The sequence below is a fragment of the Vombatus ursinus genome, unplaced genomic scaffold (genome assembly GCF_900497805.2).
Source record: "Vombatus ursinus unplaced genomic scaffold, bare-nosed wombat genome assembly UNPS02014926.1, whole genome shotgun sequence".
Taxonomy (NCBI): domain Eukaryota; kingdom Metazoa; phylum Chordata; class Mammalia; order Diprotodontia; family Vombatidae; genus Vombatus; species Vombatus ursinus.
The window spans coordinates 2,556,988-2,629,076 of NW_020954704.1; the positions used below are offsets into that span (position 1 = coordinate 2,556,988).

Below are 72,089 nucleotides of genomic sequence, written 5' to 3' on the forward strand. Positions count from 1 at the left end.
CCCTACCCAATCCACAATCCATATCTAATCTGCTGCCAAGGCTTGTCAATTTTATCTTTGCCACATCTCTTGAATATATCCCCTTCTCTCCTCTGACACTGCCACCACTCTAGTGCAGGCCCTCATCACCTTACACTTGGATTATTTCAGTAACCTGTTTGTCAATCTACCTGCCTCCTCTCTTCTCTCCCACTTCAATCCATTTTCCTTTCAGCCACTAAAGTGATTTTCCGAAAGCCCACCCCTTCCTCACTCAAAAAACTTCTGTGGCTCCCTGTTGCCTCCAGAATCAAAACCAAAATGCTCTGTTTGGCACTCAAAGCTCTTCAAAACCTTTTGTTGTTCAGTCATTTCTGATTCTTCATGACCCTATTTGGGGTTTTCCTGGCAAAGATACCAGAGTTTTTTGGGTTTGCCATTTACTTCTTTAGCTCATTGTGCAGATGAAGAAACTGAGGCCAATAGGGTTAAGTGACTTGCTCAGGGTCATACATCTAGTAAATGTCTGAGGACAGATTTGAATTCCAGTCTTCCTGATTCTAGGCCTGAGCTATATCCACTGTGCTACCTAGCCCCCTCCTACCTCTCTAGTCTTCTTACACCTTAATCTTCAACATATGCTCTTCAGTCCAGTGACATTGGCCTTCTAGATGTTCCATGAACAAAACACACCTCATCTCTTGGATCTGGACATTTTCTCTGGCTGTCTTCCATGCCTGGAACTCTCTCCCTCCTCCACTCTACCTATTGACCTCTTTGGCTTCCTTTAAGTCCCAACTAAAATCCTATGTTTTACTGGAAGCTTTCTCTAGCCCTTCCTAATTCTAGTGCCTCCCCTCTTTCAATTATTAACTATTTATCTTGTATATAGCATGTTTTACATATACATGTTATATAAAACGTGTTACGTGTTTGTTTATATGTGTGTGTTTGCATCTTATTTCCTTATTTACAAGTCTGGGACTGTCTGTTGCCTCCTTTTGTCTCCTCGGCACTTAGCCTGGTTCGTAGGAGGCACTTAATCTTGATTGATTGATTGGGTGGTACTGGTCTCTCTGCAGCTGGAGTATTACCATGCATGGGAGAACTCTGCTTAGATCTTCCATGGTGCCCAGACCAGCCATTTCTTCATTTCCCACTGGGCTACACTCTTCTGAACTTCGTCATGCCCACTAGGAACCTCATTATCCTGTAAGATCACATCAACCCTGAAACTCAGTACCCTCTGCTGCTAGAGTTCCTCTCTTCCACAGATTGGAGAGCATGAAGGGTGGAGAGTGGAGAGCTCCTCTCTGATCCTACATTTAAGGGTGGCATTCAGGCCAGCTATCTCTTCATTTCCCACTTGGCTATGCTTCTATGAGCTTTATCGTGCTCCATCCAGGGTGTTGTCTTCCCCCAGTGAATTGTGAGCTTCTTGAGGATAAAGACTTTTTTTCCTTTTTTTGTATCTCCAATGTTTAACACAGTGTCTGGCACATAGTGGGTGCTTAATAAATATTTATTAACCATGTTCTTTCATCTAGAGTGCCACAGAACTCTACAGAAGATTCTTCCTTTAAACTCCCTCCAAACTTTACGCCCAGAGAAGGGAAAGGGCTTGCCTGTCCTATCTATTTGCCCCTTCCCTCAGTAAGCCACCACTTGGTTATCTTAAGATAGTTGGTTTCAACTTAATTATTTTATTGTATACTTCTTTGGTGATGAGGATAAATGGTGATTTGGGACAAAGGCACTAAGGCAGTCTGTTTCCTGGAAACCAGTTCTTTGTCTTGCTGGTCTCTTCTTAAACACTAGATACTCAAAGTTCCCACTCTTTTTAGGGTAGGGAATGTCTGTTTTGAATTTGGAGGCCTTCCATTACCTTCCAATGTCTTTTAGCCTGGGCTTACCTTCAGCTTTTCTTGGAGTCTCACTGGGGCATCCCTCTTGCATTACTGTTCCTCACATGCCTTCCTGCCTGGAATATATTCCTTCCTCACCTCTGACTCTAACTAGTTTTCTTCAAAGCTCAACTCAAATGCTCCTTACTTTGCTGATCAGCCCTCTTCAATAGGGGTTGCTCTGGATTTCCACCCCATGATGGTGGCGGCAAGTCTGTAGTAGGTTTGGAAGGTACTCTGGTTTGGAGACAGGATGAGAATGGAAGAGCGGGATCATACAGTGGTAGCTTAATGGCAGTAGCAATGGCAGTGGCTGCAGTGGGAGTTGGGATTACTCTGTTCTTAAGTACTCAAAACAGGCATTTGTAATTTGCGTATTGATATTTGGGGGACTCCCTATACCCAGATGTTGGGGCAAATCATATGATTGGTTACATGAAGTCAGCTACTAAGTCTTATAAAAATGTATAGGTCTTTACTGTATAGCCAGTGTCAGCAACAGAGGCTGCTGGAGGTGTAGTCTTTTCCAACTGGATGGAGAAACTGAAGGATGGTGAGAGGTGGGAACTATAGGGAGCACAGGGAAGCCAGAGAACTTGAGAGCTCCACAGACAGGAATGGGGTGCTTTGATGCTGGAACTGATCACAAGGAAGGGAACTGCTACCCTAATGAATGATAAAATCACATGTCATCTTGAGCAGTGGAAATTGTTTGGCTTATTGATCCACTTTTAAGGAACCATGTGCTTGGACAGAACTTGCTATTTGCTTTAATGTAACTGCCCCTCCCATACCTGGGATCTAGTGAATTTAATCATTTTCTAATACCTTCCCCTTCTCTGTGATGTCAGGTGGTTAACTGTGTCTCCTTTCTCATCCTCCCGCCTCCTGTCTGGTGAACCAGCATCCTTTCCCCTTTTGGAGTTTACTGTTTTGTTTTTTGTTGTTGATTAAAAAAAAAAAAACTTGTTTGCTTTTATAATGGATTTTGTCTGCAGATAAAGATGAGCACACCTTTATTATGTACTGAACCAGTGTTTGCTATCCTGGAGTGGGTAAAAAGGGTAAAGGAAGAGGTAGGGAACAAAATGAACCTGTGAGACCAACTGCCCTAGACTTCAAAGAGAAAAAAGACCTTGGGAGACTATATTAAGCTCTCTGGGAGCATAAAGTAGGGCTTTAACTTAAAAGGCAATTTTTGTGCTTATTTGCTATAGCAAGATAATTATATTCTTGTTCTTCACTTGAATTTCCTTCAGCTAATTGATATTTGCCAAACTTCCATCTAATTTTGACAGTTAATCTCAACATTAGTTGGTATTCAGTTTCTATATACTACCCATCTGTCCACCCACATGAGGAATAATTTTATCTAAAAAATTTTAAATTCAGCAAAATGAATTGTAACAAAATATTTCCCCACTTCTAGACAGCAGCTAAAGTACTGTTTTCTTGGAGACTAATAGATTAATCTGCAAATCATGTTCAACATGTAATGATATATAAATGAAAAACCTAAAGATGAATTGGTTAATGATCCAAGTTCCTTGCTTAATAAATGCTTGTTGCATTAGATTGGAAAAGCTTAAGTAGAGAAAACTAAATGGAAAATGCAACGGCTAGGTCCTAGTTGTTGGAATATTGAATATTGGGAAAAGTGAAATGGCTCTACTTATTAATATTTGAGAATTTGCCTTAGCCATAACTATTTTGGAAAAATTAAAACTAAAGATCTCAACAAGCTTAAAAACACATTCAGATTATTTTGTGCCTTTTCAAACCCAACACAAATTGTTCAGCTTTATGCAGAATTTTTCGTGTTTGTTATATTTCTCCCAAAAGTCTCTTTACTATATTTGGGGAGATCTTGTCGCTTGTTATTAATGCTTAGTTATATTTTCTCCCAGGTGAATTTTTTTCTATGCAGTACCTTTAGTACAAAAATTTTCTATAATGAAAATAATAGTATAGGTAGTCTCTGAATTACAAACCCCTGACATGGAAATGACCCTTTACAAACAAATGGCTGTGACATGAATCTTTTGTTATTGTTACTGTCTCTTCTGTGACTGTTGGGGGGAACTCTTCTCTTGCCACTACCATAATGGAGGAAATGGAATCACTGGAAGTCCTTAGCCTGAAGGAGAGAAGATTTAGAAGGAACATAATTGTCTTCAAGCATTTGAAAGACTCTGATCAGATCAGGTGATGGATACAGTAAGGCATTCATTTCCTAGTGGCATATGATTTAAAGTTGGAAGAGAGTTTAGAGCTCACCAATCCAATCTCTTTGCTAGGTGTGGAAACTGAGGTTCAGAGCTTAAATGATTTATCCTATGTCATGCCCATAATAAAGAGAACCATTATTCAGACTCAGGTCCTCTGAGTCCATATTTACCATTCTTTCTTCTCTATTACTTTTTTTTCTAGTTTCATTCCCCTGAGAGAAGTAGAACAGAAGGAAGTTTAAGAGTTGGGTAAACTGGAAAGGGATTAAAAGTGAAAGAAAAGTCAGGGAAAACATGAGAAAGTGAAGGCAAAGGTGAAGAGAGAGAAAGAGAGATGGAGGAAAATGGGGGTAAAAGGAAATAAAAAGAACTGTAAAATATTTTTAAATTTTAAAAATGTCTCCATTTCTTCTTTAAAGCTCATTTCATTTTCAGAAAATAGATGTTGGTCCTCACAATTTCAAGATTTTTATTTTTTTGATGTTTAAAAAAGGTGAAGAGGGAAGAAAGAGTGGGGTACATTGCCAGAATTTGTAAGGCATTTCCCCCCTCTTTTAAGTATCTCTGGTTGACTGCTCCATTTCAATCCATCTTGTTGAGAAATATCAATTACAGCTGATAATTCTGACCTTCACATTCACTGTGAATAAATAAGGGAGAATAAAGAACAGAAAGCTAGGAAATCAAAAGAGTAAGAATGAGAGGTTTAGAAAGATAATCATACTGAACTATGCCTCATTTCTTGCTTATAAGAATAGAATATGTGAAGTGCTACTTGTATTATAAGTAGCTTTCAGTTCTCTCATGAGAGTGAAGTTGTAACTCAAGTAACTGAAAGATGTGAGATAAGCCAGCTAGAAGACTTTCCTGGTGGACATAACTAGTATGCCTCAGATATGGATTAGTAGTGATAGTTGTGTTTTTTGTTAATAGTGGGAAGCAGATAATACTTTGGATTCTTCTTTGTGAGCATCAGAGGATTCATATTTTAGGCTAAATAAATCTGAATTTGATAGAATGATAGGTTAAAATTCATTTTACTCACTGTTATTTTTTGTTGGGGTGCAGGAGCAATACAATGTGAATATTAGAAAATGTAGGAGAACATGAAATGATTTAGAGGAAAGCAGAGAAGGGAAAAGAAAGGCTAACCAGAGGGAAAACTGAAAAACTATACAAGCCTAAAGAAAAATAAACGTAGAAAAGAAATACAGGGAGAAGAATTAGAAAATGAGTAAAAGAAAACAAAGAAGGGAAGCAATTATTGCTTTGTGGAGCACAAAAGTCAAATTGTTAGGTCATATTATTACATTTTACATCATTACATTACATCAGTGTTGTTTTAGAGTGATAGGAATGAGACTCTGGGTGTTCATTTGGGAGGCCAAAGATTATTATATAGGCTAGCTATACAAAGTACTCAGTAATTTGTTTTAGTTTTAGGTTTCTTTGGCAGAAAGCTTTGAATTCTTTGGAAGAGGGGCACTATTTGAATACTAAATACATAGTATTATTACTATTAATATTGATGCTAGATTTGCAACTATTAGGTGGAAAAAATCAGTACATTGGGGGCTTCTGGCTTTCTAAGCATTTGATGCTTAATTTAGTTTCTTGATGAGATTAGGTTTAGGCAAGATGAAAATTCCTTGCAGACACTAAGAAGATTTTAAATTGTTATATGAATTCCAATGGCCCCTCCTTCTGATAGTGTTCTCAGGTTTGAAGCTGAAGCCCATACTGTAGTAAATATCATATATGTATATATACATATATATATAAATGTATTATAATCAAATCTTTCTGGTAATTCTTGTAACCAATCCCTCCTTGAAACGGATAACAGACAGACCCAAATGACACCAAATTGTTTGTTCTTGTGAATTCTTATATAGTAGGGCTGTAGTGAATGTATTTAAAAGTACCTTAAAATTTAAGCTTTAGGAAATTCTCTTAGCTTCTTGTTCTATGAAAAGTTATTTTTTGTTTTCTCTGACCTTCAGATTGCATTCTCCCTTTTATTAAGAAAAATGTAAGGAAGTGATATGTTATAGAGTTTTACAGAAGCCATCTTACTTAAGTCCCTTCCATAATTCTCATTTACTTGTATGACTATGAAATAAGAGATATCAGATCCACCCACAGCTAAAAGGAAAAAAAAAAAAAGAAAGAAATTGACCAGGGGTTCAGCCCTGGGACTGATAAAGATAAATATACCAACACAAACCACCACCACAAAAATTTAGTAGCAAAACTTGGCTATAAATAATAACGTCAGTGTTCAACTATATCAAATGAATAGCTGCTGACACCAAGTGGTGCCACTTGGCAGTGATGCAGAGGCCAAAACAGGGGGCAAGGGAAAAGGACTGGCAAACTGACCATGGAAAATTTACTGAGAACTTGAACTGTGAGCACCACCCCCTCCTTCCATCCTAACCAGGAAGGGAGATTCATCTGTTGGAACAGTTGCTATGGGTTCTGCCTACAAAACTGGTCTTGGTACTCTGTAGTTTGTACCTAATTAGTCTGCCTAAGGAACAAAGGAGACCTGCCAATTCAGGGAGAGAAAAAAGAAGTAGTGATTAAAGAGGATGGCATGCCAAAGAAGCCAGTAGTTAAATAAATGGTTATTTCTACTCTGTTCCAGTGAGTGGATGATCCTGGACACCTGCATCACAATGAAGCATGTAAAAAAAATTATTTCATACCTGAAGCGACTGATTCATTTCTGGAATCCCTGTAAAACAAATAGCTCAGATCAAAACTTTGCCAATTCAACCACAAACATTTACAGAAGAATTACTAGGTAGTATGTAATCTGTCATTCTCTAAATGCTTTTTGATAGTAACTGAAACATACTTACCTGACTTGTGATCTTACTTCTGAAATGTGAATGTAAATAGAATGAGTGAAAGTACTTACCTATCTGTAAATATACGTACATGTGTATATATCTATATATTTTCTCATATTTGCAAATTATAAATTGTATATAATAATAATATAATTATATTTATATGTAAATTAGATATATGGGTTGTCCCCTTCCTCCTTTTGAGTTATGGATGTTAGGGCTGAGAGGAACCTGGAAGAAGCCCAAGAGCAGTTTGTACAACCCCACCCAGCTACCCCAGAAGAAGATGAGAAAGAGAAAGGCAGATGGAAAGATCATGAATGATTGCCTTTTCACGCTCCAAAAAGACCAAACTACAGCAATGCAAGAGCCACGAAGAGATCAAGAAACTGCTCAGTGTGAGGCATGCCACTTTGGCATTGGGGAAAAGAGAAAATGTACCCTAAGTTGACCAAGTAGAGGAGAAAGAGACTTGATTGAACAAGTTGAGCAGGAAATGTTTCCATAGTCACCTGAGAAAATGCTTTAATCAGTAGGGTGGAGTTTTGGAACATAGTTATAAAAATGTAAGAAATTTCAGATAGGGCTTTCTCAGGTGGATATGAGAGTACTTTCTACTTGCCCTGTTCAACCCAGTCTCTGTTTTCTACTCCTGGTTGTCATAGGGTGAATCCATCTCATTTAATGCCTTTCTCACGTAACCCTTAGCTGGTAGGCTTCCTATACTCTGTCAGCACCCCCCAAGGGCCTTTGGGGAGGTTCAAAAGACATGGATGCTTTTTCCATTGACTTTTCCTGCCTCCCATCTTTCTCAGAGGCAGCTAGGCCAAGGTAATCGAATTGCATGAGGCTGCTTTGAAATTTGAGAAATATTGATGAGCAACTAACATGTGACTCAAAGGAGAGTAACGGATTCCTGCGAGAAGGTGAAGATTCACGAATGTATCAGAACTAAGTGGTCTGGCAGTTTTATGGCACAGTTATAATATGAATCTCAGTAACTTGCAAACCAGTAAATCCAAATAGTCATAACTAAATAAATATATCTGGTGATGTCCAAAATAATGACAATTTTAAGAAACTGAGACTTATCAAGTCTATGGACTTCCATCAGAAACCTCTTCAAAACCCTGAAGATACCATAGTAAGACTCATCAATGTATATTTACTTTAAATGAAAACACTTGCAATATTTAATAATTCTTTTAAAAATTCTATATAAAGCTATTAATGAAGGGAATAGTCTCAGTGAGAACTTTACTGACCATAAGTAACACTATGAAATTATAATAGAGTTTACAATTGTGTTTCTGATACATAAAGGCAGAAGAAAATCCATTCTTGGCTTTACTGAGCACTATAGTATTAATTATAGCCAAAATTTGCTTTTATTTGCTTTTCTCCCCTACCTGATAAAAGTCACCAGTTACTTAGAGTCATGAATCCCAAGGTTGGAAGGGACCTTAGATATCATTCAATCTGATCTCTCATTCCTTGTAGAAATTCTTTCTTTAATATTGCTAATAGGTTTGGTATGGCAAACTCTTAGACTGGAGGAGAAATACTAAGTTACTAAGTACCTTGTTGAGTTAAGTGACCTCTAAGGTCCTTTTGAATTTTAAAATTCTGATTTTATGATTATTGCTAACCTTAATTTTCTTATTATTTCTAATAATGATAATGACGTAACAATATTTGGCCCTTTAAGAGCATTTTTCATATTAAAAACTCAAAGAATCTTTATAAATTTAAAATATTAATAAGCTACTCAGAATTCAGATTTAACATTTTAGGTCATATACTGTTTATATGAATGGTAGTCAAGAAGGAGTTACAAATAATTTGATGATCTTGAATTATTGGGACCATCTCTGAAGAATTAGATATAAGCAAGCTATTAGGTTTGAGGTATATGAGTCAAAGTGAGTAATAGGAATAACTACCAGAGTGGCTAGAGGTCAAATCAGTTGTGATTTAGGGAAGGATATTAAGATGAATTGATTAATGTTTTCCTCTTCTGTTTTTAGAAATATTTGTGGATTATTTATCATTTATTAAAAGTGTTTGAATCCAACTTTATGTGATTAGAGGGTGTCTGCAACCAGAATGTCATCTGACTTCTGTAACTCTGGAGGAATGCTAGAGATGGCTACAAGGTATTTTGGGTTCCCCCAAGTCCTGGAGCCACCCAAAGTATTCTTGTTTTGGGTCTACCTAGGCTTGTGTTTTCAGCTTCTTGTGATTTGTTTGTAACTATGTGGAAACCTTTGACCTTTGTCAAAATTCTATATAATGTAAACTTTCCAGAACCTGGGAGAAGGACCCCTTCTTTCCATCTCTCTCTACCAAACAACCTAATAAATTTCTTTCTAAAACTATTTCAGGTTTTGGGGTTTGTTCTCATGAATAACATATTCAACTTTTTATTTTGCAGTAAAAATATTAATAGCATTCTTTTGCATAGTTACTGAAAGTATTTTTTTCCACTGTATGACCCCTTTTGGTAACATCCTATACTTTCCCACTTTATGTTTGTCTTTCTTTCCAAGAGGCAAATTGAGATTGTACCTGGAGTTAGGAAGACCTGAATTTGATCCTGCTTTAGATGTTTACTAGCATTAGTAACTAGATTAATCAATTAATCCCTATTAGCCTCAGGTCCTTCACCTCTAAAATGGAGACAGCAGTAGTACCAACTTTACCTCTAAAATGAGGACAGTTACAGCACCTACTTCATGAGGTTGTTATAAAGAATCAAATAAGATAATATATGTCACATATGTAAAGTGCTTTGCAGCTTTTTAAGGACTATACAAATATTAGTTATCATTCCTCTCTCCTTGCTTTCTTTCCTTCCTCTCCTGTTTCCTATTCTCTCCTATACCAGGATTTTGTTTTTGTTTTTTTTGTCCAGACTTGTGTTGGCCAATAAATGGCTTATGGAACTCCCAGTGAGGAAACTCCCTCTACCAATGCAGATCAGCACCTGTTTTGCAATTTATAATCTAAGAGAGTTGTCTGGGGCACTGATTAGCCCAGGGTCACACATCCAGTATATCAGAGGTAGGAGTTGAGCCATGATCATCCTGACCTGGCCTCTATCTTCACTACATCATCCCATCTCTTCCTCTTGCACTTTTGACTAGTAATAATAGTTGATTATTGACATATTGCTTTAGAGTTTACATTGTACTTTACTTACATTATCCATTATCACAATAACCTTGTGAAATCAGTACTGTAGTTACTAAGTTATTACCTCCTTTTATAGATGAGGAAACTGAGGCAGGATGCTCAGGTCAAATGGTTAGTAATTTGAACTGGGTTATCTACTACTACTTTACTCTATCCACTATGCCAAACTACCTCTACCAGTTGCAACCATGATCATTATTTAGCATTAACCATCGCTAAAGATGTTGCTGAATCTTCCTCTGAAGAGAACCAGATCAAAATTAATGGGGAAATTTTTCCTATTCTTGATACTTCTATACCTTCTTATCCCTATCAGGAGCAGGGAAATTTCTGTGGGAGGTAGCTTCAATTTCCATTTGTAATTCATATTCAAGAGAATTCAGTTCTATAGAAAAATCCTTTGAAAGCTGGACTATCCTTAGGCTTGAGTATATAGCCTTTCTTAGAGCCAATCATAACAGTAAAAACCTATAGGGTAGGAAATTTACTTTGATTCTCACTCTGATTTCAGGGTTTCTATGCAAAGCTAGACTCTCCTCTAGGATCGCTCACATTCATACAGCTTGTGTTAACTCTACTTAGCTGCAGAAGGAGCTAAAGAAGAAAGCCAGATTTGTATCATATATTGGTTAACCAAGCTTTTAAAATATTGAGTAGCATCTTAGATTTTCACTCCTCAGGTTACTGAGACTCTCTACTGTATTGACTTGTCATGCTGGTGTAATCAACACTCTATTATATACATTAATAAAAATGAGAAAAAACAAGGCATAGCTAATCCAAAAAGTAGATAATTCTTTAAATTGCAAAAAAAAATTATATTTGGGTTTGATATTCATTATCTAATTAATTCTTCAAGTAATGTAATGTAAAGTAATGTAATTCCTAATTGTAAAATTATAGACAGGGAAGGGATCCTGAGAGTTTTCTTTAGGCAGAGGAATGCCTAAACAGTCCAAAACAGATGGTTATCTGGCTTCTTTTTAAAAGAATGTTAGGGACAGGGGCTCCACAACCTGCAGTAACCCATTCAAGTGTTCTATTACCCTGATAAATCAATCAACATTATTTATTGAGTATCTACTATGTTAATAACACTGTGTAGTCAAGAACTTTATACACTTAACTAAAATCTCTTCTGTTTCATCCATGTTTTAGGAACAACTATTACCATCTTCCTCATCAAAACATTAATATAAATGCAAACATTAATATAAATGAAGGCAGTAATTGCCACTACTTAACCTTCTCTTACCTAACATAAATATCTCAACTTTTAAAGCTTGCCCTTACTAGACCCATTCTAACCCTTAAGTAACTGTTGTCATTCTTAACTGGATCCTCTTTAGAGTCAGATTCCAGATTAAAACATGATGGAAATGGGATATAGCACTTAAATAAAAATGTGGCTAAGGTAGGGCATAATGGAAGAATTACCCTACAGTCTCTGTGTGTTAGACTCTATTAATGCACCAGAGTATCAGGTTGACTTTCATCACCATAGCATCATATTGTTGATTTGCATTCAGGTTATTAAAATTATTTTAAGTCTCCGGGGAACATCGAGAAAGACCACCCAAAATATAAACTAGATGGCAGAGAAGTCGGAGAAATTTACTTTAGTTAAGCAGCATGGTATGGTAGAAAAAGAAGTGTATAGGAAGTCAGATGACTTGTGTTCTAGTTCTAATTCCAGCTCCAACATTCACTAGCTATGTGATTTTGAATGATTCGCTTAATTTATCCAAGCCTCACTAATCTTCTGTGAAATGGGTATAATAACACCTGCTCTGCCAATCTTTCAGGGTTGTTATGAGACTCAAATGAGATAGTATATGTGAAACCACTTTGTAAATAATAAAGTGCTATAGAATTGTAAGGTATTATTATAAACCAAATGTGGTTAATTGAGAGTCGACTATCATTATTCATTTATACAGTTATGTAGCTCTAAGAAGCTTCCAATGACCGATGTTTGAACCAATGCTGGAACTTTTAAGTGTGCATGTGTGTGGATAAATAGATAGATATCTTTCCCCATTACTTAGAATCTGGGAATCTTACACACCTTAACTCTTCTGCCTTAGTGGCTGACTCTGTAACAACAATCTTCTTTTCACCAGGGTCAGGATCACTTAACTCCTTTTGTATAACAGTTTCACTCTGTTTCAAACTGGTTTGATTATTCACTTCTGATTTACTCTCACATTCTTCAAAAGTTACTTCAGAGATTATAATATTATTAGATGACTCATTGTCAAGGGTAGTATCACTTTCTGGATCTTGTAAATACACAAGCTGCTCACTTATCTCGTTTATCTTTGGAAATAATAACGAACAGAAAATAAGACATAGTAAGAACATCATTTAATAGTAATTGGTGGAATTCAGACCTGTGATTTTATTTGAAGAAGGAATTCCTGGTTTGGAAATTACCTTCATTGATGCAGATTGCCAGCTTTCTCTATATTTTACAATCTTACAGAATTGTCTGGGTCCTAAGAGGTTAAATGACTTGCCTATGGTCACATAGCTAGTGTGCTTTTGAGTTAGAATTTAAACTCAAGCCTTCTTGACTGCAAGGATAGATTTATATTTATTGGGTATCCAAATGGGTTAGGGGTTCTCATAGGTAGGGACAAGGGCTTAGCTAGGAAAATAAGTTCCTGTACAGAATGGACAAAAGGATTGGGAAAGAGCACCAATAGAGTCTACATGGTGCCTTTATAGTCCCTGACTGAAAGGAACCATTTATACTACCTTATTCCATTCCTACTTGTAGTCATCTACTGATTTCAATTCACCCTTCAGTGACTTTAGTACCCAGCTCAGTTTTTCAGTCCTTATTATCCCCTGCTAACAGTATTGGGAGCTTCAGTATTTACATCCCTCTCACTTTCTGGCCATACAATTCCTTAACATGTTCAACTCCAATAGTTGTCTTCCTTTCACTTCAAGTCACCTACCAGGATGGTTATATGTTAGTCCTCACTAGATCTCTCCATATTTTCCACTTCCAACGTAGTAAACACTGAAATTTCATTCTTCAATTGCAACTTCTCATCCTCTTGTTTCTCCAACTCTTGCACTGATACTAAATCTATGGTTTCATTTACAGGTATCTTATTCTTCACCCTCATTTTAACTTCCAGTCCCTTGACTAATCCTTATTGTCCTGTTTATCTTCTCCACACTGGTTTCACCTACCTCCATACCCAGCTTTACCCTGGGGTCTGTCACTTTAGTATTTTACCAGCCATGATTATAGAATCCCTTGTCCTTGTGACTTTCCACTATTCCTGACCTGGTAATTTTCATCTTTGGACAATCCTGGCACTGGGTTTTTGCATTTCTGCTTTGGGATTGCTCAATGTCATATGAGTGGTAGGAACTCAGACTCATTTCATCTACTACAAATTTATAGTATATTACATTATCTGGGTATTTGCTTGCCATTTAACAGTCAGTCAGTCAACCAATAGGGCAATCAACAAGTATTTAGGAAGTGTCAGTTGTGGGCCAGGCATCATGCTAGACACTGGGAGTGCAAATACCAAGAATGAAATAACCCCCACTCTCAAGGATCAAAGACCTAACATTCTAACAAGGACTTTTATGTACTTGTGTCCTTGTTTCTCCTATGTGTGTATATATGCACACATATATGTATATACAGAAACACACTTGTACATATACACATGTATGTATGTCCTTATTTCTCCTGTATATACCTCCTACACATACATATATACATGTGTATGTATATGTGTAAGTACACATGTATGTATTTATGTAAGTACATGCATATGCATTGTTTTCTTTTACACGCATATATACAATATGCACGTGTGCATATATACATACACATGCATACATGCATATATGCATACATGCACAGTGAGTGTCCTAAAAGTCTTAGTGCAGTTTTGAGCTTTATTCCTAGGAACCTACTGGTCAAGCATTGGAGAGGAGTTGAATATCCTTTTTTAGTTTTTTGGTTTTGATTATTTTTCAACTCAGGCAATGAGGAAGCCAAACCAATGGCTTAAGCCTTAGTCCCCCGAGTCAGTTAAATCTCTAGGATAATATCAATCTTTTAAAGAAAAACTAGCCTAACCTACATGGGACAGGACCTTAGGATATTCCTCCTACCATATATATCTCTCTATTACTTTTTACGTGTTGTCTTGTAAAAGGATCCATATTTACAAAGAAAAAAAACCAAACCCATATTTATAGTAACTCTTTTTTGTAGTGCAAAAAACTGGAAACTGAGTGGAGGTATATCTACTGGGCAATGGCTAAACAGATTATGGCAAATGAATATAATGTAGTATTACTGTGCCATTAAGGATGAAGAAATGGATGATTTCAGAGACATGTGGGAGGACTCGTACGAGCTAATTCAGAGTGAAGTGTGTGAAACCTTAAGAACAATTTATTCAATAACAACATCAGTATAAAGAAAGACAACTTTGAAAGACGTGGGAACTCTGATCAATGCAATGAGCAGTTATGTTTCTAAATGATGAAGCATGCTGTTCATCTCTTGACAGAGGGATAATGGACTCAAGATGTGGAACAAAACTTTAAGTTCCTTTAGGACAAGGATTCTGTCTTATTCATCTTTGTGTCCCTCATACCACCAAGTACATTACATTGTACATAGTAGTCTCTCAATGAGTATTTGTGTTGTGAATGAATCTAATATAAACAACAAAAGTAAAGCAACTGAAATGATTAAATATTTATGATATGAAATAAGAAAGGGAAAGGGCTTTACCTTCCCACACCCCAGTCTCAGTTAATGAAATTGCAGAAGGTCCAGGATATCATCATAAAGCATTAAGTAAAAAGGTAGTCATAAATGATGAGGTTTTAATGTATAGAAAAATGGGAGTCATTGTCTTATGATCCCTTTTTAAGGTGTGAACTTCCTTTTGATTCAAGAAATAAACCATGATTGGCTAACCAAACAAGCTAACCATGTCTCTGGGGACTTTGAATAGCTAGAAGAATTTTACCAGTTTGCCTGTTTGCTAATTTGCCAGTTGAAGAGTTGGAATCAGAAATGGAAAAAGAATGAGGCCTCCTAAGAACTGTCCTTGTGTAAAGTGCATCCTAGTTTATGGGGAATGTTTTTGTATCTACGTGTTTTTGCTGTACCATTTAAGAAAATGCTTCTGCTAATTGCTAATTGAGTCTACTTGTTGTTTTGTTGTTCAGTCATTTCAGTCATGCCTGGCCCTTTGTGACCCCATTTGGGGTTTTCTTGGCAAAGACACTGGAGTAGTTTGCCATTGCCTTCTCTAGCTAATTTTACAGATGAGGAAACTTGAGGCAAACAGGATTAAGTGACTTGCCCAGGGTCACACAGCTAATAAAGGTCTAAGGTCAGATTTGAACTCAGGAAGATAAGTCTTCCTGATTGCAGGCTTGATGCTCTATCTATTGTGCCAGCTAGCTGCCTCATTGAGTCTGCTGTCTGATTGTTAATGGTGAGGGCTCAGGAGCTACAGGATTAGAAATATAACCCCATCAATAACCACTAGAATACTGATAGTGGTGGGAGCGGTGATGGTGATGGTAGTAGCAGTAATAGGAGCAGCAGTAGTAGTAGAAGAAGCGGTAGTGGTAGTAGTAGCAGCAGCAGTAGTAGTAGTAGCAGCAGCAGTAGTAGTAGTAGCAGCAGCAGTAGTAGTAGTAGCAGCAGCAGTAGTAGTAGTAGCAGCAGCAGTAGTAGTAGTAGCAGTAGCAGTAGTAGCAGTAGCAGTAGTAGTAGTAGCACTAGTAGTAGTAGCAGTAGTAGTAGTAGTTGCTGCTGCTGCTGTTGCTATTGCTCTAGTTACTATACTCTGCGGATCTAGCTCTTTGATTGTGAGTTCAAGTTGGGGGAGTATTCCAGAGGGAGTATTATACTTAGAGACCCACTAGAGACATTCTTCATCTGAGATTTTCCTTCTTGCGTACCGTAGTTTGTGGAGATCCACTGGAGAAAAACTATCTTTTTTTCCCCTTTTTTTCAGTTTTGGCTGTAATTGAACATCCTATTTTCTAACATATTTCTTTTACAAATTAGAATTGTTCCTTTGAAATAACTTTTGTTTGTTTGAATGCTTAAGTACTATTATCTATTTTATCACTGTATCTTTTGTCTGCATTGTAGCTAATATCAAGAACATGAATCCCTAAAATACAGGTGCCTAGAAATTCACCTAGAAAACACTATGGGAGCTTATCTAAGTCATTTTTTCTTTTTAAGGAAACCTCGACTAGAATGGGGACCGGTAGACCATACAAAAGAATCCCTCTGGGCTGCATATTGACTTAGAAAACCACATGTTAACATTATATATGTTTTATTATATTTTGTTATTTAGTTAAATATTTTCTAATTACATTTTAATCTAATTCAGGTCACACTCCAAGTATTGTGGGCTGCATGTGTGACACCTCAGACCCAGACTATTCATTTTGTTGTGATGAGTCAAAACAACATTTCTGAAACCCTTATGTACTGCTGCAGGTCCATAGGATAAGGTTTGCTTGCTGGCCTAGAAACTCCCAAATTACATTTGAGGAATTCTCACACCTCTTTGGGGGAGTTTCTGAGTTTGTTTTCTTTTTAAGTTAATCTACTTGTCCTGAGGGGTGAGTTTAGACTTCCAGTTATATTCTCTACATTTTTTAGGAGTCCTTGGAGAAAATTTGGGTACCATGTGATACAAGGACCCAGAGGACATTTGTTTGTCTAAAACTTACATATGAAAGGATTCACGGAGACATTTTAGAGTACCTTGAGATATTTTGTTTAGACTCGTAGTTGAATTTCCCTGTTTATTTCAAGGACCTGTGTGTTGTTGCAGGTACCCAGGAGGAATTTTCCAGGATTAAAGATGAGAGTCCAGAGCAGAGAAGCCTCTTAGAAGAGGGTGAGTTCCTCAGCTCCCCTGAATCCAGCACTAGTTTATCATAGTCCCATTATCATTGGTACCTGACCGAACGCAAAGCATAAGGGCCCCTCATTGGAGACGGAGAAGGAAAGGACCTCTGAGAGGAGCCTTGCACCAACTTGGTGCCAGTGAGTCATCACCAAGCCAGGGTAACTTGGTTTCTCACCTGAAGAATGAGGGATTGATTTCCAGTTGATCCCAGATCCTTAATCTCTATGAAGAGAACCTTATGTGTTCTAGGGAACCAAGCTTTCCCTCTGAGATGGGAAGCTTGATTTTCTTTTCCTTTTGTTTATTGTCTTTGGGTAGGGAAGGCTTTTGCAGTAGGTAACGTATGAGCATTTGTCAAATGACAAATTCTGTTAAGTTGAATCACCATGCATTTGGAAGTAATGTTTATTTCCTGATACTAATCTGTATCATATGGACTTTTTCATAGAGTTTTCTTTTAGTATAATGGAATGCAGAAGGCACTGGAAAGGACATTACTTGAATCTACCCAAGAGGTATCCAGAGTTTGGGATTTATGGATTTTGTTGAAAGCACTCTGGTTGATTTGCTGGAAACAAATCTTTAACTGGGAGTAGAATATAAGAGAAGGGTTTTTACTTCCCTGCTCATTTAATGTAACTATGAAAGCCCAGAAAGCAATCCCAAGGTGTTTAGTATGAAGGTATGTCACACATGAAGTGGTTTTAATGTGTGAACAGTATGTGTCATACAATTTGTGTGATCCCTTTATGAGGTATGAACATCATTGGTGATTGGGCCAAGACGGGAACAGTTCTGACTAAATACAAAACAAGCTAACCACACCTCTGTGGACTTAAAACAGCTAGAGTAATTTTGAGCAGTTTATCTGTTCAAGAGTTCACCAGTTTGAGAATTAAACTCAAAAGTGGAAGGATAACCAGGTCCTCTAAAGGGAGTCACTTCAATTCCAAAGGACCCATGATAAAAAAAATGCTATCCACATCCAGAGAGAGAACTGATGGACCTTGAGTGTAGATTGAAGCAGACTTTTTTTCACTTTCCTTATTTTTCCTGTGTGTGTGTTTTCTTTTGCAACATGACTAATATGGAAATGTTTTACATGACTTCATATGTATAATTGATATATTGCTTGCCCTCTCAAGGGGAATAGGAGGGATGGGAAAGAGGGAGAGAATCTGGAACTCAAAATTTAAAAAAATGAATGTGGAAAATGTTTTAAAATGCCATTGGAAAATATTTAAAGAAATATTTTTTTTTTAAGGGAGCTACTTTGCTTGAAACAAGGGGATTTTCTCTCCCTCCTACCATTGACTTGACCATGTCATCCAGGAGACTGGACAAGTAGGAGCAGAGAGACATACTGAGGGCAAATAGAGCCAGTCAGTCAAAGGAGGAGGTAGCTTCAAGGAACCTGACCCTTCAGGCTGTGGATTAAAGAAAGAGCCTCTAGAACCAGGATTTGTTATTTACTCTTTTACCACATGTATTCCCTACATGTATACCTCACTACAATTTTTTTTAGGTTTGTGCCCACTCTTTCTGCAGATGTACTATATATTTGTGGGGAAAGTACACTCTATAGGAGGGGGAAATATTTTTGCACTGTTGTTCTTGCTATGTATTCAGGCAAATGCATTTGCTAAGAATTAATTTAGTCTACTAGGTGATTATTCATGGAAAGAACATCTTTGGGAGTTCAGGAGTGAAGGTGTTAGAAATATAATCCCATAGAGTTATCCCTTGAATCCAAGATAGCAGCCACATTCTGGGAATCCAACCGTCGGAGTGTAAATGTCAAGCAAGCGAGTAGCCTGTGTATGTGTCTGTTCATGGCTCATTCAGTTCTCTCTATTTCTCCTGTTTTGCTCTTAACTCTTTAATGACTTCCTATAAATAACTCCCAAGTCTAGATCTATCTCTACCCCTAACCTCGCATGTTAGGCATTTCTGATTTCCTATTAGATACCTTCACCTCAATGTACTACTAATACCTCACATTCAACATGTACAAAACTGAACTCTTATCTTTTTTTGTTTGTTTTTTGTTGTTGTTTTGGCTAGGCAATGGGGGTAAGTGACTTGCCTAGAGTCATACAGCTAGTAAGTGTCAAGTGTCTGAGGCTGGATTTGAACTCAGGTCCTTCTGACTCCAGAGCCAGTGCTCTATCCACTGAGCCACATAGCTGCCCCAAACTCTTGATTTTTTCTCGAAAACTTGCCTTTTCCTCTAACTTTTTTATTTCTGTTGATGGTAACTATTGTCTAAAGACTTCTAGGATACTCTCCTTCCTTCCTCAGTGTGTTCAGTACCTGGCTCTCCTCCCCAACTCCTGCTCTCGTACCGAGGGACTTCAATATAGGTATTGATATTTTAACTTCCCATTCCTCAACTTAATTTCCCATGGCTTACTCTTCCACCCCACCCCACCTACACAGTCTTGCCATCACCTAAAAGTTTACTCTCTAGAATGCCTGCTCCATTATAAACTAATTTTCTTTCATATTAAACCTATTACTTAGAAACTAGTATAATGCTATATGCCTTTATGGGTAGCAATATATGTTTGGTGACAGGGTTACTCTTGATCTCAGTAGATGAGTAGACATCTCCTAGAATTGTGGTGATTTTCTTTTCTTTTCTTTTTTTTGGTGAGGCAATTGGTGTTAAATGACTTGCCCAGAGTCACACAGCTCGTAAGTGTTATGTGTCTGAGTCCAGATTTGAATTCAGGTTCTCCTGACTCCAGGACCAGTGCTCTATCTACTGCCACCTAGCTGCCCATTGTTGTGATTTTCTTGCCAACCACTTTGTTCCGCAGGAATAAACAATATTAAAATTGAATTACCAAGAGTACATATTCTTAGCACATTGATAATTAATCCTATCAAACTACCTTAAATCCAAGTAGAATGCATAATCTTTGGTTGCATATTAATATTTGATATTACATATTTAATGTCCTCCATGTGACTTACTTCAATATCATCCCCAGCATTGGTCATTTTGTCAGTGTTTTCGTGGATTTTTGAAACTTTTTGGCCTCCTGTAAAGGTAATGGCCTTCTGTGATTTTGTAGTAGACTTCAAGAGAGAGATGAGCTCAGTCCATTGTTGGAATACAACATCTTGTTTATGGGGTGGGGCGCAGAGCCGAAGATAGTAGGCACGTCCACTCACCAACTTTACTTTCAGGCACATTTTCGCAGCATCGTGAATACAAATAGTGACAAACTCCAAAGGGAGAGCCCTGAAAACAAACTCAAAAGTGATATGATATGGAAACCCAATAACACTTTATATTTGTATAATCCTTTATAATTTTCATTTTCAAAAACCTTTTAGTTGATTTTTTTCTACATCACTTCAATTTCAGGATATATCCTTTCCTGTCACCTATCCAAAGAGCCATGTCTAGTAACGAAGATTAAAAAAGAAAAGTTCAGCCAAACCAACCAACATATCGATCATGACTGATAGTATATGTAACATTCTTCTCCCACAGTACTCCAACTCTGCAGAGGGGAAAGAGGTACATTTTCTCAACTCCTTTCTGGGGCCACGCTTGGTGCTTGATACTTTTCAAAGTGCTTTCATATTCTATTATCTCATTTTATTTTTATTACAATCCTTTGAGGAAAGTAGGGCTGACATTATTACCCCGATGTAATAGGTAAGAAAACTAAAGCATGTTGAAATTAACTGAGGTCACACAAGTTAGTGATGAAGTCAAACTAGCATTGAGGTCTCCTGATTCCTAGTTCTGTTCTTTTTCCACTCAGATTTTGTGTATAGTCTTTGTTTATATGCCTACTGGAGGAAATATTGTATATTAAACTATGTATACATTTTCATTTTGGATCCTCAGTGTTTAACTGAATGTCTGCTGATTGCTAAATTCTCTCGTCTCTTTGCCTTTGCATTGGCTGCTCACCCTGCCTCCCTCTGTATCTCAGAATTCTTGGTTTCCTTCAAGAGTCAGCTTAACTGCCGCTTCTGCCAAAAACTTTCCCAACTGCTTCTGCCTTCCCATCCAAGATTATCTTGGATCTACTTTGTATGTTTTGTATATGCATACAGAAGTACATATGTGTCTCTGTATCCTTATACACACAATCTCTCTCCCGTTAGAATGTAAGTTCCAAGAGGGCAGGGACTATTTTACTGTTGTCTTTGTATCTCGAATACTTAGCACAGTATCTGATACATAGTAGATGCTTAATAAATGATTAAGTGATTAAATTATGAGAAAAAGAAGAAAAGAAGGAAGGGTATGGATTTATTAATCTTGTCCTCAGAAATCTTACAGTCTAAATGAGATTCCAGAAAACATTCATAGAGAACTTTTGTTGTTGTTTGTCCTTCTTTCCGGATAGGACCAATGACTTCAAGAGAGATGTCTTGACTTGCAAGTGAATTGGATTTAAGTGAGGCATAGCTCTGCAGAATCATCAGCCTCACTCTCTCCTCCAGAGTCATCGGAGTCCAGTGGGCAAGATATAGGTTAGGGAGACTGGTGATGGCCTTAGATGCGGTGGGAGACGTTGGCTTTTTTAAGCTAAGATCTTTCCCGCGTCTTGGTTTGTCTGAGGAAATGCCCATTCAGTAGGGGTAGGCTAGGTAAGAAGTGAGGCAAAAGATGGCCTTCATAAAAGAATCAATATGGGAGGGGAAGACCCAAGAACTTTTAAAAATCAAGACACAGTATAATGTACTGTTCCTATAAGACACTGATACAGTCATAGGACCAATTTTCACCTAAAGAAAGAATTTTACCAACTATTAAAGGATGTAGGATATTGCTGCTGTTGTAGATGAACACTTTGGTCCCTAAAAGGAACAGGAAAAGAACTCTGGTTTAATTAAAGATGTTAATGTATATGAAGAAATCATAGCTTTTAGATGATATTTGAGCAATTCTGGACAGAAAACAAACTGTCACTTAAATGTATAGTGATGTCTTGCTTGAGTATGTACAATTTGGTGGTTTAGAGGGAAAGAGAAAAAAGTTATTTATTAATAACTAGAAAATATGAATACAAAGAAACAATTCATGGGCTGATAGACCATGTTAAACACTTGAGAACAGAAGGGAATTGTCCCTCAGCTTACTTGCATATAACCATATTTTGACTAAGGAGGGTAATACTAAATAAAACAAAACAAAACCATGAGAAATCATATAAACATTTGAAGACAGCAATAATAACAATAGCTAGCATTTATATAGCACCTACTATGTACCCGATACTGTGTCAAGTGCTTTATAAATATTTGAGAGGGCAGCTAGGTGGCGCAGTGGGTAGAGCACCTGCCCTGAAGTCTCAGGAGGACCTGAGTTCAAATCTGGCCTCAGACCAAACACTTGACACTTACTAGCTGTGTGACCCTGGGCACAGGGTCCCCAATTGCCTAATAAATAAATAAATAAATAAATAAATAAATATTTGATTTTCCTCACAACCACCTTTCAAGGTAGATGCTATAATTACTCCCAGTCACACTAGAGGGATCTGAGGTAAATGCAGGTCAAGTGACTTGCTCAAGATCTCCTATCTAGTAAGTGATGAAGGCAAAATTAAGGTAGTAAAAAAAAGACTATTGGAACAAAACTTTGAAGTTCACACCAGACCAAATAATGATCAAGAAAACCAGTGACCAATTACAGTGATATCTTTTATCCCAACGATATCCCACCAAAGTAAAAGCCAGAATGACTAGAGATAGAATACATGTAGCCTGCAAGGCTCTGTGTCCAGAGGTAGCAAGAGTGGAAGGTTTCCCTGCAAAAGACCAAAGTCAATTCAGAAAACCCCAGGTTGGAGGACCTTGAAAATCTCAGGGAGTGGCAGCAGACAGCAACCAGCACTGTCCACCCATGTAGTTCTACAGTGTTCAGACCAAAAGAGCCCAGGCTCAAGGGTTCTGAGATCTCTACCACTGTCCTGAGGTGCTAGAAAGGTGCCTAAAGATCTAGTGCTCTGAATATCAGAGATCCCGGGGGCCCAGCCTTAGGATGGGGGTGGGGAACCAGCAGCCATGTGGCCGCAAGTGGCCCTCTAGGTCCTCAAGTGCAGCTGCTTGAATCCAAACTTCACAGAACAAATCCCTTTAATAAAAGGATCATTGTGCAAAACTTTGACTCAGTCAAAAGGCCTCACCCAAGGACCTTAGCGGGCCACAAATGGCCTCGAGGCAGCAGGGAACCTGCCCTAGGAGGTAGAAGAGAGCACAAGACCCAAGAGAATCCAGGCCAAGACCAAGCAGGGCCAACGACTCCACCCAGAAATGTATGGGGCCCGGGGGGTGCAGGGGGGGGGGCCCGGATAGAGGCTGGTCCTGGGACAAAACCTTAATTTAGGACCTAAAGCTATAGAGGTGAGTAAATCAAATAAAACCCTGACAAGTATAAAAAAAAAGATTGCAAATCTAATTCTAAAACAGCTGTAAGCAAAGACTCAAAGGAAAAATGGATCTTTCACAAGGACCACGTGAATATGAAGAAATGAAACACAAGATTAAAAAAAATTAACTAAAAAAAATGAAAAGTTGAGGAAACAACTAGAAAGAGAAAAAAGTGGTAAATTTTATCCAAGAAATGGACACTCTAAAGAACAGAATAGACCAAACAAATTAATTGCTCCTTGAGATAACAAGAGATATTAGAATGAAATACAAATGGAAAAAAAAACAAAAACAGAAGGTGGTATTAAAAAATGACCTGGAAAACAGTTTAAGGAGAGATAATTTAAGAAGTATTAAATTACCTGAAAACAGTGATTTAAAAAAAAACAAACCCTGATATTCTATTTCAAGAAATCATGAATGAAAACTGCTCCAGTCTATTAGGACCATAGGGAAGATACAAAAAGAAGACATTGATCATTTCCTTAAAGTGAACCCCAAAGGGATAATCCCGGAAATGTTACAGCCAAAATCCAAGTTCCCAAGTCAAAAAAAAAAAAAGATAATGCAAGCACCCAAAAAGAGTCAGCTTAAGTACCAAGGAACTACATAGTCAGTATCACACAAAACCTGACAACTTTTACTAAAAAAGTAGAGGAGATCTTGGAAAACTATTTCAGAAAGCAAAATAGAACCAAAAATAACCTACCCTACAGAGCTACATATGATCCTATAGAAGAGAAATGGGCCTTTTAATGGAAAAAAGGACTTTCAGACATTTTTGATGAAAGGACTAGAGATGAGTCATTGAAATACTAACACAAGAGTCTAGAGAAACCTGGAAAGGTAAATTTACTTGAGCAATTGGAAAGAGCTATGTGATGATGTAATGCTAACATTCTAATAGAGAGAGAAGAAAAGAGTGTCACTTCAGAACCTTAATATCTTTAAGTAGTATTGAAGTAATTAATAACAAAAACTGATGTCCTGAAGGCGGATCGGTTTTGTTCTGAGTGTTTGAAGAGGGAAAAGGTAGAAAGAAGGAAAGACATGGTTAGCAATAATGATGCCCCTTCAAAAAAAGAGGATCATTGAAACTTCTGTGCATAGAGGAGAACAGAAAAGTTCAGAAGGAAACAGATAAGCAGGACAGTTTTGAGAGTAATATCTAATTTTTTTTTTAAGCTAGCACTTTAAAATGGAGATTCATAGTTTTATATAGACTCCTCTTTTGTATTCTACTTTGTGTACAGAGATGCTCCTTTTCTGGTGTTTAAGTTCAGAATAAAAAAAAATTTAAAGACCATCAATTTCATAGGGAAATTTGGTTTTTGTTGTTGTTCATCCTTCATTCTGGAGGAGGACTAATGACATCAGGAGGGTGATGTCTTGACTTGCAAGTGAATTGAATTTAAGTGAGGCAGGGCTGTACTGAGACATCAGCCTCACTCTCTCCTCCAGAATCATCAGAGTCCAGTGGGCAAGACATAGGTCAGAAAGACTGGTGATACCCCCAAATGCAGTGGGAGATCTTGGCCTTTTTAAGCTAAAGTCTTCCCCAGGTCTCAGTATGCCTGAGGCAACATTCAATAATTAAAGGATAAATAAGAATTGAGGCAAAAAAAATGACCTAGTTTGCCTTCATAAAAGAATAGATCTGAGAGGGGAAGACCCTCAGAACTTCAGGCCAGAACAGAAACAATTGCTATTTACAATCACTCTGAGCCATCAAAACCCAAACAATGAGCAAGTGAGGCTTGGGTAGGCCTATGGTTGGCCAATCAATGAAAGTCAGAGTGATTTGGGTTTAAAGGCATAGTCAAGTACCCTCTTTTTTATCCCAATGGGCTTTATCAAAGTCTGGTTTTTCAGAGCTTCGTGTCAAGTTTTCATAAATGAAAACTACATGAAACAAGAGTTAATTGTTCCAGTTTTTTTTTAATGATAAAATAAATAAATATGGAAGAAAAAAATTATCCTACAAACAAGGTAGGCTAATACTTGTGAAGTATAAGTGATCAAAATTTATATTCCTTTGGACAGAGAACCCTCATGTAAGAGTATGACTCCTGGAGGAGGAGTGAAAGGTGATTCATTGGGTACCAGAAGGTTAAGTCTTGGCAGATAAAGGAAACTAGGGAAGGAGCATGACTGTTAAGTGGTAATAAGAACATGTTGTGAAGATTGAAGAGTGGTAATAAGAATATGTTGTAAAGATTGCATCATTAGAGTGATAGGTAGAGGCAGTCATCTGACAGAAGGCCTTTTCAAATTCCTGATTTGTAGGACAGAGAATTGATTTCATTGACCAAGTAATGGACATTGGGCAGGTAATTGGCCTTGGCAACCATCTACAGCTGGAGAGAAATGAAGCTTTTCATAAGTGCCTGTTGCTGTCTGTTGCCACTGCTGGTTTGAGAAGGAAAACCAGAAATGAAGACAAGGTTGCAGCTACTTTGTGTCCTAGAGAACTAGTTAAGGTTTTTTTGTTTTTGTTTTTGTCTTAAAGAGCAAACATGAGTTGTGTTGCTGTGAGCTCTGTTTTCATTAGAGAAGTCAGCATCTGGATAACAGCCTAGGCTGACCTTTAAACCCACGAGAGAGACATTCTGATGAGCTTTGCAGTTTTCTGGCTTCAAGGTCCCTGTGATTCACCTTAAGAGGAAACATTTTTTTTTAATATCTTTTTAACAGGATTCTAAATTGGAAGAGCCTGTAAATGTTAACTTTGAATATAGACAAGGAATTGTCCAGCTGAAGAGTGGTAAGGACCAAAGACAAGCAGTAAGCAGAGAAATAATTTCATGTAGCACGTGTTCCCCAATGGATCAATTACATCAAGGCCTTTAGTCGTCCTAAGTTGTGTTTCTCCAATTACATGGATTTTGCTCCCTTGTGTGCTTCCCTGCTAGGTTTCTGTGTGTGCCCACTCTCCCCAAAGATACTGAATACATTTGTGAGAGAGCATGGCCAAAGTGTATGTGTAGATTATAATGTATTTTTATGCTTACAGCTGCTTTAACATAAAAGCATCTGCAGTGGGTGTTTTTTTTTTCTTACTCTTATTCCTAAATAAATGGTTATTTTAAGTACAAAAATTTATTATAATTATAAGTGGCCGGATATGTAAATAGAAATGTATTGGTGGAAGCTTAAGAGCTAGATTGGTGAGTAGGAGGAGTGAATAACCTCAGTAGAGTTATCCCTTGACACCAAGAGAATTGGAATGTAACCATGTAGCAATGATCTATTTCTACCTAGACCTACCTAAGTGAAAGCAAGTTGGAGTGAATGAACCAACCTAACAAAAGAGAGAGTAGGTATCCACATGTCCATGAGATGGAAGGTTGACATTGTTGAGGTCCGTGTAAAAAGACCACACCTCAGCTACCCCACATACTGTGTTATATTTATGAGGGTAGTGACAGTGCCACTGCAGTTACACAAGTACAAATAAACATAATGCCAACCAAATTCACAAGGTTTGGGAGAGGAATATTAGAGCAGGGTCAAAATAGTTAGGAAATGTTTTATCTGTGATAACAGATCTCAGAAAAAATCAGAGTCCAGCAGCCTGTATGCATTGCCTGTAGCAGCAGTGCTGAAGAAGAACGCACCTATGTATATAGACTACCAGGCTTTGAATGAAAAAAACAAAATGGACCAGTATACCATACCTGAATTTCAATATTCCCTGGAATAAAATTAAGCAGCCAACAAGCCTAAGTGTTATACAGTGGATGTGGTCAGATTCCAATGATGAGAAAGACAAGGAGAAGATGTTTTTGTCTGCTCAGCTGGATTTTACCGGTTTGAGTGAATGTCTTAAGGCATCATGGAGGCACCTGCTATTTCCAGAGATTGATGAAAAAATAGTTGGAAACTATCTGCCATACCACTATACCTGTTCTTTGCTGCCACCTCTGTTTTGAGAAGGAAAACCAGAGGAGAAGATGAGCTTTGAAGTAACTTTGTGTCTTACTGAACTGGTTAGTTTTTTTTGTTTTTGTTTTTGTTTTTTTGCTTAAAGAGTAAACCTGCTTAAAGAGTTAATCACTGTCTTTGGCAAGGACATGAGGAAGGACTGATGAAAGTGTTGAATTAACCAGAAAAAAAATGATCTAAAGCTTTCCATTGACAAGAGACAGTTATGTAGAGCCTCTATCAAATATGTGGGTCATCTCTCTCTCTCTCTTTTTTTTTTTTTTGTGTCTAGGCAATGGGGCTAAGTGACTTGCCCAGGGTCACACAGCTAGTGTTATGTGTCTGAGGCTGCATTTGAATTGAAGTCCTCCTGACTTCAAGGCCGGAGCTCTATCCACTGTGCCACCTAGCTACCCCTGTGGGTCATATGTCGATAAGGTACAAACACTCACTCAGAATAATTAATGCATTGTTGTTGGAATTGTGAACTGATCCAACCATTCTGGAGAACAACTTGGAACTGTGCCCAAAGGGCTATAAAACTGCATACTCTTTGACCCAATAATACCACTTCTAGGTCTGTATCCCAAAGAGATCATAAAAATGGGAAAAGGACCCACATGTACAAAAATATTTATAACAGTTCTTTCTGTGGTGGCCAAGAATTGGAAATTGAGGGGATGCCAATCAATTGGGGAATGGCTGAACAAGCTGTGGTATATAAATGTAATGGAATACTGTTGTGCTATAAGAAATGATGAACAGGCAGACTTCAGAAAAACCTGGAAAGACTTATATGAACTGATGCTGAGTGAAGTGAACAGAACCAGGAGAACATTGTACACAGTAACAGCTATACTATAGAATGACTGATTTTGATAGACTTGGCTCTTCTCAGCAATGCAAGGATCTAAGACAACTCCAAAAGACTCATGATGGAGAAAGCTGTCTACATCAAGAGAAAGAATTATGGAATCTGAATGCAGATGGAAGCATAGTATTTGCTCTCTTTTTCTTTTGTTGTTTGGTTTTGATTCTTCTTTCTTGTGGTTCCTCCCATTGGTTCTAATTCTTCTTTACATCATGACTAATGTGAAAATATGCTTAATATGAATGTATAAGTAGAACCTATATCAGATTGCACCCCATATTGGGGAGCGGGGAGGTGAGGTAGGGGGAGAAAAATTTGAAACTCCAGATCTTATGGAAGTGAATGTTGAAAACTAAAATTTAATAAATAAATTGTTTAATTAAAAAAAACACTCATTCAAAAAAGTTAGAAACACTCCTATTATTGCAAATGAATTATTTTTTGCTACTATTGCTAAACCATTGAGTGACTTCACTTGTACATATTAAGATTAAAGAGTCTCTGAAGCAGAAGGGCAAAAAATGAAAAGTAGGGGCGGCTAAGTGGTGCAGTAGATAGAGCACCAGCCCTGAAGTCAGGAGCACCTGAGTTCAAATCTGACCTCACACCGAATACTTGACACTTACTAGCTGTGTGACCCTGGGCAAGTCACTTAAAAAATGCAAAGAAATTTCAAAATCCACAGAGTCCTCCAAAGACTGATGGATGGACAGATGTGAACAACTTTTCTAATTTTTTTAAAATTCAGTTTTAGGTTTCAAATTTTCCCCTCTCCCTACCCCCTTCTCCAATTCATGGGAAGCCAAAAAAAAAAGTCCATTACAAATATATGTATAGTCAGGCAAAATAAATTTCCACATTAGCTACATTCTCTCCCCCCCCCCCCCCCCAAAAAAACATAGAAGGAAAAGATTTCTCTATCTGAAGGTAGATAATATGTTTCGTCATGTGTCTTTTTGGAATTATGTTGGTCATTGTGGTTGATCAGAATTCCTAAATCTTTCACAGTTGATTGTCTTTACAATATTGTTGCTATTGTATAAATGATTCTTCTGGTTCTGGTCATTTCACTTTACATCAGTTCATACAAGTCTACCAACACTTTTCTAAAACTATCCCCTTCTTCGTTTTTTACAGCCCAATAATATTCCATCACATACCATAACTTGTTCATGTAGGATGACTTGTCCATCCATTCCCCCATTGATAGGCTTATCTTTTCAGTTTCTAATTCTTTGACACCACAAAAGAGCTGCTATACATATGGGTCCTCCTTTTTCTCTTTCTTTGTTCTCTTTGGGGAATAGACCTAGTAGTGGTAATACTGGGTCAAAGGGTATGCATAGTTTAATAGTTTTTTAGGCATAGTTCCAAATTGCTTTCCAGAATGGTCAGACCAATTCAGAACTCTACTAACAATTCATTAAAGTACCTGTTTTCTCACAGCATTTGTCATTTTCCTTATTTGTCAACTTAGCCAATCTGATGTGTGTATGGTGGTACCTCAGAGTTGTTTTAATTTGCATATCTCTAATCATTAGTGATTTAGATCATTTTTCATGTTGTTTGATAGCTTGGATTTCTTTCTCTGAAAGCTACCTATTTAAATCCTTTAAACATTTATCAATTTAGGAATGGCTCTTAGTCATACAAATTTGACTTATTTCCCTATACATGTTAGAAATGAGATCTTTATCAGAGAAACTTGCTGCAAAGATTTTCCCCCAATTTCCTGCTTCCCTTCTAATTTTAGCTACCTTGGTTTTGTTTATACAAAACCTTTTTATTTTTTGTAATCAAAATTGCACATTTTACCTCTCATCACTTTCTTGATCTCCTGTTTGGTTATCAACTCCAGTTGTATCCACAGATTTGATAGGTAATTTCTTCTACATTCCATTAATTTTCTTATGTCATTTGTTATATCTTAATCATGTACACATTTTGAGCTTATCTTGGCATATGGTATGAGATGTCAATCTATACATAGTTTCTGCCAGACTCCTTTCCAGTTTTCCCAGTAGTTTTTGTCAGGTAGTGTGTTCTTGCCCCAATAGTTGAGATCTTTGGATTTATCAAACATTAGGTCATTGTGTCCCATTTGCTTCCGTATATTGCATAGCTAATCTGTTCCATTGATCAACCACTCTATTTCTTATCCAGTACCAAATTGTTTTGGTGATTATAGCTTTGTAGTATATTTGAGATATGGTACTGCGAAGGCCTCTTTCTCTTTATTTTTTCCCCCTTCATTTAGTCCCTTGATATTCTTGACTTCTTGTTCCTTTAGGTGAATTTTATTATTTTTTCCCTATTTCTGTAAAGTGTTCTTTGGTAGTTTGATTGGTATAACACTGATGAAGTAAATTAATTTAGTTAGTATTACATTTTTATCATATTGGCTTGGCTTAACCATGAGCAATTAATATTTTCCCAGTTATTTAGACCTGCCTTTATTTGTGTGAAGGGTGTTTTGTAATTGTATTCATATAGTTCCTTTGTATGTCTTGGCAGGTAGACTCCCAAGTATTTTATACTGTCTGTAGTTATTTTAAATGGAATTTCTCTTTTCATTTCTTCCCACTGTGTTTTGTTAGTGTTATACAGAAATGCAGATGATTTATGAGGGTTTGTTTTATATTCTGCAACTCTGCTGAAGTTGTTAATTATTTCAATTAGTTTTTTAGTTGAATTTCTAGGGTTTTCTAAGTAAATGATCATATTATCTGCAAAAAAAAAGATAATTTTGTTTCTTCTTTGTGCTTTTCTTTTAATTTCTTTTTCTTGTTTTACTGCAATAGCTAGTATTTCTAGTACAATATTGGATTGCAATGTGATAATGGACATTCTTATTTTACTTCTGATCTTATTGGAAAAACTCGTTATAGATAATACTGGCTTGGTTTTAGTGAGATACTACTTATTTTAAGGAAAGTTCCATTTATTCCTATGCTTTCTTGAGTTTTTTTTTTAATAGAAACATTTTATATTTTATATTGTATTTTGTCAAAAAGCTTTTTCTACATCAATTGAAAGAACAATTCTGGTTGATTTTGCTACTAATATGTTTAATTATGTTTATAGTTTTCCTAATATTTAATAAGACCTGCATTCCTGAAATAAATCCAGGCTGGTCATGTATGATCTTTGTGATATATTGCTATGATCTCTTTATTAGTATTGTGTTTAAAAATTTTGCATCAGTACTCATTAGGGAAATTGGTCTGTAGTTTATTCCTCTATTTTAACTAGTTTTAGGTATCAGGCATTAGGTATATATTTATCTTATAACATGAATTTAGCAGGATGCTTTCTTTACCTTTCTTCTTCCAACCGTTTATATAGCATTAGAATTAATTGTTCTTTAAATGTTTGGTAGAATTCTCTTGTAAAAACCATTCGATCCTGAGATTTTTTCCTTTGGAAGGTTTATTTATGGATTGTTCAATTTATATTTTTGCAAATATTCATCCACGTCATTTAGCTTGTCAGTTTTATTCCAATATATGTTGGGTAAAGTAATCACTAATAATTGCTTTTATTCTTTCTTGGTTGTAAATTTTCATTTTTGGTTCATTTCTGATACTGGTAATTTGGTTTTCTTCTTTCTTTTTCTAAATTTCTAAATAGCTACTAACTGAACTATTTTATTTTTTTCCCAAATAATCTCCTAATTTTATTCATTAGTTCATTTTTTTTTACTTTCAATTTTGTTAATATCTTGTCTCCTTTGATTTCTAGAATTTCTATCTTAGTGTTTAATTGGGGATTTCTAATTTGTTGATTTCCTAATGTTTTTAGTTGCATGTCCTATTTGTTGATCTACTTATTGTTTTTCTCCTTCATTAATGGGTTTAGAGATAGAAATTTCTGTCTAGCTACTAATTTGGCTATATCCCACAAATTTTGATACGTTGTTTCATTGTTGTAATTATCTTTATTGAAATTATTGGTTGTTTCTATGATTTATTCTTTGACCCCATCCATTCTTTAAGATTGTTATTCAGTTTCCAATTAATTTTTAATCTTTGCTTCAAAGGCCCTTTATTGTATGCAGTTTTTTGTTGTTGTTGTTGTTGTTTTTTTGCATTATGGTCAGTAAAAGATGTATTTAACGTTTCTACTTTTCTGCATTCTTTGTAATGTTTTTATGCCCTAATACATGATCCATTTTCCATGCACAGCTTAGAAATAAGTATACACATTTCTATTCCCATTCAGTATTCTCTGGAGATCTATCATATCTATCTTTTCTAAAATTCTATTCATCTTCTTTCTTCATATTTTATAGTTATATTTTTCTGTATTTGAGAGGATAAATTGAGGCCCCCTCCCCTCAGTATTATAGTTATACTCTTTCCTCCTATAATTAATTTAACTTTTCCTTTAAGAATGTAGATACTACGTCATTTAATGCACGTATTTGGTATTGCTATTAATTCATTATGGTAACTTTTTTTTTCTTTTTTTTTTTAGTAAGGCAGTCAGGGTTAAGTGACTTGCCCAGGGTCACACAGCTAATAAGTGTCAAGTGTCTGAGGCTGGATTTGAACTCAGGTCCCCTTGACTCCCAGGCCAATGCTGTCTCCACTGCACCACCTAGCTGCCCCACATTTATGGTAACTTTTTAGCATAATGTAGTTTCCTTTTTTTTTTTTAAATCTCTTTTAATTAGGTCTGTTTTTGCTTTTCCTTTGTCTGAGATCATGATTGCTACCCCTACCTTTTTTACTTCAGCTGTAATAAATTTTGTACAGTATCTTTCTGATTGCAGTATGTTTCTTATAAACAACATATTGTTGGATTCTGGTTTCTTATCCATTCTGCATTCTTTTTTTGTTTTATGGATGAGTTCATCCCATTCACATTCAGAGTTATGATTTCTGTGTATTTTCCTCCATCCCATTTTCTTATATTTATTTTTCTCTTTTTCTCCTCTGCACCTTCCTCCTTTAGAGTCTGGTATACTTCTGACTAATGCCTCCCTTAATTTATTCTCCTTCTTATTCCTGACTTTTCCCTTAATGCCTTTCCTCCCTATTTTCCTGCTGGGGAAGATATATTTCTGCAACCAACTGTGTGTATGCATTTTTTCCCCTCCTTTAACCAGTTCAGATTAGAGTGTTGTTCAAATGTCATCCACTCCCTTCTCACTGTCTCCTCTGCTGTAAAAACTACTCCTTGTGCACCCCATTTATGTGAGATAATTTTCCCCATTGTTCTTCTTATTTCCCCTCATCTCTTAGTGCATTCATCTTCCCCACCCATTCCATTCTTCTTTTGAGATCATACAAACACAACAGAATATCACCCAGGCCCTCTGTCTAATTAGACTTTCTCTAAGATCCCTAGCAATGATGTTCTGAGGAGTTATATGTATCACCTCATTTAAGAATATAAACAATTTGGGGGCAGCTAGATGGTGCAGTAGAGAGAGCACTGGCCCTGGAGTCAGGAAGACCTGAGTTCAAATCCAGCCTCAGACACTTGGCAATGCCTAGCTGTGTGATGCTGGGCAAGTCACTTAACCCTGATTGCCTCGCCAAAAATATATATATATATGTGTGTGTGTGTGTGTGTGTGTGTGTGTATGTATATATAATTTAACCTTGTTTAGTCTCTTATGATTTTTCTCATGTATATACTTTTATGTTTCTCTTGACTCCTATGGTTTAAATGTATGTTGACTTTTCTCCTCAGCTCTAGTCTTTTCATCTCAAATGCTTGAAAGTCCTCTATTTCATTGAAGATCTATTTTTTCCCATCTAGGATTATATACAGTTTTGTTGGGTAGGTTATTTTTAGTTGTAAACCTAGATCCTTTGCTCTCTGGAATAACACATTCCAAGCTCTCCATTTCTTTATATTGGTAACTGCCAAATCTTATCTAATCCTGACTGTAGCTCTACAGTATTTAAACTATTTCTTTCTAACTGCTTTCAGTATTTTCTCTGTGACCTGAGAATTCTGGAATTTGGCTATAATATTACTAGGAGTTTTCATTTTGGGAGCTCTTTCAGGATGTGATCAGTGGATTCTTTCCATTTCTACTTTGCCCTCTGGTTCTATGATGTCTGGGAAGTTTTCCTTTGTACTTTCTTGAGTAATATGATCTGACATGTACTTTAGGAATGTCATTTTTGTGGTTGAATGGAGGATGGATTGGAATAGGGAGAGGCTCAAGCAGGCGTACCTACCAATGGGATATTACAATAGTCTAGGCATGAGATAATGAGGGTCAGCACTAGAATGGTGCCAGTATCAAAGGAGAGAAGGGGCATATTTAAGAGATGTTACGGAGGTGAAATTTACAGGTTTTGGCAACAGCTTGAATAAGGTAGTGGAGGGGTAGGAGGAGGGATAGTGAGGAGTTCAGCATAACTCCTAGGTTGCAAGCCTGAAAAATTGGAGGATGGTGTTGCCCTCTACGTAAGCGTTTAGGGGAAAAGATAATGAATTCTGTTTTAGACATGTTGAGTTTAAGATGTTTTAGGATGTTATCAATTATTTATTGTTATCAGTGTTTTCAGTTATCACCCCCTCCTCACCCCATTTTTCTCTGGTGATTTATTCAACTGTACCCTCTTACAACAATTAGTTCAACTTTTTTTATACCTTAGAGGCAAAATGATGACCTTTAGATCCATGTAATCCCCTTCTCTGCTGTTATATGTAGTTTATATCAGATGAAAAACTACACAAGAAAACAATCACAAGAATCCTGCTCCCTAGATAAGAAAATTCCCAACATTCTTGCAGAGATTTGGCAATCTGCCCTAATTTAAATTTATGTTTATCTCTAGCTAACTCCAGGCCTCTTATGTTTGAGGCAAAAAATCAGGATAATACAAGAAATGTTTAGGTAAAAAGAAGTGAACAGAGTATATTACAGCATATTGCAGCATATTACAGCATCTGTTACTGCACAGACACTTGGAGAAAAAGCAGATCTTTCCTCAGTCTTTGAAGAGGTGAAAACAAGCAGTAGTTTCAGCCCCTGTCTTTTGCTGAGATGCCTTTTTGGACTTGAAAATTCTCCTTAATCTCTCCCTTCTCAACCATAGTTTGAGACTCCTTTCACCTTCTCCCTTTTTTTTTTATTTCATTTGTCTGTTGTCCTTTTGTCACCGATTCTGGCTGAGATCATTAAGGGATGCTCTCTCCTCTGCTCTTGAAATCTTCGTTCCTTTCTCTTAGTCTAAGGTCTTGCAGATTGTATGTGTCCCTTTAAGAACTCTCAGGCATAACTCAAGTCCACCTTCTGCTTCCAGGACTGGGATAGTCCCAAATGGTTCTCAGGACTGAAAGTTTCTCCAAATTACAAATCCCAGCAATCAAATTCCTATTATGTATTATGTGTAAATTCCTATTATGCATTGCATAGTATGTATTATGTACAAAGTTACAAATGTGGATTGATAACAATTCACCAACTTTCTGACCATTGCTAAATTGGATGCTGCTTGAAAGAGATGGGTAGCAGTACCAGCCCCCTATGACTTTACCTTATATTATCAGCCAGGGAGCACTAATATGGGTGCAGATGCCCTGTCCCAAAGGCCATGTGACACCAAAGCTATGAAAATAGTAAATCAGCAACATTTCCTAAATGCATACTATGTGCCAGGCTAAGCACTAAGAATATAAAGAAAGGCAAAATCAGTTCTTACCTTTAAGAAGTATACAGTCTGATTGGGAAGACAGCATGGAAATAACTAAGTAAGTACAAGCTATGTAAAGAGTAGATGACTCATCAGAAAGGGAAAGGCATCTGAGGGTGAATGACGAAGAAAGATCTCCTGAAGAAAATCGGCTTAGAGCTGAGTGTTGAAGGACAGAAACTAAGAGGTGGATGTGAGGGGGTAGTATGTTCCAGGCAACGGGGATAGCCTGTGCAAAGGCATGAAGATGGGAGATGATGTGTCGAGTTTAATGAATTGCAAGTAGGCCAGCATAGCTGGAAGGTAGAGTATATGGAGGGTAGTAAATACAAGGAGACTACAAAGGTATGAAGAGCTTTTAATTCCCAACAGAGTTTATATTTGACCCTGAAGGTAATAGAGAGCTCATTGAACAGGCAGGAAGGGTGACATGGTCAGACCTACACTTTAGAAAAATCACTTTGACAGCTGAGTAGATAATGGACCAGACTTTAGAGAGACTTGATGTTGGGAGACTTCTTGTTGTTCAGTCATGTCAGATCTTTGTGACCCCATGGTCCATGGGGTTTTCTTGGCAGATTCTGGAGTGGTTTGCCATTTCCTTTTCCAGCTCATTTTATGGACGAGGAAACTGAGGCAAACAGAGGTTAAGTGACTTGTCCAGGGTGACACAGCTAGTAAGTGTTTGAGGCTGGACTTGAACTCGGGTCTTCCTGATTCCAGGCCTGGCATTCTATCCACTGACCCACCTAGCTGCTTCCTGTAGGGAGACTAGTTATAGGCTATTGAAATAGTACTGGTGAGAAGTGATATGAGCCTGAACTAGGGAAGTTCCACTAGAAGGAGTGGAAATTATATTTAACACTGTCACAAACTAGGGGTCTGACTCACAAGTAAATGCCAGTACAGCTGAGAGTTTGACACTTCCACCAAATAACATTACAACAGCATAAATAGAAACATTATTGAGCCAACCTTCTTTGCTTTATTTGCCTTAGATGACTCTGGTATCTGATGACTAATGAGGGACTTGGAGAGATGATACAAGTCAAAAAGCAATGTACTGATATTAAAGGACTCAACTTCCTGTCTCTTGGGGTACCTTACTGTTGAGAAAATGGCAGAGGTTGGGCTTGTGCAATAGAGTACTCAACTGGTCAGACACAAAGTTGGAAACCAGAGAGAGACAGAGAGAGAAACACCTATTGCATACTCACATTGTTAGATGGATTAAATGACTCATGTAGGTGGCTCTCTGAAGGCATGCTCCTTTGCTCAACATATCCTGCTTTATCTCCCCCGCCCCAACTCCTCCTGACAGATTTATGGTGAGAAATGAAGAGATCTGAAAGTAAACTGGGAGAGGGAAAAGACAGTTTCACAACTTTGGTGGCATCTTCAACACTCCACAGAGGAAATGAATCTCCAGGTCTTGCCAGGTCTCCTTCCAGATCTTTTACATTGGTTCCCTTCTCTCCATCAGGGTCATCATCACAATCCTTTCTTGCCTCACACCTTAGACTATTGCTATAGTCTCCTAGTTGGTCTTCTACTGTCCTCTTGAATCCTTCTTCATGAAACTGCCAAAGTGATTTTTATGTCACTCCTCTGCTCAACAAATTCCAGTGGCTACCTATACCTCTAGGATCAAAGATAACACTTCTTTGTGATATTTCAAAGCCCTTCACTTGGCTCTTGGCTCTAACCTACCTAGCTTTATTATACATTACCACCCCCCTCCCCCCATGTACTCTATACTTGCCATGAGCCTTCCATCTTGGCAAGCCTCTCTCCTGCCTGATCTGCAGCCTCTGGTAGAAGTGTGAAGAGGAGAGGTGGGGGAGCCTTCCATTTGCTGCACTTCTCCTACCTGATACCCATTCTTCTGAGGGAAGATGAGAAACAGGGAGTAGCTGATCTCCAGCTTCAAGGAGGGAACAGGAGAAGGGAGTTGCCTTCTGTCTCTTCTGTCTTGCAGCACATGTCTCCTGTCTGACCTCCAGCCTCCAGTAGGAGTATAAAGAAATGAAAGAGGGCTTTCCATCATGCTGCACAAGTCTCCTGCCTGATTTCCAGGCTCCTATGGGATTGTGAAGTGGAGAGGTGGGTCCTTTACTTTCTTACTCTGCACATAGCCTGCCAGAGCTTCAGCCTCCTGTGGGAAGAGGAGAAAACACCATTCCATTTTATGGGTCTCCTGTTGCTGAGATGTGAAGAGAGGTTGCCGTGTCATGTTTCCAGCCTGCTCTCCTGCTTTGGAGAAGGAGAATATCACCGCTGCTTCTTCTCCAAGTTCTTGCTCCCTCACCTGATTTGCCCAAGGCTTCGAAATAAGTCCATGCTTCTGTTACAAAACCATTGGCTTTGAAAATCTGAATTTTTCACTTAATGATTTATAAACTTCCACCTGATCATACCTTTCACATTTCAGTGATTCTGAACCCCGGGAGATCATCATCTAACCCCATTCCCCAACCCTGACTACCAAATTTCTTATTCCCATCCCCCTCAATTTTCCCACTCCAAAATCTCAACCAAATGTTACCTTTCCCTTTCACTGTGCCCTGTGAAAGTACCTGTTCCATAGGCAACAAACTTGCCTTCATCCTAAATCTTTTCCTTTTCTACTTAAATTTTCTGGCTCTGAGCACTGGCTCCCTCTTAGTGACACAGCCTTCCTGCCCACCCTGTCCAGCACTGACTGTACTTTCACTTATTCCCCTTGACTCACTGGTTAAAGTGAGGGAATTGGAATACTACTTGCTCCCATCAGCACTTCCAGATTCTCCCCCTACCACCATTACTCCATAACGTATACTTGGAGGTCCATACAATGCACATCTACAGATCTCCAGTACACATCCCTTCCTTCTTTAATGAATTCAGTACCTGACTCTCAATCTTTCTCTCTTCTCCAATGCCCTGCCTTTATGCTAGGTAATCTCAACATATATATTGATACTCCCTCAAATACCCTAACCTTCCAGTTCCACAACCTACTCATTTCCTGTGACCTACTCCTCTATCCTACCTCAGTCACACACAAAGATACCTTTGAAATTGCCATCACCCACAAATGCACTGCCGTTCATGTTAATGAACTCTGAAATTCCATTATCTTATCCCAATCTATTGGCTTTCCACCTTTCCCTCTGCTTTATCCACCCTGTGACTTCCAGTCTTCAAAGCTTCAGTTTTCTCTCAGGCCATCACCCCTGTACTAGCCACACTCTTCCTCATCTTGATCCCTTGGTGAATCAGTTCAACTCTACATTGTCCTTTTCTCTTGAGGCCTTGCCAAGCCTAAGTCTTGAATCACTCCCACAATCTATTGCCTTCCTTCCTACTAATGCATTGCCAAATGAAATCATAGAAAACCATGAAAACATGCTGACTGGGTCCACTACAAATTTATGTTATATAACTTCAACTGGGTCCTCACTGCTCATGGGAGTGGGAAACCTGCAGCCTTGAGGCCACAAGTAGCCCTCTAGGTCGTCAAGTGTGGCCCTTTGACTTCAGCGAAGTTTGGATTCAGTCAAAGGGCCTTACTTGAGGTCCTAGAGGGTCAAATGTGACCTCGAGGCCACAGGTTTCCCATTCCTGTCTAGACAATTCTCTTGCACCTCCCTAATTAATTCACGATCCCACTGTTTACCATAGTGGCCCTCCTAAACCTTTTCATACCTCTTGGAAGCTTGTCATATTTCCTGAAAAAATTTAGGTCATTTACTGAGAGTTCAATCTTCTCCTCTCTGTCTCTCATATTACTCAGATCCTTCTACCTCTATCCCTTCTTTCACTCCAGTCTTCATTTTGGTTCTCTTTGAGAACAAAGGACAACAACCAGCCAACACAAAGAAATGGCCCTTCTCCTTGCCAAAGCTAACTCCTCCACCTGCACAGGTGATCTCATTCTATTGTGTTTCTCCAGCAAGTTACTACCTCTGTCCTCTCCACTCTCACTTATCTTCCACCTCTCCTTGTTGACTGGCTATTTCCCTACTGCCTACAAACGTGCCCATGTTTCTCCTATTTTCAAAAAACTCACTTAATCCTTCTATCTCACTGTCATCTCATATCCCTTCTGCCTTTTGTGCCTAAACTTGAGAAGTTTGTCTACAATAGGTGCCTCCACTTCATCTCCTTTCACTCTCTTAACTCTCTGCAGTCATTCAACTGAAACTGAAACTCTCCAAAGTTAATAATGATCTGCCAGTTGCCAAATCCAATGACTTTTTCTCAATTCTCATCCTTCTTGACCTTTCTGCAAGCTTTTGACACTGTCAAAGTGCCAAAATCCTCTTCTTAATACTCTCTTCTCTCTAGATTTTCAGGACACCATTCTCTCCTAGTCCTCCTCCTAACTATCTGACCACTCTTTCTCAGTCTCTTTTGCTAGATCCTCATTCCATCATGAGCCATCATGCCCAGGGCTTTGTCCTCCTCTCCCATTGTACTATTTCACTTGGTGATCTCAACAGTTCCTATGGATTCAATGATCATCTTGATGCTGATGATTCTCAGATCTACTTTTCCAGTCCTTACCTCTCTGCTGACCTTCACTCTTGTATGTCCAACTGCTTGTATTAAACATCCCAGATTGGATGCCCAGTAGACATTTTAAACTCGACATGTCCAAATGGAAATCATGATCTTCCGCCTTCCAAAACCCTCCCCACTTCCAAACTTTCCTTTTACTGTAGAAGGGACCACCATCCTCCCAGTCATTGAGGCTTGCAACCTAGATGTCATATTCAGTTCCCGGTATCTCTCATCCTCCCCACCCCCCCAGTCCAATCTGTTGCCAAGTCTTGTTAATTTTACCTTTGTAACATCTTTTTAATATTTCCCTCTGATAATGCTACAACCCTGGTTCAGGACCTCATTTCCTCATGTCTGAATTATTGCAATGCCCTCCTGGTTGATCTGCCTGCCATGAGTCTCTCCCCATTCTAGTACATCTTCCATTCAGCCAGAAAGCGATTTTCCTAAAGTGCAGGTTCAACCATGTCATCCCCTGCTTAAGAAATTCCAGTGGCTCCCTATCACCTTTAGGATCAAACATAAAATCCTCAGCTTGGCATTTGAAGCCATTTATAACCTAATTCCCATCTTTCTGGTCTTCTAACATCTTAAGCTCTCCACTTACTGGCCTCTTTGTTGTTTCTTGGACAGGACACTTCATCTTCAGCTCTGGGCATTTTGAATGGCAATATATCCCCCCATGCTTGGAATGCTTTCCTTTCTCATCTCTTTCTCCTGGCTTTCCTGGCTTCCTTTAAGTTCCAGCAAAAAGACTACCTTCTACTGGAAGCTCTTCCCTGTCCCTCTGATTCTAGTACCTTCCCTATGTTGATTATTTCTTATTTATCATGTATATGGATTGTTTTGCATGCTATCTTAGGTTGTGAACTTTGTGGGAGCTATCTTTTGCCTTGCTTTGCATTCCCAACTGCTTATTTAAGACTCACTGATTGGATCAAACTGATTTTCTTGCTGTTTCTTCCACAAAACACTTTATCCCTTGTCTCTATACTTTTGCATAGGCTAACTTCTACAAGTGGAATGAAATATCTTTTCACCTCTACCTCTTAGAATTACTAGTTTCTTTCAAATCTCAGCTCAAGCATCAGCCTTTTCTGATTATGGTCAGTATTATGCTTTATGTAGGATGGGCTGCCGGTCCTTTAAGGCAGCAGGAAGGCCATTTTACTTCCTTGCCCCCCACCCCCACCACCAATCACCATGTATAAAAGTTCACCCCAGGAGGTATGGAAGTCAGAAGCTTCACCTTGCTAGGGAAATGTTTTCCTGGTTACTTGCTTTGTAGAAGCTAAGTACCTGGTATTCTTTTAATTGATATTTTAATTATTGCTTACTTAAGTTTATTTAATTGTTGAGTATTTTTTGCTCTACTAGTAATTAATGCATTTTAAACTTTGAATTTTCTTGAGATATAGTTTACTTCCCCGCCCCCCCCCCCAAAAGGCCTCCAGGTTAAATTAATTTTTTAAGTGGGCAAAGAGTATCGTAGAAGAAAGGGAACCCTGGATGATGGACTGGCTAGCAACAGATTTTTTCCCCCCAGAGGCAAAAGGCCTTATTTAAAAATAAATGGGGAAGCTTTTGGGAAAGAGAAGTTTCCTGATCCTGAGAGGTTAGACAATGTATATATATGGGGACTATGCAAATATGATCTAGCTCTATGGAAGTTGTATTGATAGCACTGAGAGAGTAAGGATAATTATCTTTGCATATTACAAGTTAATGAGCTTTTGATTTTTAAGAACTGTGCTTTGAAGTCTGAGAACCATTTAATACATATGTTGATTACCGTAAAGAGTCAGTGTTAATGGAGTCAGTAACTTAAAGACTAGTGGTGAAAAGCTTATTCTCTGACTCTGAGGTTTCTCCTTTGAATACCTTGAGTCCCTTAGAAAAGGGAGTAATCTGGGGTGGGAATTAGAGCAGGTTTTACATGCATACTTCATTGGAAGAATGACTTCCAATAAGGGTGAGTCAGAGGGTGGTTGAGTTTTTAACATTTAGTAGCTTGGGTGGTATCGAGAGAAATGTAAACAACAAGTCAATGAATCTTTAGAACAATTGCTACTGTGGATGTGGTCTAATGGGAGCTATTTAGAGTATGCCTTTTGCAGGATTCCCTCACCTGGGAGAATTTACAGATGATTTGTTCTTGCTAAATCAGTTGAATCAGTTGGAGGCCCCAAGTGGGATTTCTCCCCTTTCTCTTTTCAGGTAGATAAAATGACAAATTCTATATACTTGGCTTCATGAAAATTCCAGCAAAAGAGGGAGTGAAATGTTTAAAAGAATTGGATTTATGTCCCTTTCCCATGAACACCTTATGGCCAGCCTGTTTCAGATATAGCTAGATCCTACCTTTTATGTGACACCCCACCCTAAATGGCATTAGGCCTTAGCTGTAAGACTTCATTGCTTTACCACTAAACAGGCTTGTACAGATCAATCATTAAAATTTGAGTGAAAGATTGGGGCAACCCTAGCAGCTGCTCAGGCCAATAGGGCTATCCATATAAATAAACACTCTGGGGGATGATAGGAGGAGGCCAAGTTAGTTGGACATAAGGTAATAATACTCTCTACTGTATAGCAAAGACCGCATAGGGGTAGAAAACTAGATAATTGATGGTCAGTATGTAGGGTGTTAGTATAATTCTATTGAGGCATCTGGGACCAGTATAATAAAGTGTCCCTGTGCCCCACCAAAACTTAGAATATCCCCAAAACATCTTTTACTGTATTTGGTCACTCTTCCTTCCCACCTAGTTGTTCAGCCACCCAAGTATTTACTAGATTTGAGAAACTGTTGGATTAAATCTCCCTGCATTAAGAGTTGAGGATTCCTCAGGTCTCAGGATGTTTTAACTGTGGGACTACAGGGGACTGGAGGACATATACCAAAGTTACTGCCTCCTGGAAAGCGGATTCTATCAACCATATAAGGTGCTGCTAGATTCTGGCAATCAGGTTACTATTATATCAGGGTACCCTCAATGGTTTCATAAGGGTACCACCAATTTCTTTTGGGAATTTGGGGGCACAAACTCCTGAGGGAAGGTGTCCCCTCTTTCAGATGGAGGTAGCTCTCAGTTGTAGTGGTTAACCAGAAGGAAGTGATGAGATCGTGGAGGTTATGAGTTCTTGAAAGTGAGTAGTGTCTGTGCTGATCTTTGTGTACAAGGCTAAATAAAAGCCTGCAGAGTTGCTTGAACTATTCTCTGTAGGTGATATTAAATAATACTGGGTACCAAGGGGAATGAAAGATATTTTCTCCTTGATAATGGAAATGCTGGAGTACTTAAATTGCACAAACTTCCCTTATAATAACCACATGTGTCCAGTGAAGATAGAGAGCACACAGTGATTAGCAATAGATTATAAAGAACTGAATAAGGTCATTATGCTACATGCTATGGCCTTTTCTGATCTTATGAGCATAGTGGACCAGATAGACCAGTCCTCAGCTGAGTGATTATTAATCTCACCCATACTTTCTTTGTCATCCCTGTGGCTGAGACTAACCAAGAGAAATTTGCTTTTACTTTGTAAGCAATTCAGTTTACTTCTCACCATTCTCCCTCAAGATTATTTGAACTCTCCTTCATATTGCCATGGTTGAATGGGCATAGACATGAAAGAGGCTCCACTTCCTGAGGACATTGATGTCCACTATCATATTGATAATGCAGTGTTAATTGGGCTGGATGAGAGGCCACAGTGGCAGAGGCCTCAATGTGAAAAACAAAGGTTTGGAAATGAACTCAAAAGAAAATTTAGAATCCAGCCCCTTCAGTCAAGTTTCACGTTACTCTCAAGTTTACCACTTTTGAATGGGGACTGGAACAGACTATAAGCTGGGAAGATCTAAAGTAGACTGCCCAGCAGTCCCTCTCCTCAGGCCTTTCTGATCCTGTTGTGGATCTATGTTCTTGGAGGTTTTCTTTTCTTAAAGAACAGACTGAATAGAGCCTTTGGCAGGGAATAAGAGTTGTCTAGGGCAGCTAGGTGATTCAGTAAATAGAGCATAGGACCTGGAGTCAGCAAGATCTGAGTTCAAATCTGGCCTCAGATGTTTACTAGCTGTGTGACCCTGGGCAAGTCACTTAACCTTTTTTTGGCCTTAATTCACTGGAAAAGGAAATGGTAAACCATTCCAGAATCTTTGCCAAGAAAACTCCACAGACAGCACTAGTGTGCTGTGATCTGTGCGGTCACAAAGAGTTGGATATGACTAAACACCTCAACAATAACAACTTGGCTAGCTCAAATGTTTGTCTTGTTGGACTTCTTGAGCTACAGGTTATTTGAAGAGGCCACTTAATATACCACATTTGGAAAACCAATACTCTCATGTCATTGGAGCTGGGTTGCTACTGGATGTATGATACAGGGTCATATCCAGTATTACCCTTTGTCATAAAGTCACTAGCTTCCAATTGCTCTATTCTAATTTTTAAGGAAGTATTTTCTTCAGTAAGCTTTTGGACTTCCTTTTCCATTTGGCCAATTTTGCTTTTTAGGGCATTCTTCTCCTCATTAGATTTTTGGACCTCTTTTGCCATTTGGGTTAGGCTATTTTTTAAGGTGTTATTTCTTCAGTATTTTTTTTTTGGGTCTCCTTTAGCAAGCTGTTGACTTGTTTTTCATGATTTTCTTGCAGAACTTTCAGTTTTTCCTCTACTTCTCTTACTTGCTTCTCAAAATCCCTTTTGAGCTCTTCCAAGGCCTGGAACTGATTCATATTCTTCTTGGAGGCTTTGAATGTAGGAGCTTTGGCTTTGTTGTCTTTTTCTGGTTGTATGTTTTGATCTTCTTTGTCACCAAAGTAAGATAATATAGTCTGATTCTTTTTGCACTGCTTACTCATGATCCCGGTCAATTACTTGAGTTTTAAACTCTTTGTTAAGGTAAAAGTCTGTTTCCAATGTGGACAATGTACTGTCCCAAGCTATGGGGGTTTGTACAGCTGTTTTCAGAGTTACTTCTTGGGACCTGAAAATTTTCAGTTCTTCCAAGGTGGTATGATAAGGGGCAAGGTGTTTTCTCTCCACCGCCACAAGAAGCTTCACCACATCAGCATTCCTCCTTGCCCCAGGACCACCTCTCAGAACTGTGACCCAGATCCAAGCACCAGTAAAGCAAGAGATTCCTGCCTCAGCCCTGGCAAAGAGAATCCTGCAATCCCCCTCTGATCAGCCACTCAATTCCCTCAGTCTGTGGGGGAAACAGTTGTGGCCCCAGGGGTGGCTGAGACCTAGCTCCTTCTCTCACCGCAGTCACAGACTTTTCCCACTGACCTTCCAAGTTGTCTTTGGTGTTCGTGGGTTGAGAAGTCTGGAAACCGCCACAGCTGCCTGCGATTGAGTCCTCTGAGGCCTGCTCCAGGTTCGCTGCAGCCTGTGCGCCTGCACTAAACTGCGCTCCTCTCCCAGCCCAGTGCAATACACCTTTCTGATCAACCATCCAGACTGTCTTGGGCTGGAAATTTGTTTCGCTCTGTCTTTTTGTGGGTTCTGCTGCTTTAGAATTTGTTTAGAGCCATTTTTTAAAATAGGTATTTGGAGGGGTTTGGGGGGAGAGCTCAAACAAGTCACTGCTGTCCCTCCGCCATCTTGGCTGCACCCCTCTAAGGAGTAGCCAGTATTACCCTTTGTCCAGAATTATCACTTGCTTTGAAGATACAACATGGATCCTCTAACAAGTTATGTAGAGCACAGGAAACTTTTATTGTAAAATGAAAATGGTACATCTAAAATCTTGCTAGCCCATGTCCCTTATGTGTTAGTGCTCTTCATGACCAAGTTGTGACATTGTTAGAAGCTCAGGCTTTAGTCCCAGGCCCAGTGCTTTCTATTTTCTCTAGTCCAGTGGACCCTATGAGGACTTAGCTCTTGTGGTGTTACTTGGTTTACTAATATTTCTGCATGTTATGAGAGAGGTTTGCATAATTGGACTTTTGCAGCTATTAAACAGTAATGAAGAATGCCCTATGGATAAAGGCCTTGGCAAGAACTTCCAATAGGCTGAGCTATGAGCTGTATGACTGGTCTGTGAAGGAGCTTTTAGGGATGGAGGTGATAACATTTTTATTCATACTAATTCTTGGGTGGTGGTAATAGGTTTGAGTAAGTCTAGGACCTGGACAGAATAAAACTGCACAATTAAAGGTTGTTTGTGGGGTATGCAAGTGCACATTGGAAGTATCATATACTCTCTATTCAATGAATAACCAGATGATGTTCTCACAAGAACAATAGAGATTGGGTCCATCATTAGTCAGGATATAAGATGGGGCAGCTGTTATGTTGCAGTATATCTGGTGACATATAATTTCCTTAGGCAAGAATGATTCAGCTACTTTGCCTGATAATGCTTTTCATGCCAATCAGAACATCTGCCTTTGAAGCATGGTTTTATCTTATGTGGTTTTTGACCTGCTTCTGTTTGGCAAAATGATTATATTTTCTATCTTTCTCTGTAACAGAGCAAGAAGTTTGTCGTCACTGCAGTGGATAGCTATTCAAGTTTAGGATTACAAGTCTGCTCCTTTGGCAGCCAATATCAAAAGTCTAGACAAAACACATCTTTCTTTGCTGTTAAACCATTGTCTTTTATCTGAGGTGCCCGTTTTATGTGGAAGAAGGCCCTAAATTGGACCCATTGCCATCACATGCACTAGGTTTTCCATTTTCCATACCATCCCCAGACATCTGGTATCACACAAATGCTGGAACTTTTAAAGCAACATCATCATCATCTCCATTACCACCATTGTCATCATCGTCCCTCTTATCCCAGAGACCATGTTTCTGATAAATCAGTGCTATCCCAAGAAAAGACTGGGGCCTTTCTTTCCAGATGTTTCTTAGGTCCAGTTTTCAAGAGATATAGTCCCAGCTTGACCATCCTTAGCCCTTTCTTCCTCCATCTTCTGTGCAGAGTCCCCTGGGCCCTAAGGTTTCTGCCCCATCAGAGAGTTTTGTACAACTTAGAGAAATGGTTTAGGTCCTCCATAATTGGTAGGCATCATTTCATGTGAGATGATTCTTACAGATCTTTCCCATAAAATATTTGGGAGATTGGAAGGCTTGGAATATGATATTCCATAAGGCAAAGGAGCTTGGATTACAACCAAGGATCAACTACCTAGTGAAACTGAGCATAATCTTTCAGGGGAGGAGATGGACATTCAATGAAATAGGGACTCCCAAACCTTTGTGATGAAAAGACCAGAGCTCAATAGAAAATTTGATCTTCAAATACAAGACCCAAGAGAGGCATAAAAAGGTAATCAGGAAAGAAAAAACCCAATGTGTTATTTAATAAAGACAAATTGTTTGTATCCCTACAAGGGAAGATGATACTTGTAACTCTGGAGAACTATATCTTTATTATGACATTTAGAAGGGGTATACATAGACAGAGGTCGTGGGTATAAGTTGATGTTGATATGATGACAAAAAATTGAATTAGGTGCTGAGAAGGGATGGTGCTGAGAGAAGAGGAAAGGAGGAGGCAGAAAAGGGTAAATTATGTCACATGAAGAGGCATAAAGACCTATTATAGTAGAGGGGAAGAAAGGAGGCAGATGAGCATTGTTTGAACCTAACTCTCATCAGATTTGGCTCAAAGAGGGAATAACAGACTCACGTATAGAAATCTAACTTACCCCATAGGAAGTAGGAAGGGAAAGGGGAAAGAAAAGGGAGGGAGTGGACAGAAGGGAGGGAAGAAGTAGTAAGAGAAAAGGGGAAGGAAAGGGAGAGGGCTGATAGAAGGGGAGGGCATATTGAAGGAAGTGGTGGTGGTCAAAAGCAAAACTCTAGTGAGTAGGGAAAGGGAGAAAGGAGAGAGAAAAGCATAAATGGGGAGGGGGGAATAGGATGGAGAGAAAGACACTGATAGTAATTATAACTGTGAATGTGAATGGGATGAACTCTCCCATATAACAGAAGTGGATGGCAGAGTGGATTAAAAACATGATCCTACAATATGTTGTTTAGAAAAAACACATTTGAAGCAGAGGGATACCCACAGAGTAAAGGTAAATGGCTGGAGTTATTATGCTTCAGCTGAAGTAAAAAAAAAAAAAAAAAAGCAGGGGTAGCAATCCTGATCTTAGACAAAGCAAAAGTAAAAATAGATTTAATTAAAAGAGATAAAGTAGGAAACTAAATCCTGCTAAAAGATACCATAGACAATGAAGTAATATCATTACTAATGCACCAAGTGGTATAGCATCTAAATTCTTAGAGGAGAAGTTCAGGGCATTACAGGAAGAAATAGACAGCAAAACTATACTGATGGAGGATCTCAAACCCCCCCCTTAGAACTAGATAAATCTAACCACAAAATAAACAATAAAGAAATTAAGGAGGTGAATAGAATTTTAGCAAAGTAAGATATGGTAGACCTCTGGAGAAAACTGAATGGGGATAGAAAAGAATATATCTTTTTCTCAGCAGTACATGGCACCTACACAAAAAATGAGCATGTGTTAAGGCATAAAAATCTCACAATCCAATGCAGAAAGGCAGAGATATTAAATTCATCCTTTTCAAATTATGATGTAATAAAAATTACATGTAATTAAGGGCCATGAAAAGATAGACTAAAAATTAATTGGAAACTAAATAATCTAATCTTAAAGAATGAATGAGTCAAACAACAAATCATAGAAACAATCAATACCTTCATCCAAGAGAATGACAATAATGAGGCAACATACCAAAACTTATGGGATGCAACCAAAGCAGTGGTTTGGGGAAGTTTTATATCTCTAAATGCTTATATGAATAACATAAAGAGGAGATCAATGAACTGGGCATGCAACTAAAAAAGCTAGAAGAAGAAGAAGAAGAAATTAAAAATCCCCAGTTAAATACCAAATTACAAATTCTGAAAACCAAAGGAGAGATTAATAAAATTGAAATAAAAAAACTATTGAACTAATAAAACTAAGAGCTGGTTTTATCAAAAAACAATAAAATAGATAAATCTTTGGTTAATTTGATTTTAAAAAAGAAGAAAACCAAGTTACCAGTATCAAAAGTGAAGAGGGTGAATTCACCACCAGAAAAAATTGAAACAATAATTAGGAGCTATTTTGCCCAATTATATGCCAATAAATTTGAAAATCTTAGTGAAACAGATGAATATTTACAAAAATATAAATTACCCAGATTAACAGAAGAGGAAATAAAAAACTTAACCCCGTTTCAGAAAAAGAAATTGACCAAGCCATCAATGAACTCCCTAAGAAAAAATCTCCAGGGCCAGATGGATTTATACGTAAATTCTATCAAACATTTAACAAAGAATTAATTCTAATACTATATAAACTATTGGGAAAATAGGCGAAGAAGGAGTCCTACCAAATTCTTTTTATGATACGACTATGGTGCTGATACCTAAACTGTGAAGAGTCAAAACAGAGAAAGAAAATTATAGACCAATTTCCCTAATGAATATAGATGCAAAAATTTTAAATAAAATGTTAGCAAAGAGATTACATCAACTTATCTTGAGGATAATACACTATGACCAGGTAGGATTTATACCAGGAATGCAGGGCTGGTTCAATATTAGGAAAGGTATCAGCATAATTCACCATATCAACAATAAAACTAACAGAAATCATATGATTATCTCAATAGATGCAGAAAAAGCTTTTTGACAAAATACAACACCCATTCCTATTAAAAAATACTAGAAAGCATAGGAATAAATGGAGTCTTCCTTAAAATGCTAAGTAGCATCTATCTAAAACCATCAGCAAGCATTATATGTAATGGAGATAAACTAGAAACATTTCTAATAAGATTGGGGGTAAAACAAGGGTGTCCATTATCACCATTGTTATTCAATATGGTACTAGAAATGTTTGCTTTAGCAATAAGAGAGGAAAAAGAAATTGAAGGAATTAGAATAGGCAAAGAAGAAACAAAGCTATCACTCTTTGCAGATGATATGATGATATACTTAGAGAATCCTAAAGAATCAAGTAAAGAACTACTTGAAATAATAAACATTTAGCAAAGTTGCAGGATGTAAAATAAACCCACATAAATCCTTGGCATTTCTATATATTACTAACAAAGCCCAACAGCAAGAGATAGAAAGAAAAATTCTATTTAAAGTTACTGTAGACATGATAAAAGATGTGGGAGTCTACCTGTCAAAACAAATCCAGGAATGGTATGAACACAGTTACAAATCACTTTTCACATAAATAATATCAGATCTAAATAAGGGTAGGCTGAGCTAATATAATAAAAATGACAATTCTACCTAAATTAATTTACTTATTCAGTGCCATGCCAATCAAACTACCAAAAATTATTTTATAGAGCTAGAAAAAATAATAACAGAATTCATCTGGAAGAACAAAAGGTCCAGAATATCAAGGGAATTAATGAAAAGAAATGCAAAAGAGGGGCAGCTCAGTGGTGCAGTGGATAGAGCACCGGCCCTGAAGTCAGGAGGACCTGAGTTCAAAGCTGGCCTCAGACCAAACACTTGAATTTTTACTAGCTGTGTGACCCTGAGCAAGTCACTTAACCCCAATTCCCTTAAAAAGAAAAGAAAAGAAATGCAAAGGAAGGTGGCCTAGCTGTACCAGATCTTAAATTGTATTATAAAGCAGCAATCATCAAAACTTAGCAATGCAAGGATCTAAGACAGATCCAAAAAATTCATGATGGAAAATGCTGTCCACATCCAAATAAAGAGCTATGGACTCTGAATGCAGATCAAAGAAGACTACTTGCTCTCTTTTTTCGTTGTTTTGTTTTGTTTCATCTTTCTTATGGGTCCTTCTATTGGTTCTAATTCTTCTTTACAATATGACTAACATGAAAATATGTTTGATATGAATGTGTATGTAGAGCCTATATCAAATTGCATGCCATCTTGGGGATGTGGGAAGGAAGGGAGGGGGAAAAATTTTAAAACTCAAAATCTTATGGAAGTGAATGTTAAAAATAAAAAATAAATAAATTTTAAAAATATTTGGGACATCAAAGGGTGGCATTATTAGGAGAGGTTTTGCTTTTCAAAGATTCCAGGGAAGGGGGCAGTAGTAAAATTATATTTACAACCATAACCAAAGGGAGTTTTTCTGGAAGAAGGATCCTTTGGCTTACCTGGATAAAAGTAAAAGGGAGTATCCAGCCTTAGCAAATAAAGTGTGTGTGTGTGTGGGGGGGGGGGGGGGGGGGGCCCCTCAGAGGACCAGAAATCACTTTGAGGGGAAAAACATTTATGTAAAAGGATCAGAAAATTATTTTCACTCATTTGTAAGGTAAATTAATGAAAAATCATTAATTTACTTTGCTGAAGTGTTTTCATGGTCTTTTGATTTCCCATGAGAACTACTGATAGACAGTTGGTTTTAACTAATAATATCTTAAGAATAATAATTGTAGGCATGTTAACCTTTTTTTACTTCATCATGCTGAGGATAATATATGCAGTGTGTTAAACCTGAAACAAGCTATATTCTAATTCCATGTAGAAAAGATGTTTTAATTTTTGTGTCCTTTGCAACTTACCTGCTGAGCACCAGTTGAACTTCAGAGGTGGGGCTCAAGAAATCATCAAATGTTGGCTCTTCATCCATCTTGGAGTTAGATACCAGATGTGCTAGCAACATCACATTGGGAAAATTGAGATTGGGTCTGGAAGCACAGATGCCTACAGTCACCCAGTTAGCTTGCTTATGAAGACACATGGACTGTCCTCTCCTATTGACCTACATGCAGAAAATATGGTTGAGAATTTGATTTATTGTCATTCCCGTATCATTGGCCCGAAAACATGTGTGTGCAGGTAGGTAAGAAGAAAGGAAATTAATTATGAATATGGGAAGGGAGAGATGGAAGTCTTTGTTACAGCAAGAGATTGGAAAGATCAGGCTTAACTGGTTTAATTGTACGGGGGAGGGGGACTTAATTCTATAAAGACATGTACTTATTGAATTTCCAGTGCTGTAAAAAAGTCATGATGTGGTAGTATATCTACTGTATTTATAGGCAGCTAGATGGTGCAGGGGATATAGCACTGGGTTGGGAGTCAGGAAGGCTTGGGTTCAAATCCTGTTTCAGACACTAACTAGCTGTATGACTCTTGGCAAGACACTTAACTCAATTGCCTCAATTTCCTCAACTGTAAAATGGGAATAATAACAGCACCTACCTTGTAAGGCTCAAGGATCCTATGTGAGGATCAAATGAGATATTTGTAAAGTGCCTCACATTTAGTAGGGGCCATATAAATGCTTATTTCCTTTCCTTTCCCTTCCCTAAAGTATCTGACAGTCTCAGGTTTCTAGTATCTTGTATCCTGGTTGAAGAAAAAGCACCATGTTGGAGGGGATTTAGAGAGAGGAAGAAGATTATTTGAAAATAGATTACATGTATTATGAAGAATTTGCATGGTGACCAAGTGGGATTTATAACAGGAATGCAGAGATGGTTTGACATATAAGGAAAACTATTAACATAATTGATTATATCAATAGCCAAAGTATCAAAAATCATATGATTATATCAATAGATTCAGAAACAGCTTTTGACAAAATATAACACTCATTCCCATTAAAAACAATCAAAAGCAAAGTTATAAATGGATTTTTTTTAAAATGATAAGAAGCATCAACATAAAACCACCAGCAAACATTATTTGTAATGCGGATAAGCTAGAGGCCTTCCCAATAATATCAAGAAACAAGAATGCCTGTTATTACTAATATTATTCAATATTGTTCTAGAAATGTTAGTTATAGCAATAAGAGAAGAAAAAGAAATTGAAGGAATTAGAATGGGCAATGAGGTTATAAAATGGTCTCTTTTTGTAGACAATATGATGGTATACTTGGAAAATCTTAGAGATTCAGTTAAAAAGTTAGTTGAATGACTACCATGGAAGTGTTTTGCCTGACTACACATGTATAACCTGAATCGAGTTGCTTGCCTTCTCAATGAGGGTGGGTGGGGAGGGAGGAAGGGAGAAAATTTGGAATCCAAAGTTTTAAAAAGAAATGTTAAAAAAAATTGTTTTCACATGCAACTGGGAAATAAGATATACAGGAAATGGGATATAGAAAGCTATCCTGTCCTACAGGAAAATTGAAGGGGAAGGGGATAAGAGAAGAGGGGGAGAGATAGGAGGGAGGGCAGATTAGGGGAAAGAGTATTCAGAATGCATGCCATCTTGGGGTGGGGGGAAGGACAAGATGGGGAGAAAATATGGAACTCAAAAGCTTGTGGAAGTGAATGTTGAAAACTAAAAATAAATTAATTAAAAAGTTAGTTGAAACAATAATTAGAACAAAGTAGCAGAATATCACATAAATCAGCATTTCTACATATTGCAAAAAAAAAACCAAACCCTGGAAGAAGAGATAGTAAGAGATACCCCATTTGAAATAACTGTAGACTGTATAAAATACCTGGGAGTATACCTACCAAGACAAACCCAGGAACTACATGAATATAATTATAAAACTTTTTATACAAATAAAGTCAGATTTAAATAATTGGAGAAATATTAATTGTTCATGGGTAGGCAGAGTCAATCTAATAGAAATGACAATTCTACCTAAACTAATCTACTTATTCAATGCCATCCCTATTAAACTATTAAAAATTATTTTATTGAGCTAGAAAAAAATAATAAAATTCATTTGTAAGAACAAAAAGTCAAGAATGTCAAAGGAATTAATTTTAAAAAAATATAAAGGAAAGAGGTTTAGCAATACCAGATCTTATTTTATAAGGCAGTAATTATCAAAACTATCTGGTATTGGCTAAGAAATGGAAAGGTAGATCAGTGGAACAGAGTAAACATACAATTTACAGCAGCAAATGACTATAGTAACCTCGTGTTTGACAAATGTAAAGATTCAAACTTTTAGGAAAAGAATACACTATTTGGTAAAAATTTTTGGGAAACTTGAAAGAAGTCTGGCAGAAGTTGGGTATAGATCAATATCTTACACCATTTACCAAGACAAGGTCAAAATGGATACATGACATAGATATAAAGGGAGATAACATAAGAAAACTAAAACATGAAACACATCACCTATCAGACTTAAAAGGTGAACAATTTATGAATAAATGAGAGATAGCATTGTGAGATGTGAAATGATGATTTTGATTACATTAAATCAAAAAGGGTTTGTCCAAATAAACCAATGTAGCAAAGATTAGAAGGAAAGCAGAAAACCGGAGGAAAATTGTATAGATTGTTTCTCAGGAAAAGGTCTCGAATCTCAAAGATTTAAAGAACTTTGTTAAATTATAAGAATATAAGTCATTCCCCAATTGATAAATGATCAAAAGATATGAACAGGCAGTTTTCCAATGAAGAAATCAAAACCATTTATAGTCATGTGAAAAAATTATCTAAATCATTATTGATTAGAGACATGCAAGTTAAACAACTTTGAGATATCACCTCACACCTGTCAGATTGGCTAAAATGATAAAAGGGGAAAATAACAAACAGGATTAACATGGGGCTAAGATGTCTGTAGAAGAAAAAGTACCTTCTTCAAGTCATGACTCATTTGCTGAGGATGAGCACTTCAGAATGTAAGAGCCAGTTAAACCTCTCTGTACCTGTGTTAAAGTTGTGAAAGGTCTAATACCCAGATGTCAGTGGGGAGGTTATGCTGATGATAGGGGTTTTTTTTTTTTTCTTTCCAATGTTTTTTGCCCAGATTTTAAAAGTAATAACAGTGGTATCAAAAGATGGGTTTATGAGACTTCTTGTCCACCTTCACCTGGACAAATAACAGAACTCACTTGCAAATGATAGTCATTTGAACCCATTACTAGCTTAGAGCTGAGTATTTTCCTTTTTGTGGGATTTTGTAGAGTTGAGTCACTTTGACATTTTTTAGCATTATACATCAATTTTTTAAAATGTTGGAAGGGATGTGGAAAAATTGGGACACTCATTCACTGTTGGTGGAACTGTGAACTTGATCTAACCATTTTGGAGAGCATAATCTCTAATTCACCATAAAGAGAACTACTACAATCTGGAATTATGCCCAGAAGGTTATTAAACTGCCTATACCCTTTGACTACTGCTATAAATATTTTAGAACATATAGGTTCTTTTCCTTCTTCCTAATCATCTCTGGAAACAGAGCTAGTAGTGAGATTGTTGAGTCAAAGGGTATAGGCAGTTTAATAGCTCTCTGGGCATTATTCCAGATTGCTCTCCGAAATGGTTGGATCAAGATCACAGCTCCACCAACAGTGAATTAGTGTCCCAATTTTTCCACATCCTTTCCAACATTTGTTGCTTTCCCCTTTAATCATTTTTAGCAAATCTAACAGGTGTAAAATGATATATCAAGGTTGTTTTAATTTTCATTTCTCTAATCAATAATGATTTAGTTAGAGCATTTTTTCATATAACTATAAATTGTTTTGATTTCTTCATTAGAAAACTGCCTATTCATATCCTTTGACCATTTATCAATCTGGGAATGACTCACATTCTTACAGATTTGACAAAGTTCTTTATGTACTTTTGATATGAGACCTTTATCTGAGAAACTGTCTATAAAATTCCCCCCCCCACATAATTTTCTGCTTTTCTTTTGACCTTGGCTACATTTGTTTTACTTATACAAACACTTTTTAACTTAATGTAATTGAAATTATTCATTTTACACCTCTATATCTTTTGTTTATTCATAAATTGTTTGCCTATCCATAAGTCTGATAGGTAATATGTACCAGATTCTTCACATTTTCTTGTAATATCTCTTTATATCTACGTCATGTATCCATTTTGACCTTATCTTGGTAAATGGTATAACATAAGTCTATGACCAATTGCTGTGGGACTGCTTTCCAGCTTTCCCAACAATTTTTTTTTTTTTTACCAAATAATGAATTCTTATCCCCAAAACTTAAGTCTTTACACTTGTCAAACACAAGTAGTAAATTAGTTATTTACTGCTGTAAATTGTATGTGTACTCTCTTCCAATGATTTACATTCCTATTTTCTTAGCCAGTACCAGATAGTTTTGATAATTACTGCCTTACAAATATAGTTTAATATCTGTTGCTGCTTTAATAGTTTAATAGTTTTTTAGTTCAATAGCTGTTACTGTTACCTCTTTCCTTTACATTTTCCCCATTAGTTCCTTTGATATGCTTGACGTTTTCTTCTTCCAAATGAATTTTATTATTATTTTTTTCTAAATGAGTAAAATAATTTTTTGGTAATTTAATTGGGATGGCATTGAAAATGTAAATTAGTTTAGGTAATATTATTTTTATTATATTGGCCCTGCCTACCTATGAAGAAATAATAAGCCTGTTACACATATTACAAAGTACAAATTAATTAAATTAAAAGTAATTGGGGAGGGAGGGATCTAATAGTTGCAGGGGGTGGGGTGTCAGGATAAAGCATTCATGTAGAAGATAGCACTTGAACTGAGTCTTGAAGGAAGAGAGGGATTCTGTGTGATGCAGATGAGGAAGGAGTATAAACTGGATATGTCTGATAGCAGAGAGGAAGTAAACATCTCCATTTGTTGAGATATACACACATGAGATGGTTTACTTACAAAACCTTAGAGAATTAATGAAAAAGCCAATTGAGATAATCAGGTCAGCAAAAATAGCAAGATTTGAAATAGATCTGTGAGCACAGTACTTATTTCATTGTAAGAGTTTAAATTCCTTTCTACTCCATTACTTTAAAAATCATTGGCATTTTCATGTATTACCAACAAAATCTGGGAGGAAATGATAGAAGAGTTTAAAATATTTGATAATATTTATAGTAACTACAAAATGCAAAAAAAACTGAGAGATAATCTAGGAGATATCTGATGTAAGAAAAATAACAGTACTATTCATATACATCTATAAACTTAATATTCTACCAATCATACTACCAAAGAGATTCTTTACGGAATTAGACAAAATATAATTAAATTTGTACAGACCAACAAAAAGTCAAGGATATCAAGGGAGATAAATTTTAAAAAATGATAATGAAGGGGGTTTTCCTGATTACCATTACTGTATCTCAAAGGATATTACAAATAATAATTATTAAAGTTATCAGGACCTGGTTAAAAGATAGAAAATTAGATCAATGGAATATCTCAGATAAGTAAGGAGATCAAGGACAGGGACCACATATGCCAAAGTATTTCATAACAGTACTATATGCCATTGAAAAAAATATATATACCCAAAGTTTGGGAAATCGGTGAGCAAATTGTTGCATATGAATGTAATGGGATACAATTATAGCTTAAGGAATTATAAGTATAAAGAATTCAGAGAAGCATGATAAAAAACCTTTATGAATTAATATACATTTAAGAAAACTGAACCATTAGAATAACATAGATGACGACTATGTGAAGTCCACAATAAAAGCAAAACTATGGTCAAACAATGAATAGTATTGATTTTAAATTATTAGTTAATATATATCATAAGAAGAGAAAGGGATGGATATAGCCAGCTGTAATCAGTCTCTTCGATGGTTTTGCTTTAACTTTTTTTAATAACAGGAACTACTATGAGTGGTTATATATTAGAAAATGGATGATAGGCTAAAAGAATTGATTATAAAAGCTGTTTGGAGTTAAATTGTAAGCTGAAGTGTGATTTACCTGAATAAAATTGCTCTCGAATATAAGAGTAGATGTGAAGAAAGCATATTCACCTTCATCCAACATAATTTGAAGATTTCCCTTGCTAGAGCTTCTTTCTGTGGAAATTGAACCATTCTTGTTGTTCCGTAAGGAAGAACTGGTTTTCTTCATAATGCCTACATAAAACAACAACAACAAAATTTATCATGACAGCAGGAAAATATTTGTTCATTTAAAATGAAGCATCCACTTATGTGCAAACTAGAAATATGGAAATAGATGAACTGATAGTGAAGAAAGCATTAATATAATCATTAGAAGATCCCTGATAATTCATTCTTGACGAATAGCAGGGCTGTAAGTTGAGTGAGAGCCCTTCTCATATAGCCTTTCTCTGCAAGTGGCTACTCTGGCTGATAGCAGTTCCTGTCCCCCCTCCTAGCTCTTTCCTTTTCTCCATCAGAGACTAAAGGATTCAGAGTTTGTTCAATTCAGCTTGGTTTGCTTCACTTCAATTTAATAAATATTTAGTAAATGCAAGGCAGTGAGCGGGGTACTACAAAAATGGTACTATGCCTTTAAGGACCTCACAATTTAATGAGACAAAGGAAAGAACATGAAACACATAACCAAACAAATATGATACAAAGTGCAAAGCAGAGGTCCAAACAAAATACTGTGAGAAATTTGAATCAACAAAAGTCGTCTTCAATTGGAGTATGCCAAGGGGATACCAGGGTAGTATTGCCATTTTTATTATATTGACTTGGCTTAGCAGAGAGGAAGTAAACATCTCCATTTGTTGAGATATACACACATGAGATGAGCAATTAATTTTCTCCAGTTATTTAAATCTGCCTTTCTTTGTATGATGAGGGTTCATATAGTTCCTGTGAGTATCTTAGTAAGTAGATTTCCAATTATTTTATGCTGTCTGTAGTTATTTTAAATGAGATTTCTCTTTTTATGTCTTCTTGCTGAATTTTGTTGGCAATATACAGAAGTACAGATGATTTGTGAAGGTTTATTTTATATCCCAGCAGCTGGGTGGTGTAGTGGATAAAATGCCAGGCCTGAAGTGAGGAAGACTATCTTTCTGAGTTCAAATCCAGACTCAGACATTTACTAGTTGTGTGACACTGGGCAAGTCACCTAACCCTGTTTACCTCATCTATAAAAAAATGAGCTAGAGAAGAAAATGGCAAGCCACTCTAGTATCTTTGCAAATAAAACCCCAAATGGGGTTATGAAGAGTCAGACATGACTGAAAAATGACTGAACAAAATTTTATATCCTGCAACTTTGCTAAAGGTCTTAGTTATAGCAATTAATTTTATTTAATTCTTTAGTGTTCCCTAAACCATCATATTATCTGCGAAAAAAAGATATTTGTGTTTCCTCTTTGCCTATGTTTATTCCTTCAATGTCTTTTTCTTGTATTATTGTATATATCTTGTACATAGCTAGCATTTCTAGTATTGATTAGTATCCTTACTTTACCCGTAGTCATACTGGAAATGCCTGTAACATCTCCTTTACAGATAATGCTGGCTCTTGGATTTAGATAGATATTAATTTTCATTTTAAAGAAAGCTCCACTTATTCCTATGCTTTCTGGTGTGTTTTTTTTTTGTTTGTTTTGTTTTTGTTTTTTTAGACTAGAAAACTTTTTATTGTAGGTGGAGTGGGATAGCTGGGTACAGTTTAGATGATTCCAATTTTGTTGGCAACATCTAAATCATCTTAGTCTGGAACAAGTCAGATGTAGGCCTTCTTCTCTCCATCAGGCTGGATCAGTGTTGACCTTGGCCACGTCAATGTCATAGAGCTTCTTGACCACCTGCTTGATCTGATACTTGTTGGCCTCGATGTCCACAATGAAGACCAGGGTGTTGTTGTCCTCAGTCTTCTTCATAGCGGACTCAGTGGTCAAGGGAACTTAATGAAGGCCTAGTGGTCAAGCTTTCTCTGAGGGACACTTTTCCGAGAGTATTTGGGCTGCCATCGAAGTTTTAGTGTCTTGGGTCGCTGGAATGTGGGGAACGTTTGGATCTTCTTTTTGTGGCTATGAACACCCTTCAACACTGCCTTCTTGGCCTTCAAGGCCTTGGACTTAGCTTCTGTCTTGGGGAGCAACCGCTTCCTTCTTTGCCTTTGGTGCCAAATTGGGGGAAAGGCCTTTCTGGTGTTTTTAATGGGAATAGGTGTTATATTTTGCCAAAAACTTTTTTTTTTGCATCTGTTAAAATAATCATATCATTTTTGTTGTTTGTTTTCTATTGATATGGTCAATTATGTTCATAGTTTTCTTAATGTCAAAGCAGCCTTTGATTCCTGGTACAAAGACAGCCTGGTCATAGTGTATAACATTATTATATATTATGTAGGCTCCTTGCTAATATTTTATTTAAAATTTTTGTATCAATATTAATTTATTAGGGAATTGGTCTATGGTTTTCTTCCTCTGTTTTGAATGTCTCTGGTTTAGGTATCAAGACCATATTTGTGTCAAAGAAGGAATTTAGTAGGATCCCATCTTTACATATTTTTCCAATGTTTTATGTAGTATTAGAATTAATTGTTAAATATTCTGTAGGATTTCCTTGCAAATTCATCTGGTCCTGAGCTTTTTCCTTTGGGAGTTCATGTATAGTTGTTAATCTGGACAATTTATGTTTTTGTAAATATTTATCCTTTTCATTTCAATTGTCAGTTTTATTGGCATATAATTAACTCCTAATTGCTTTTGTTTCTTTTTCACTGGTTGTGCATTCACCTCTTTCTTTTCTTTTCTTTTTTTAATACTGTTAATTTAGTTTTCTTCTTTCTTTTTCTCAAGTTAGCTAATGGTGTTTTTATTTTTTTTAAAACACTAATTTCATTTGTCAATTTTTTTTTAAACTTTGAAGTTTGTCAATCTCTCCTTTGATTTTCAGTATTTCTATTTTGGTATTTAATTGAGGGTTTAAAATGTGGGATTTTTTTCAAGGTTTTTTTTTTTTCAGTTGTATGCCCAATTCATTGATCTTTTCTTTCATCCTGAACCATTAGTCTGGCTTCAGTCAGGCCTGGCCCTGAATGACAATAATATCATCAATAATAATAGTTTCATTGACACCCACGTACTATTTTAAGTTATGTGGTGTTGCCCCTCCTGTAACCTCAAGCCTATCACAGGGTTGCAAGGTTTGTCACATTCTTACTATGTTTTGGACTTCATTACTTCATGATAAAATCTTGAGTGGAAAAACTACAAAGATAAAAAAGGAGTGAGATGAAAAAGATAGTGACAAGTATTGAACAACAATATTAAACAGTATTTTATTGGCATATTGTTTAGTTGAAGTAGCAGCTCTTCCAGCTAAACATAGCTAGCAATTCCAACTTTTAACAAAATGGCATAGCAATTCAATTCAATTCAATAGACGTTAATTATCTGCTTTGTGAACCTTGCATATGCTAGGTAGTGGAGCTCACTGGATCATAAAAAGGAGGCCATAGAGATGAAGGGACTTGTCCAAGATTACACATTGGTAGGCCTGAGATTTGAATTCAGACTCCAAATCCAGCATTCTTTCTATACTTCAGTTGATTTATTAACTCATCAGAGTGACTATTTCCATTGGCGTAGATTGCAACCTATCCATGCTTCTCTGTATGTTTTTCCATAGATACTATTCAGAGGAACTACCCAGCATGCCTGAGGCACTAGAGATATATACAATGGGATAAAGAATGACATAGGTCCTGTCCTCTGGGAGCCTAGAGGAGTGATATAAGTTACAATGTGTTTAGGGCAGGGAAGAAAAGATCCAGACAAAGTAAGGGAAATTTGAGGGTCAGAACACCTCCATTGGGAGGGATCTGGTTAGAGTTTCACAAAAGAGTTGACTCATTTTTTTTCTTCCATTTTTAAAATGTATTTATTTCTTTGTAGTTTTCAACATTCACTTCCATAAGATTTTGAGTTCCAAATCTTCTCCCCCTCTCCCCACTCCGCCCACCCCAAGATGGCGGGCATTCTGATATAGGCTCTACATATACAAAGAGGTGACTCTTAAGCTGAACTTGCTGTGGAATGCGTGTACCTTGACCCAGTGACTGGTTGGTGGAGCCAATTCTGACTTTGAGCCTGATAATCATTCCAGTATGCAGAAGTCCTGCATGTAACTGGCAGCTACGTGGAAGCTAAGCTCTGCAGCCTCCTGGGTATTGTTCCCTCCTGGTCACTGCTAATTTCTTCATAAGACCCAACTGTGTTGGGAGTGTGTTGGACTGATCTAAGTTTCGTATTCATTTCAGTAACATTTCAACTATTCAAAAATAGTATTCATCACAACTCAACAGCATTATTACTGCTCCAAAGGTAGCCTCCCAAACGCTAACTGAAGTTTGCTGTTGGTCAGTCATTTCTGACTCTTTGTTACCCCGTTTAGGGTTTGCCATTTCCTCTGCCAGTTTACTTTACAGATGAAGAAACTGAGGAAAACAGGATTAAGTGATTTGCTTAGGGTCACACAGCTAGTAAGTATAAGACCAGATATGAACTCAGGTCTTCCTGATTCCAGGCCTGATGCTCTATCTACCACCTAGCTTTCCCATGCTTCTATAGTACTATATTACTTTTATTTTAATTAATTTATTATATATTATAAACATATTCCTGTATTATATTAATTCATCAGATATAATTATACTATTGATTATATTATATTTTATATATTATCTGTAATCTATATTATATATTTATTTTATTACTACTATATTACTTTTGTTCTACAATAAAACTTTGTTTTTACTTTTTTTTTCCTGGGGGCAAATTGGGCAAATAGTAGAAAGGTATAAACAGAGGAAACAATACAGAGGTTGACACTTTTTTGTTTTGTTTTGCTTTGTTTGAGTGAAATGTGGTTGTATATTACTGGAAATGCCATTGTCAATCCAAAGGAGCTGGAGATGAAACAGAGTTAATAATAAGTAACTCTATATCAGATATCCAATAATAAAGAGAAATAAGTGCTCAAGAATCAATAGGACAAAGAAGAATGTTACCATACACATACCCCTTGACTCTGTGTGTGGCTTGTTTTGGTTCATATTTGGGGAATTTTTCTAGTAATAATAATGAAGATAGGGACTAGGCCTGTGATTAAGGACTAAGCCTGTGATGAGGAAATTTCCTCTACCAATGTAAGTCAGCACCTTCTCTGCAATCACTAGTCCTAGAAACTATTAAGAAGGTTAAGTAACTTGCCCTGGGTCACACAACCAATATGTGTCAGAAGTGAGACTCTGGAACCCAGGTCTTACTGATTCAAAGACTGGCTCTATCCATTACATGAGCTCTCAATAATAATAACTAACATTTATATAGTGCCCATTTACATACATTATCCCATTTAATCCTAAGGACAACCCTGTAAGGTACTATCATTAAAACTCAAGAAAGATTAAATGATTTGCCCATGGTCATGGGCACAAACTCTAAGTGTTTGAATAATCCTTGGAGGTGTATGTTAGAAACCAGATCTCTCTTGACTCTTCAGTCCAACCCTCTTTAAATATACCTCTCTGCCTCTCAAAGTCCACTGGCCATCTCTGTTAAAGAGAGTATTTGGAAAGTTTGAGATGTTCAAGGACAAAGGCATCTGAGGTCAGCCCTCTGTGGAACCACATAGCTATGAAGGACAACTAAACTCTGCTGACTGTCTTTCCAAGTGAATTATCAAGAAAGAAGTATTCTATAAATAGCCCACAATGAGGTATTTAATTATGGAGAGTAACTGTTAAAAGGAAGTAGAGAGAACCCTTTGTTATAATGGTATTACACATGGTATTAGTACTTTATCTACATTTTTATCACAGTTTGTATTTTCCCATAAATTAGACCTCGCTGCCTGTATTTATCATATGCTGAGACAACATTATTTCCATTGCATTTGCAGAACAAAGGAATGTCATGGTATTTGGTTTAATATCAAATATAATTTCTTTTCACATTGTTTTAATATAGGTAGTGTTTTCTGCCTTCTATTTAGGTACTTATTTCCTTCTCTCTTTACCTTTTTTTTTTTTAATGGTCCCAGGAAAGTAGAGATTAATTTAGAACCGAGTTCAAATTCTGCCTCAGACACACAATTGACTATGTAAACCTGTGCAAATCACTTAACCTTTCAACTTCAGTTTCCTCATCTGTTAAATGGGAATAACAATAGTACCTAACCTATAGGGTTGTTGTGAGGTTCAAATGAGATAATTTAAAACCTCTATATAGATGCTTGTTATTTATATCTAATCCCAAGATTATGTTATTATATATTATATTATAATCATTGTTATATATTATGTATATATGATTATATATTATATGTTTTATATATATGCCAAGAGGTAGAAGCAGTCTATTTTTTTGAAGTTAAAACAAAATGTATTAATCCATTTCTTTTAAAAGACAAATACAAAGAAGATTCCCCTCCCCTTCCCCATCCTTCTTTTCTTGGTCTTGTTCTGTTTTCATTGGTTACTTTATTTATTTTTTATTTTTTGGCAATTGGGGTTAAGTGACTTGCCCAGGGTCACACAGCTAGTAAGTGTCAAGTGTTTGGTCTGAGGTCAGATTCGAACTCAGGGCCTCCTGACTTCGGGGCTGGTGCTCAATCCACTGCACCACCTAGCTGCCCCTATTGGTTACTTTAAATAAAGAAAAACATGGAAAGCCTCCATACTAAGTCACTGATAAGAAATATAATAATAAATAATCATGGTGGCACTTAAAAAGGAGAAAGGAAAATTACTCTTTTTGATCAAACCAAACATGATATAGCAATGTATTTTTACACAGAAAGGTGTACAATAGAATATTCAAGCTTTGCTTCCTCACATGTCATTAGGAAGGACTTTCATAACGTTTGTATTATTGTTTGGATTGGGGATGTTACTCGAGGTTGAGACCACTGTGGATGTATTGAACTCTCATGGAGAGGAGACGTTTTGAAGTTGTTGGGAGCAATAGCCTGTGCTGTAATGAGAATCCGCTGTGTGTCTAAAAATATTGGTTGTATTCACCATTGTTAATACTCTGATACTTTATAAAACATTTTGAGATGGCATGTGGTCACATAAGCATACAATCTTCTTTTCTCTCAGAATATTAGGACACTTTACAAATATTACATTTTAAAAAGAGAGAAGCTGAGTTGTCCTAATTCCAGACTTCTGTTTCTGGCTCTACCTCTGAGGTGGAGTCATTACTATGTGACTTTTGAGGCCACTGTCCCATGCAGTCCAAGTTGGAAGACTATTAAGCATTGAAAAGAAAGGCCTAAAAGTTAGGCACAAAGTAAGCAGCCATCAGTTAGGGGAATGAATAAACTGTGATATGTGAATGAAATGAAATATTATTGTGCACTAAGAAATGGTGAATATGAGGAATTCAGAGAAACATGGGAAGATTTGTATTAACTGATACAGGGAACCAGAAAATCAATGATTATACAACCATGTAAATGAAAAAGTCACTAAAAAGTTGAATTCCAAACAATTTAAAAAAAACAACATAAAAAACAACAATCCAGTCATGGTGTAGAATAGATAATGAAACTTACCTTCACCTTCTTGGCAGACAGGAAGGGGACTATAAGGGCCAATCTGTTGTATTTGGTAATTGTCAGTCTGTTCTGGTCTGGGGCATAAAGGGTGGGAAGAATGGTGATATATCCAGAAATGACCATGATGTGATAGCAAAAGGCATCAATAAAACTTAAGAAAAGAAAGAATGCTTCACTTTTCAGATGCCTTATTGAATCATTTAGAAAAAATAATGTTCTCTTTATAAACCAGTTCTTAATTATACATATCCTATGTTATACACTGTGGCAAGAGCTTAGAAAATTTAAATTCATAAATGACCCCCAAAACTTGGTTTTGCTTTTTTTTCTTAGTCTCAAGCTCCCATATATTAATCTTTTACTAAATCTGCTAACAACTGGCAAACTGAATTGATTCCTCCTTCTTTCCCTACATCTATTTGTTCTGATGTAGCTGGAATGAAAAGTTAAGAAAATAAATAGCACACGAATTATCAGAGCTAAATTAAGCAAAAAACAATCTCCTTCCAGTCCTGAATCTATGATTCTTCCCCCAAAAAAAGATTTATAGCAAGGTTAGTCTATCTCGAAGTATCACTCACATAGGCAACGAGACTGAATCCTTCTGACTTCCCCTATTGTTAGGTCAGCTAATTTTCAAATTAAGTTTTAACTCTTTTCTCATCTTCTCAGGGTGATCTGTTCACATCCACAGACAGGTAATAAACTATATCAGGAGACAAAGGGCAGATCAGGATGTAAAGGGCATTATTCTGTCACTTATATATCATAATGCACTGATCTAATTGGTGATGTCAGAGCAATGACATCAAGCAGATCTGAGCTGAGTGTACTTGGTACAAGCAATTACTTATGAAAGCTATTTGTCTTCCCCACTCCCTTTTATTCCCTGAGATTATAAAGGGGAGAGTGGTGAATCTAATGATCTTATAGTCTACTGGAAAGAAATTGAAAAATTGGGCTTTGGAAAAGGGAGAATGAGCTCTAGAGCAGTGCTTCTTAACCTTTTTTTCCCCCTCCATCATGGGCCTCATTGGCCATCCGGTGAAACTTATGGGACCCTCTTGCAGAATAATGTTTTAAAATGAATAACATAAAATATATAGAATTACAAAGGGATCATAATAAATTACAGTATACTGAAATTACACTGAAAGAGCAATAATAATTGAAATATATTAATAATTTCCAATTATACCAAAATATAGTTATAAAAATATTTTAAAAAATAATTAATGGATCCTAGGTTAAGAACCGCTGCTCTGCAGTCTTGATTCTTAAGAGCTTTCTATAAAGTAATAAATTTAAACAGCATGTTGAGATCCTGTGCCGAAAGGTTTTATTCAATTCAATTTAGTCAATCAATAAACATTTATTAAGTGTTGACTATATGTCAGGACCTGTGAGTAGGCTCTAATGATGCAAAGACAAAAAAAGATTATCTTTATTCTCAAGCTTCCATTCAAATGAAAGGATATAACACGTATACAGATAAATAAACAACAACATATACATAAAATAAATGCCAGGTAATTTCAGGAGGAAAGGTGCCATCAGGAATCAGCAAGAAAGCGCCTCTTTAGGACATGGCATTTGAGACAAGTTTTGAAGGGAGCTAGGGATTTCAACAGGAGAGGTGAGGGAGAGCCTTCCCAAGCATGGAGGACAGTTCGTGTGGTTTGCGAAGGCATGGAGGTGGGTAATAGAATGCTATGCACAGGGAAGAGCAAATAGGCCAGTTGGATTGGACCAGAGTGCACAAGGGCAGTAATGTGAGATGAGCTGGGAAAGACAGGTTGAAGCCAACCAGGGAGTTGTATTTTAGCTTGGACTTAGCTGCAATTTTTGTTGCTCAGTTGTTTCAGTCATGTCTGACTCTGTTATCCCATTTGGGGTTTTCTTGGCAAAGATACAGGTGTGGTTTGACATTTCCTTCTCCAGTTCATTTTACAGATGAGGAAACTGAGGCAAACAGGGTTAAGTGATTTGCCCAGAGTCATGCAGCTAATCTGAGGCCAGATTTAAACTCAGAAAGTTTAAATTTTTCTTATTCCAGGCTCAATACTCTACCTATTGCACCACCTAGCTGCCCTGAGTAGAGGCAACAAAAACACACAACCTTTTTGAGTAGGGGAGTGTGGTCAGACCTTTGCTTTAGGAATGTAAGTTTAACTCCTATGTGGAGAATGGATTGATGAGCTGTAAGCCAGAAGTAGGGAGACCAGTTAGAAGGCCATTGCCCACTCTAATAAATAAGAACACGGTATCTCTCTGCAGATATTATTAAAATGACTTCTATAGAGAATATACCATTGCTTTAAGAGGTATCATTGTCTTGCCCTTGTCTTATTCAGGAAGAGATTGGTATTTTCTCTTCTGGGTCTATTCTTATGTAACAGTTAAAACCACTGCTGGGTCTATGGGGCTAGTGCACTATACCCTCTCCCTTTCCACTAAGAAGACGATTATTTGCCCTGGACCTATGTGTGAGGGGAATGTGGTTCAGTTAGGGTAGTTTGACCAATTAAAATAAGGGCCAGACTCCTTTTCTCAAAGTCTTTGACTCATTGCACCCCAATTTATGAAGATTTATTTAAAATTTGGGTTGGCCTCACCTCTAGGGTCAAAGTAAGGGTAGTGGAAAGGTTAAGGTGCAAATGTAAGGGTAGTGGAAAGGTTAAGGTACAATGTAAATCAGGTATGAGACAGGTATTTCCCCTACACCAAGAAATGCTGAACCCAAAGCGTTCTTTGTTCCTTTTTGATTGGCTCTGCATTGCCTGAACTATTCCTTCTGATCATTTAGGTCAGGGATTGGGGCTCCTTTGTCTATTGATCATCAATCTTCTCCAAGAAGCTCTCAGTGACTAAGGATTTAGGAAGTCTGGACCTCTCAAACTCATAAAGTCACCTCCAAGCTTGTACAGGTCTTCCTTGAGACTGATGTTTATCTCTTATAATCAAGCAAATCAAGAGAGGCAGCCAGAAGCCCAGCCTCGAGCTCATCCTGGAGATGCCATGTGAGAATAATCGGCATGTTAGAGAGATGCAATGGGTACTCCCATGCTTGCCTGGCAGAAAGAGAGAAACCAGCCAAGAGTGGCTCACTCACTTTTAAAGGCCGACTTAGTTGACTGTTCTTCCTGCTCAGGGGCCAATGGGAGAATTGTTTCGTCACGCACCAACTATTCAAATCCTTCAGAGCTGAGTCACATATGTCCTGCTGGAAGCAATCAGAGGCTTCTCATCTCCAAAGCTCCCAAATACTCAGCTAGCACACTCGATGGGCTAGAAACAGGGAACCTCTGTTCATACCCCTTACATTTTGTACCCCCTTTCCTCCCACTTCCCCTCTGCCTTTCTTTGTGTTGTAATAGAGTTATACATTCCACAACAAAATTGAGACTTTTATCGAGCAGAAGAAGAGTTTTATTTTAGGTACAGTCAGACTGGAGGTAGCATCGAGAAGTCTATTAATGAACAAACACACCATAGAGGCTATTATTTTACAGATGGAGAACTGAGGCCTAGAAAAGTGAAGTGACTTGCCCAGGGCCACACAGCTTATAAGTATCTGAGGGAAGATTTGAACCCAGGTGTTCCAGACTCCAAGTCCAGTGCTCTATTTATTATTCCGTGTTGTCTCCAAGGGATGATGACTAAATGGATGTCGCATCTACAAAGAATGTAAAATGTAAGGCAGAGGCTCGCTGAGGGTGGGATGAGGTGGCAGAAATGCAGGCCTGGCACCCTCTGGGAGGTAGAGTGACTATCGTGGTGTCTATTTTGGCAGTTAGTACAGAGAATCTCATTTTCTACTTATCCTCATAACCTCTTCTGCCATCCTTTTGCTCTATGAACAGATCCTGCCTTGATCCTTCCTACTCAGTTTTTGCTTCTGGTTTCCTGTGGAAGCAGGCTGGAGATGGTGATGATTGTTTTCTCATTTGAAATGAGAAATAATGTTTGACAAGTGAGTAACGCATGACCGCTTTGTATCGTTTGAGAGATTTAGAACTGGAATGGATTTTAGAGGTTGTCTAGTTCTGCCCACCTCAAGAGAGGAAGCTGAGAACCCAAGAAAGGAAATCATAGAATCGTCAATCACCCAGTCATACTCTCCTTTTACAGATGAGGAAATTGAGGCTCTGTGAAGTATATGACTTGCCCAGGTCATACAAGTAGTAAATGACTGAGCCAGCGTTTGGCTGCCTCTAAAGCTTGTCCTGATCTAGCCACACTATATTGCTTTGAGTTCCTTTGTAATGCGTGTCATTCCACAGAGTATTGTGTACTCAAATATTATGTGCCTTATTGCTAATCACCCTGTGGGACCTTTCAGAGCTCATTACTGAGGGGCTTGCAAAGCGAGATGCCAAAGAGTCTTCTGATTGATTGGCTGCTGAGCTGGAAGAGCTAATTATTCAGTGGATCTTTTTTTTAAAAAAAAAAAAAAAAAAAAAAGAGGAGCAGCTAGGTGGCGTAGTGGATAGAGCACCGGTCATGAAGTCAGGAGGACCTGAGTTCAAATCCGGCCTCAGACCAAACACTTGACACTTACTAGCTGTGTGACCCTGGGCAAGTCACTTAACCCCAATTGTCTAAAAGAAAAAAGAGAGAGAGAGAGAGACAGCTTCTAGCTTAACCCCTCTTGACGGTAGCTCTTCAGGTGACATATGCTTCCAATGAGGGGTGGAACAGGATGGGTAAACTAGGTGGTACAGTGAATACAGCAGCTGGCCTGGAGTCAGAAACTGAATTCAAATCCAGCCTTAGACACTTTGTTGTGTCACCCTGGTCAAGTCACTCAATCTCTGTTTGCCTCAGTTTTCTTATCTTTAAAATGGTGATGATAATAATAGCATCTACCTGCCAGGGGTAAATAATGATTATGAAGTGCTTAGCACAGTCCTGGCACACAGTAAGCACCATATAAATGTTGTTGTTTCTGTATCATGGCAACCCTAATACTGCTCCCTTCTTGAGGTTTGGACTCAAGTTAGTGGATTTATGGCTGCCTTTCCCTGGTTCTTTGTGTTCATTCAAATAAGTTTTCCATGTGGACATGTCCAGAACTGGTGGTGACCTTGTGAGTTCCAAAAGACTTGAAGGTACTGGGAGGCCTGCAGAAGTGGTGGTGATGAATCTTTCCACAGCATTAGTGAATAACGACAGGGGAAGCTTCTGCATGGGAGAAGATGGCTACTGGAAAGAAGATCAGGCTTCAGACCATGTTCCGCTGTGGTGAAACATAAAACCCTGATTAGCAGTCTGGAAAAACCACTTCATGTTCTGATAAAGGTTAAATATTACCCTCCTAACTGATTATAACCATCGTTATCACTTAGGTTCCTGAAGCTTGTTAATCTTATTAGTTCTTTCATGTGTTATGATGCTTTGATGTTTAGAATTTCTTTCTGTTCAGCAATAAAATACTGGCCCTTATACAGTTCATAGCACTATTACATGTTGCGTACTTTTGTTATTCCCCACCCCCCACCCTTTTCCTTTTTTGGGAAACCCTAGACTTGTGAGCCATTACTTTTGTTTAAAGGAAAATTGTATGCAGAGTAACTGGCATAGGGGATTTGATCAGCCAATAAGTGTTAGAATAGGGACCCCTAATAAGAGGTCAGACTTATGCTAGGACTGAATCCAGACTGAATCCAGAATCAATGGCTGCAAAATGTAAGATTCTAGGCTCTGTGCGCCCAGCTACAGTGCCCCTATGTTGGCTATAAATTCAAGTTGTGAAAGAATGATGTTTTATGTGGTAGAGATTTATGTCATAGTTGTTTTTTGTTTTGTTATTCAGTCATTTTCAGTTGTAATTGACTTTTCTTGACCCCATTTGGGATTTTCTTGGCAAAGATGCTAGAGTGATTTGCCATGTCTTTCTCCAGTTCATTTTATAGATGAGGAAACTGAAGCAAATGGGGTTAAGTGACTTGTCCAGGGTCTCCTGACTCTAGGCCCAGCACTCTATATACTGTGCCACCTATCTGCCTGTTATAGTTATTTAGTGAACTGTATAATGAGTTTGTCATATGGAGTGAGAGTTGGGGGAAGAGGAGAACAGTCTGTGGGATAGTCTTTGAGACAAGATTTTGGACACTGCTGCCAACTTTAGAGTCTCTGAGAGGAGCCATTCTTTGTAGAGCTGTTTCCTTGGCCATGGCTGGGGAGAGAACAATTCCCTAGGCCTAGGCCCTACCTACCTTTTAACCAGATTACAAAAATTAAATTATTGTAAAAGAGATCCTGAATTCGATGAGAAGCTGGACCAAATGACCTCTATATTTTGTTCCTGTACTCAT

General features: G+C 37.4%; 1 protein-coding gene and 1 pseudogene across 1 annotated transcript; both read right to left on the reverse strand.

Annotated features, from left to right (window-relative positions):
• Nucleotides 1-5,227: 5,227 nt before the first annotated feature.
• Nucleotides 5,228-58,336, reverse strand: FAM71D (family with sequence similarity 71 member D). The gene is made up of 6 exons (XM_027843722.1): nt 58,184-58,336; nt 52,070-52,269; nt 20,088-20,358; nt 12,233-12,483; nt 6,823-6,851; nt 5,228-5,292 (listed from the first exon to the last, which is right to left on the reverse strand). The coding sequence occupies exons 1-6, from the start codon at nt 58,334-58,336 to the stop codon at nt 5,228-5,230; spliced, it is 969 nt and encodes a 322-aa protein (XP_027699523.1).
• Nucleotides 58,337-59,869: 1,533 nt separating this feature from the next.
• LOC114029342 overlaps nt 59,870-72,089 on the reverse strand; it is a 22,286-nt pseudogene continuing 10,066 nt past the window's right edge.

What these genes read in the sequence shown, in the direction of transcription:
- FAM71D (XM_027843722.1), bottom strand. Translation starts at nt 58,336, where the DNA reads ATGAAGAAAACCAGTTCTTCCTTACGGAACAACAAGAATGGTTCAATT. An exon ending in TCGAGAGCAATTTTATTCAG is followed by an intron (nt 52,270 to 58,183) that starts GTAAATCACACT and finishes TTCTGCATGTAG; the next exon opens with GTCAATAGGAGAGGACAGTC. An exon ending in GTTCAACTGGTGCTCAGCAG is followed by an intron (nt 20,359 to 52,069) that starts GTAAGTTGCAAA and finishes GTTTGTTTTCAG; the next exon opens with GGCTCTCCCTTTGGAGTTTG.